At 35.3% G+C, this 72,089-nt stretch overlaps 1 protein-coding gene across 1 annotated transcript; it reads right to left on the bottom strand.

Annotated features, from left to right (window-relative positions):
- Positions 1-1,809: 1,809 nt before the first annotated feature.
- MAGI2 (Membrane-associated guanylate kinase, WW and PDZ domain-containing protein 2) lies at positions 1,810-44,134 on the bottom strand. Its single transcript, XM_051213919.1, has 8 exons — positions 43,060-44,134; positions 37,221-37,903; positions 29,519-29,995; positions 21,784-22,074; positions 20,354-21,736; positions 15,105-15,293; positions 7,228-7,301; positions 1,810-4,486 (listed from the first exon to the last, which is right to left on the bottom strand). The coding sequence occupies exons 1-5, from the start codon at positions 43,124-43,126 to the stop codon at positions 21,680-21,682; spliced, it is 1,575 nt and encodes a 524-aa protein (XP_051069938.1). The 5' UTR covers positions 43,127-44,134; the 3' UTR covers positions 1,810-4,486; positions 7,228-7,301; positions 15,105-15,293; positions 20,354-21,679.
- Positions 44,135-72,089: the final 27,955 nt, after the last annotated feature.

Here is a 72,089-nt window from a genome sequence, read left to right on the forward strand (position 1 = left end):
ATTTTTATAGAAGGTGTATATTTTAAAAAAGCATATCATGTTTAACTTCTAATCGTAGGTTAAAAAAGTCCGACTTCATCAGATATCCGTACATGTTAGATGTTAGGTAAAAGTGAATTGACAAGAAAATTAAGAGGGTAGCACAAGAAAGAGCCTTTATTCTAGTTAAAATATCAACTACTTAGCGGACTAGTACTCTTCTAACTACCGCCAATTGGAGTTATGTATTTACATGTATAAATGAAAGTAAGTATATGGGAAGAACTAAGAAAGAAAGGTTTCAAGATCAACTTTGTCTAAAATTTAAGTCTAAAACGAAGCATTTGATGGGGAATAAACGTGAGGTATATATATATATATATATATATATATATATATATATATATATATATATATATATTACAAGCAAATAATGAACACTGGATCGACTTTAGAAAAGCGTTTCCGATTAACGGAAGGACATTAGGCCTCTTAGCAATGGCCTACCTTCCCAATCACTTAAAGAGTAAAACAAAAGAGGTTCAACTCATCATATATCGATATCGGTCGCGGAAACCATTGAAAACCAGAGAGCAATCTATAGTTTATACGTTGTAGTATGGGAATTTCTGAGCAGTGAGTACTTGTGACCCATCCAGGGGACGAAAACAGAACCTATTTGTTAAAACAATTGAACCAACACCCGACTTCTACTAATTCACGTGATCCAATGCTATCGGTGATAATTATTTCCCTGCCATGTTTGATCACCCCCCAGTCATGACATTTCACTGGAAATTCGTTAACATCATGAATTACGTTACAAGAGAGTTAAATGTAGTTTGGTTAGAGGGATTAAACGTTCACCACAAGAAGTACAGATCCTAGACTTGATCAATGGCAGGGTTGTGAATGTGCACTGTTGTGGAGTGGCGTACTATGATGGAACGACTGTCTAGTGCATCATGGTTTTCAGTAGTACTCCAAATGAGATTAATTTATGGCGAAATAAATCTATCAATGAAAATTAATCTATCCAACACCCTCAAACCAATAATCAAACATCTTTTACAAGAAAAATAAAAGATTCCACTAGAAAATAAAAAGTAAACAAAAAAGACATAAACTTAAACCGAAGAAACATAAAAATTTAAAACGAAAAAGAAATGAATGAAGAGTTCTTACGGTTAAATTAAAGAGAAGAATTTCTAGAATATTCCTAGTTCATAGGAAAATAGAATGAGAAAAAGAGAATTAAACAAGTTAACAACATAGAAAAAAAACAACCAAACAAGTACAAATCTTCCGTGAATGACTCATTTTAAAATAAGACACATAAATTAGCATAGAAACCATAATGAGAATGAGGATAAAATAACAAACTATTGAGTTTATTGTCATTTTTGTACAATCGTTTTCCTTTAAACAAACAAACAAAATAATTGGATGATGATATGTACGCGTACTCGTGTGTGTGTGTATTTGCGAGTACACGTCTACAAACACCCAATGAAGATATGAAATCAGCAAAATCACAGATATAATTAAGATAACATTGAATTAGAGATTAGGTTTCCTAAAGGAACTCTATTTAATGTGGATATTTACCTACCACCAATAAACAAGCAAACGAAAACGAAACTCATTATATACTGTTATTTTATCTTTCATACAGAAAAAATGTGCTCAATAGTTAGATGGGATTAAGAGTAACAATGTAACCAGACAATATATATATATATATATATATATATTTCATAATGCTAAAAAAATAGCGAAATAAAATAATAAAATTTTGAACCCCCCCCCAGAATGTAAAGTAATAAAATGATAAGAGAAAAAGATAAAGAAAAAAAATGGATAGGTAGTAAAAATAGATAAAAATACAGAAAATAATCAATATTGAAATGATGAAGATAACTTGTAGATTAGTTGGATGCTTTCTGTGATATGATTTCATAGGCAAATGGTCTAATTAAAAAGTTTTTATTCTCGTTCTGGATAAGATCGTCAGTGCTGATTCTACATAGAAGTGTGTATCTGACACTGACTACTAGGTTGTAAAGTACGAAAATGAAAGCTCCATAATTAATCGGTTTAGTTCAGAGAACACATTATTAATAAAGTAATGAACATTGTGATTAGTAGTTGTTTTTGAAGATTTGTATGAAACAATAGGTGTGAATAACTGCAGTCAATAGTACGAATTACTGGATACTAGCTCAATGTGACTGGGTTAACATGAAACCTGAATGTGCTTGAGTTCTACTGCAAAAACATTTCCGTGTACATGGTTTTGAACCACAGTTAGTGTGTAAAAGGGTAATGAAAATAATGACTAGCCAAATCTAAGCAGGTGGAGCAAAACCCAAAAGTAGGACCTGGTAGTTAAAAGCCGAAAGTTTTAACCACTAAACCATGGGTTAAGTAGTCGTAAACTATGATAAAACAGTAGTCATTTTTTGATGAAAACGAATTTGAAAATGAGAACTAACGTTTACGATAACTGAAAAATGATACAAGTAAACAGGGAATTTAAGATGTAACCCTTGTATAAAGAATAATCAAAGATATCATGTTAGACAAACCTAGATAATTCCCCAAAAGTCTTGAAAGGTTGGGGAAATGTTGAAAATACTTTGGCTAATCCATGTTGCTTGGAAATCTCTAAGAAAATTCTAGAAGACGGGGGATTGTATTGCTAAGGTCACATAAAATACTACAAATGCCCTTGTTTTCTGTATACAAGTTAGTCTTTGAAGCAACGCTTCTCACACACCTCATGCTCATTTTTTCTGTTTAGGGTTCAATGGTGCAAGATTTCAGTGAACTAGAAAGCGGTTAGGAAGTTCGGGTCTGAGTGTTTAAAGTAAATTTATCAGATTGTAGTCAGGAATTTGAATATCACTGTTAAGTATAGTTTTATCAATGTTGCTTTAAAACGTCCTCTTTATATCAGGATTAATGATACTAACTGGTTGCCCAAACCGAGGTTAATTGAGCTGAATGTGAACCTGACACCTAATGATTGGAAGATAAATCCTTAAACCAGTAGGCTATGGTTCTAGGAGTACTAAAGAAAGAAATAGACGATGATTATTTTCACGTTTGAGGTGCTGTTAACAATGTGTGATCAGGTATCTGCTTAATGCATAAAACATTTATCCAATATGAATTTTTCACTGAAAGACACTATTAAATGTAGACTAAAATGCGTGTTAATAAACTCTTAACTATTTCTTGAAACTTAGTACAATAAATCTATGACCAAAAGCACATTTATTTACGATAACATTATCTTGATAAGTAAACAAACTCATTTTAAGTAAAAAAACACGCAAACAATATGACAATTTTTAGATGAGTACACTACTTAATGATCTATATATTAAGCTGTTTTATGTATGTTTGTATGTTTATTATTTGGCGTAGTACAAGTGACGACGACAAAAACATACAGAATAAAAGTATAATATTTCAAGGCGAAAGAAAAAACAACAAGCCAGTACCTAAGTGGAGGACAGAATAGTATTTGAGGCGAACAGTAATGGGTTTGAGTCCCAGAGTTGACGTCGGATTTGCGATGCAGGCACATTCAACTGGTGAGTCCCAAGTAAGACGAAATACGCGTCCTGAATTCAACAGCTAGCCACCATCCAAATCTTCATAACAACAACAACAACAACTTAATTTCCTAAAGGGATTCAATTCAGATTGTCATCATAACAAACATGATAACAATCATCCGTGTGATATTTCAAACTGGCTGTCTTCGCTATGATTTATAACACACACGCCAGTTAAAATAATAGATTGTAATGAAGTATTATCGTTTAATTCAACTATCAGACTTAACAACTGACGTCTTCAGACTTAAGAAACCTTCTCCCGATTCAACTTAACTTCAAAGTGACATGAGGAAAAATCCTATTGTGTGGTTTCAGATCTATGTGAGTAGCCATCTTTTGATATTTCTGTGAAGGATCTTAAATCCACTGAACATACTCCTACTACTTCGTTGTCTTTTTAATGGAAAATCTGAAAGTTGTGTTTTTGTTCTCCAAGATTATCCCAGGTTGAATGCCCTTCATTCTTGTAACAACCAAACATGCTCTCCTACTATTGATTCGTTACTTTCCTAAATGTATGCTAATTTTTTTATTCCACTTTTAAGGACATAATCGTTGTTTGCTTGAATCAATCTTCCATAATTTCCCTTATTAAACTTCACCAGGCAGATATTTTTATACTTTTGGATTGAAAAAGACCACCAGGAAGGGGATAAATGGTTGTTGTATACAGTGTAGTAGGAGATGAAAACTAAGCTAATCTCATCATATGGACAAGTAATATGGATTTTATGAAATACTTTGCAAACTTCTTACATTACATTATCCTAAGCGTTTAGTTTTAGCTTCGTACACAAGTTTATGTATGAAAGAATTTAGAAAAAGAACATAAACTTACCATTTATATACTGATGATTAGCTATGTTCCCACGATAACGCTGAAAACAGCGGAAAAGTGAAATAAATAATCCGTTAAACAATTATAAAAATGACAACAAAAGAATTACTTAAAAACAAAACTAACTGGATACATTAAATTGTAAGAAACATGAGGAATGATAATACTGGAGAATTAGTGTAATAGGTCACAGAGATCCGGTTCCAACTATTAGGCTTCGAATGCAGACGCAAATTTGAGCAGTTGGTTGTTGCTCCAGTTATCACATAAATATTGACCCAGTAGCAGGTACAAAAACTAAGTGTGGCTCAGTAATGAGGCTCAAAAGTCTAAGCAATCGACCTGAAATCATATCTTTTATGTGAGGCTTGATGAAGCTAACAGGGTATTTATACAAAATTGAATGGAATTAAGTTTGAACCGGTGACCTAATATCTAAAAGTTTGAGTGCATTAATTAACAGTCTTTTAAATCCATGAAAGTATGAATCGGTAATTAGTCATCAGCTATCAAGATAACCAAATGTTGAATGATTCAGGAAGTATTACTGTTTAACAGTACGATACTTCTAAATGTATTTCCTTTATAATCGATAGCAGCCAAGCGTATTTTGATTAAGGGCATGATTATATCTCGCACAATATCTTGAATCCAAAGTAGTTAATTATTAGCTAACCGAGTTGCAACATTTCTAGAACTCCAACAAGAGAGTTGCGATGTATCGACAGATAACAAATCTTTACAGTTTTTTTGTACCTAGGTACCATGTCATAAAATAACCATCTCCGTTTTCTCTAACCAGTTCCAGTGTTGATGAATGATGCACGACGTGGAAGTCACTAAGATGATATTTGTAACACATGACCAGCCCAACGGTGTTTCAAGATGATGCCACTGAATGAATTATCGTCACCGAACCTGAACATACACTGTCAGATTTTGGAATTCTCAATATAGTTTACAACTGGATCTGAGAACTCTTTCAAAGACAATAAAAATGAAATATCAAAACATTGACAACCCTCAGATGTGATGGGACAAATTTAATGAAGATAGACAAAAACTATATTCATTGATGAGTTTCTAAACTCTAAACTATTATAACTAAACTATCATCAAGACAACGCCAAAAATAACCTAGATTAGGATATGCAGTTTTGGCTTTGACTATTACGTGGATCAATGTTATCAGTCAAACCAAAAATTAGCACATACTTACAAAACGATCATCCATATACACAAACATAAAGATACAAATATTCATTCGAATGAATTAGAATTTTTCTGATCATTTTTATGTTATGTTACAAATAAATAAAAAAAAATTAGAAACGTGCATGATATTAACCAAAACATTACGCTTAGTTACAATAATTGAACAAATAAACACCTTATCAAAAAAAGAATAGGATAACATTTACATAGACTAATAAAGCTTTTAGTACAAAAAAAAACAACAACAGAAAACACTAAATATATATGACAGTAGATACAGGGAAAAAGCCAATTGAAATGAACTAGATAAGAGACAATAAGTGATCAGGAAAAACAAATATGTTATAACGTTACAATTGTACTACAGAAAGGATATATCAACCGACATCACCCCCCCCAAAAAAAATTATACATTAAAAACTGATAAGCATATATCTTTTTATTTTCTACTGCTAAATAACTGCCTACTGAATTATCATTGAACATTGATGAAAGTACATTAAACCAACAACAACAAAAATTATATAAAAACATGAATAAATATAAACAAGACAAAAATGAAATGTGAATGTGTGAATGTTGATTATTTAATGTATTCATATTTTTAGAACTTGAAAAATATAGTAAAAATGGATAGTAGCTAGTAGTAGAATCTAGGATGAGCATTTCATCCTATTCTGAGACTCGTCAGATGAATGTATCTGTATTTCAGAGTTTGATGTTCACTCTGAGAAGATACAAGTAAACAATACCAAGTGAATTTATGTTCTATGTGGTGAAATGTTTAAAAGAATATTATACAAAGAACTTTATTTATGTAAGTCCAACAGTTTCATTTATATCTGGATTCTTTATATGATCATTAATGAGTTTACAAATGATTCTACTTTGATTTAAGTATAATTTATGTACAAATCCATTGGTCAGTATAGTATTATGTGATAAAGATTCGAATACCCAAGACTGGTTTATACATAGTCCATATTAAAATAGTACTTATTATCCGGTGAAATTCTCTTTATACAATTTGCTTTACAATGTTTATTTTGAATACAAAACAAGAATGAATGAGTCCTTGTTGGATTTAAATCATCAAGCTTCGTGAGAAAATCCTCGGAGTTTTAGTGAGAAGCCGTGACCAGTGGAGCTAATCCGTGTCGGGTAGAGACAAGTATCTACCTCAGTACAATGGGAGATGGTCGCGCTAATTCGTAGATTATTTGAGGTTAGACATAAACACCATTGGATGCTGGTTCAGTGGTCCAGTGGGTTAAGCGTTTGCGCACGAGACTGAAGGCCCTGGGTTCGAGTCCCGCGAGCGGGATCGTGGGTGCGCACTGCTGAGGAGTTCCACAATAGGACGAAACGGCCGTCCAGTGCTTCCAGGTTTTCAATGGCGGTCCAACATCAATCGGTTTATGATCTCAATTAAACACTATAAAGTACTTTAAGTGGTAAACCTATTGGTTAGCATTATTTAAAATTTGATAAGTTGGTAAGTTTGGCATTCAATATTTGTAAAAACAAAAGTTGCTAATCGTAATAAAAACATAAAAATCAACATACCTGTTCATTGAAATTCAATGAATTCATTTCAAGCAATTCAGTATCCAGTAATGATAACGGGGAGGTATACAAACCTGTAAATTATGTAGAGAAAAGAATAAATCATAGGATTATTTATGATAAATTGAAATGCCCAATATATTCACCACCATCAATATAAATGTTAATTATGACATCTTGTTGTGTTAATCTAGTATGACAACTTGCACCAACACGTATCTGTGTCGGGATCAATGTTAATTATGTCTGTCTGTCTATTAATCAATCAAAACATATGCATAATGAAGAAATACAATTATTGAATAGCCACAGTTGCGAATAAATGCACATTTAAAAACATATCACTCCTTTTCTTGGTTACCCAAAACCAAAGCTCTATTCAAGGACAATGAAAGCTTAAAGTCTTACCCATCAGCGTTAATCAAACAACTTATAACAAGGTTCAAGGTACGCCTACAGTAAATCCAATTGATATCGGTTTAATCTACGACATACATAGCACCAGACATACACAATGACTGTGAATTCTGGGCAATATTTCTTCGGCATTACTCACAGGCTAACAAAGATATTTGAGATCTACTGTAGTCAAGCCAAGAAATCCATTACTCTTTGTATAAATTAAATCAAACATGGATAAATGAAGTACAAAAGCTACTTATTACACAGATATATTATGAAATGATAAGGGAGATCAGTAGATCAGATAGATATTATCAGTACTGTTGAGTTCTCTGAGCTAGATTATTCAATTGCGGAACTACATGTATACGTAATCACTGACGATGTTGATCAAAACAACAATCAATGAAAGCTCCATAATTGAACCACTAAAATCAGAGAATTCCATAACATTAGACACATATATTCATAATACATAAATGACTGAGACAAACGTGTTTAAGTGAACTATGAACTGTACAATAAATTATTGCCACATTACAATATTTTAAATTTCAATGGTTAAGATCATGAGTCAGTTGAAGCTAGACCACCATGGAAAACCTGGAAGCACTGGAAGGCCGTTTCGTCCTATTGTGGGACTCCTCAGCAGTGATCTTAACAATTGAAATTACTACAATCTCCACAAAAACCCATCTGATATTAATATTTTAAATGTTTCGAATTAACTAAAGCTATTTTTCTTCATTTCAATCCAAACGATCAATATAATCTATTTGAAAATAAGGGGGAAAAACAGTTTCCTGTACAACACTCACAACAAGTAACATCTTTTACTGTTTATTGTATTATCATTAAAAAAGTATGATATAATCTTGAAGCTAAACATGAAAAAGAAACAAAAATTTAGGTAACTATTTATAAAAAATAAAGTGTTACTATGCCTGTCAATCTTTATGTAAAACACTTTATATACAATTAAACACATTGTAAATGTGACTAATCAGATGTAATTTATGATTGAGATTCAGTATAATAGAAGTGATAGTAGAATTGTGAAAATTACATTTATTGATTATTTCAGTATCCCCTGGTATGTAATTCTATTATGTAATTTATTCAATTTTGACAGTTGTTCAGTATGATATTCATTTATGCAATCATGAATTAAATTCAATTAAATAACCATTGAAAAGTGAATCTGTATGTAAGATATAAAGAGGTATCTTTCCGAAAAAAAATATTGTTCTAAGTAAAAAAAACTGGCCTTTCCATTATGATATTCCACATTTTAATGAAACACAATGGTTCTAGGTGAAGTGAACAGAACACGGGTGAGGACAACCGAATTATATTTAGCGCACCATTACAGAGTTACTAGGTGAAATAGAAAAACCATACTATAATACTTGATTTGCAAAATGTTCAATAATTGTCTCGAACTTCGTTATTCCTGCATTTCCACAGTAATTGCTTTCTATTCTCGCTCTTCCTTTCTTGATCTTCCCCATCTTCCTCTGCCAGACATTACATTCCTGACTCGCGTCATATACTACTTATATCAATATAAGTAGCACGCACCACATAGGGAATTGGAGTTAAATTTACTGTCGGCTTGGATATCATGAGTGAAAATCTGTATCTAATTATCGTACAAAATTCACTTGATCATAACGGTGACAAGAATTGTATTTAAAGAGATAGACTGAGGATGTATTTTATTTTATCGGTTGGATTCATTTCACTGTTTCGTCGGTTCTTCAACAATTTTTTTAAAAAAATTCACATATTTCTCATATGATGGAGAAAATTCGTAATTCAGGTGGATAATTTAGGTGGCATTGAGCTCTCTGAGTTAGATGGCTGAATCCCGAAGCTTTCATTATCATTCTCAATAAGATCATTGAGATGAACCAAAACAGCACTTGTGGAATAAATAGGAAGACCACTTCTATATTAAGTAGGAGTTCAAGATCTTGTTCATGATGACAATAAAAGCTTCATCAAATTCGGAAAAATGAATACCACCAAAAATACATATTTATTTAACTGGTTTCGACATATGTTGCTTCATTGGTAAATAATATAACTACAAAACTATTCAAAATTAAGTGTGGAGTGAAGTTTGAAAGTACAAACCTATAACCACATATCTATTGATTGAACCATTGAAAAAAAGTAAGGATACCGACTATTTATACAAAACACACAGCCGTCAATGAAACATACTAACTAAATGTAAACAATATAAAATCGTTGCAATTGGTGCATTAGTGAAAACTTCAAATATATGATAATCTACAACGGAATTCATCTGGAATGAATAACAAATGTAAAATAAACAATTTTACATAATACTGATATACGTCGCCAGATAAGAAGTACTATATGGCCCGAATAGTACAGTGATAACCTCTTTGAAGGTTAAGGTAGGCAAAACGAAAAGGAATCTGTCAAGAAGTAAGTGTTACCACAGGAGTATAAGTACGTCTTGCTGACGAGTGCTAAACAGCACGAAACTCAGGTCTAAGATTTACTGTCGACTAGCTTCAACTATCAACTTATGTTATCAATATCTAGCAAAGTGATTAAATGGATGAATATAGACATAAAAGTTAGGAACGGGTAGTGGCGTTGACTGATGCAAGGTCAAAAGCTAAGTGTAGCATCAGTTCCTGTATTATTGCCGGTACGCGTAGCTAATGAATGTGAACTAACATGCAACACAAATTTATAGCTTTCCGAAGATGGTACGCAATAATTGAGTTACGAGTGACCCAACTGCTTAGTACATTAGGATCTAATTGAAACTCAAATAGTGAATAATTACATTCACATCGACTGATTTAGGCTGAATGTGAATCTGTATTTATTCCAGACACCACTTGACCTCAGAATTGTTTTGATTGATGTCTGGTTAACATTTTCGACATTTTCCTTGCTTACACGAACAATTTAAAAATATCACAATTATCAACCTCATAACTCTAAAACATACGATTAATATTTGTACTTGTATAGAACGAGTACATCTCGTGATATTTACTGTTTTAATGACTTTTCTGTCGCAAAGAAACATGCTCACAATTCAGATCATTGTTGATAGATGAATATACGACATTTTACTCAATTTCCATTCAGTCGATTCACTCACACCACATAGGCAATCACACAATATACTTTAACTATGGAAAGTCAAACGAACATTCAAGTGACTAACGTTTACGGAAGATGATTGTTTGGAGTTGTCGTACAATCAGTAACGTACAATTAGTAGCTTCTCATCATGAACTGACATTACCTGAAAAGCGGTTGGAAATGATAAGGAGTTGGACAACTATGTCACTTTTGTTTGAGACATTTTTCAACAGTATACGACCACTGATCCACATTATATCAGATCGAGAGTATTTGAGTTTCACGATGAACACATCATTACATTCAACCAGTAAATTGGTGTTCAGTAGAACAGATATTCAAAATTATTGTACTTGGTATGCATTGTGATCTTTACAACATATCATCTGTATGTCATGAATTCAATTAAGCAAGTAGATGATGAGAATATATGATCGATCCCTACATTGGAAGCAACCTCTGTTTACTGTTATTCTGACAGGAGTTTTTTATTGGACTTCAGTTGGTGTTGAAAATTCCATTTAACTACTTAAGTATTAAGTAGTAGCTAAATGAGTAACAAATTCCCCCGTTTGAAACGTGAGGCATTGGATTCGAGTCACAGAGTGAGTTACAGAACTGGGATGCAAGTACATCCAATCTAAGGATCCCAAATAATAGAAAACGCGTGTTCTGTATTCCACTAATAACAACTACCTAACTTTGCTAAAAATTTCAAAGATACGTTAAACTGAAATTGTTTTTTGGAAAAAGATGGCGCCATTTAACCCAACTTCGATGAAGACTTTAATAGGTATATTGAATCATTCCATCTTATTATTGAATAAACAGTATCGGTTAGACAAGAATATCTTATTTCTGAATGAGTTAATTTTGAATGCATTTTTTACATTTTGCCTGGAAATTCATAGGTCATATACACAAATTGGCGGTGAGACAATCAATCATTATGGAAAAACGATTTGTAAAATAAAAGCTGAAACTTGATAAATTGTATGATCAAATGATTGAATGAAAAACATGATTCATATGATTAGTAGTTTTCTAATGATGGAGAAGAATACTAATTAATCAGTTGTATTCATAAAACTAGAAAACTAAACTCCTATCCATATACAGTAGGTTTACATTAGTGAAAAAATTGTTCTTTCAGTAATCAGGATAGAATATAGTGAAAACATTTCCAATTGTGATATAGTGAGCAAGAAACGCAATCTGTTAATCAAGTGTTTATGTTATAAGCTGTTGTGTGACTTCTAAAAATCTGTTTCCTATTCCTGTTGAATACGGTAACTCGTATACCAAGTACATATTCCTATACTCATGTTTAAGCCATAACTTGAACGTGGCTAGTTAAACTAACCGACTGCCTGAATTTAGATGAGTTCCGAACCGATGATTTGATGGATGAAATTCCAAAAACTAATCTACCACTATATACAAGTGTCGTTTTGTTGGATAAATGGATCATCTAAACTATTCTTGTTCATAATCGCTTTCAAATATTTTTCCATTTCCACCATTCATCCTCATCTTCTGTTCTCAACTCCTTCCAAATATACCACCAGTATTAACTACTCAAGCTCATGAAATGATCCCCAAGGTCACGTGATACCACTCTCAAAGAAAAATATTTAAACCTTAAACATTAGAAATCCGGTAACAGGTTTCCCTGGCTAAGACTAGAATATCGTGACATCGATGCAAAATATCTCTGGAACGCATATTAAAGAATAGTTCCTTGTAGAGTTTGAATCCCACCTCACATATAATTCCACAGTTCGAATCAAGTTTAAATTCACACATCGAGATGGTAAATTAGTCGGAAGCCATGGTAAAGCTTCAAACATTCGTATTTAACGACACTGACGTATAAATGATCATAAATATAACAAGCTGGATCTCCTGTTCCTAGAGGAATGTAAAGTTTTCAATGCACGTAGGAGTGAAAATTTACGTCGACAAAGTTATAAAATAGAGGACTAGTCATGAGACTGAACATACTCTCTGTCCAACCGATTGATTAAGGAGCACAGGATATTGAAAGATAATGTACTGACATAAAATACAAACGATATGAAGGCTTTAGAACAATCAAATGTCATTTTTGTACAATCTATAAATATGTGTGTCCATCCGTTGATAGGTTGGATGATGATGAGTTGATAAAACCAAGTGACCTCAAGGGAGGAGATTGCAGAAATTCCATAATTAAAATCACGAATCGATCTCGGCCAGATTACTATTGGTAGCCGTATCATCACAGTGAGGGGTTCCTCAAAAATTCCCTATTCATGACTCTGACATCCGGTAATGAAGAACAGGACCTTCGGTCACAACTACAAACCAATGACTAAAAATCCAACGCTGTTAATGTCCAATTTCAGTCAATTCAAGATATTGCAATAAAATTCAATTTTAATTGTTATGATAAATCCAATAGATCAATACATTGTAACCCTATCGAATTTGTGGATATGGAAACTGATGATCGTATAACTCTTTTTTGTTGACAGATACACATTATAAAGAATTAAACTAATCGCTTTTATGACAAGAAAAAAGGGTCATGAATTAATGTGAATTAAGTGCACTTTTCATTATGTCTTCCACTTTAATCACGCCAGACAAACATTGCAACACTATGTAATTGTGGTATTGTAATTTCTTTAAAACCATAGTACCATAAATCAAATATGAAGTTAATGACATTTGTCAGCTCTAAATCATTGATTGTTGTTGTATGATACCCTTTGATGTATTATTCAATACTGAATAAATCACATTGTCATAGTAATTAACTTTAAATAGTCTATTTTATAGACATAAAAAAAGAAATGTATCATTTAGTTACACGAAATCACAGAGTATAGAACTTTTTAGGTGCAAATACATTCATAAACACAAACAGTTGATTAAATGTTTAATGATTTCTATTCAACTGCATTGTTTGAATGAATAACCAAGAGAAAAGATCTAAATAATTTATTGGTTGATCAACTGATTGATTGTATATTGAATATTAAAAGTATTGAGAATTGAACAAACTATGCTTACAGAAGAAGTCATTACTTAAAAACTTACTTACTTATGGCAGTTACTCTCAATGGAGCATAGACCACCGATCAGCACTCTCCAACCAACTCTGTCCTGGGCCTTTCTTTCTAGTTTTATCCAATTTTTGTTCATTCTTCTCATGTCTGTCTCCATTTCCCGGCGTAATGTGTTCTTTGGTCTTCCACTCCTCCTTTGGCTTTGAGGACTCCATGTAAGGGCTTGATTTATGACTCCGTTGGGTGCCTTCCTCAATGTGTGTCCTACCCACTTCCAGCACTTCTTTCTGACTTCTTGCTCCACTAGGATCTAGTTTATTCTCTCCCACAGTAGGTTGTTGTTGATGGTGCCTAGCCAACGGATCCGAAGTATTTTGCGTACACAACTGTTAATAAACACTTGTATGTTCTGGATGACATCTTTCGTAGTTCTCCAAGTTTCTGTCCAATACAGTAGGACTGTGTCGACGTTTGTATTGAAAATTCTGACTTTAGAGTTGGTTGACAGTTGCTTAGAGTTCCAGATGTTCTTCAATTGTAAATATGCTGCTCTTGCTTTGCCGATCCACGCCTTCACATCTGCATCAGATCCACCCTGTTCATCAATGATGCTGCCCAGATATGTAAAGGTTTTTACATCCTCCAAAGCTTCTCCGTCAAGTATGATTCGATTGGTGCATGCTGCGTTGTATCGTAGAATCTTGATTTTCCCTTTGTGTATGTTGAGACCTAGTGTTGCTGAGGCTGCTGCCATACTGGTCGTCTTCGCCTGCATTTGTTGTTGCGTGTGCAATAGAAGAGCCAGACCATCCACTTCAATCTTAATCAAAACCTCATCGATAGTGTCAACTATGAATCTTGACGATAAGAGAGTCGGGATATTTACGTCGTATAATGATTACATCACAGTTCGACTAAAACGAAACAGTGTCACAATTGATGATGAAACCGTATGTTACTAACACTAAATGTGATTCATCATTCAAATGCTAGTTTGTATGTGTGATCTTGGTGTGCAAAATAAAGTGATAGTTACAGTAGGATTATCTCTTCATCTAAAGGTGAAGTTTATGCAAAAGAATTGAAACCCGTAACATAGTGAAGGTGAATCGAAGACTCTGATCATTACTAATTACAAAATTCATGAAACAAATAAATTGGTAAGTAAACTTGAAATTAAGTTAAGGATAACAATAAATTTCCAAAAACAAATGATACAAGATGTTTAGCTGATGAGCAGTAACACAATAGTGAATTATAAAATGTAATACACAGAGAACTTACCACCACGTTGAACAAGTAATCTTGCTTCTTTACCAACTGGACATTGTTTCAATATTTGAACTACTTCCACATGTGGCATATCTTTTACACGTTGATCATTAATTTCTACAATGACATCACCAACACGTAAGCGACCACATCTTACTGGATCTGAGATAGCTTTCACATGTTGACCTTGGATATGATCAGCTAAAGTAAAGCCGAAACCATTGGTTTGTTTAAAAATTGACACCTAAACAGATATAGAAAAAAATTACTTATTAAAATTAAATTTTATCTTATTATTTCATCATTCAAAGATTGAAACTACACAAAAACTGATCACAACACGGCTCCAGTGTAACAATAAAAATCACGTTCGCGCAGGCGACAGGTGGGCATTTACGACAAACGTTTCAACCACCATAGTTTATGATAACTTACATTTCCATCAATTCATTCGCCATTTCAACTCAATCCGCTACGTTTAAACATAGACCGCCTACTTGATTATTCCACCACAAAAATGAGTAGCGCTTTGAAGATATATACTAAGGGATTTTTACGTTCTTAAGGGATGAAACTTAATAATAAATAAATAACGGTATTCGATTTATCAAAGCCAAATCGTACTTATATGATCACAACTTTACCTAATACTGAACAAGTTATATTCGGATAGAGAATACAATGTGATTTTTACGCTGTCATAATTTATATAAGGGATCATTTACATCCCAAATATCTGATTTGCATTTCTATCACTTTGTATCACAAACAGGAGTAGTTACCAATTAGGTAATTGGGCATGGAAGAAAAGCTTTGGGTGAGAAAAACTTACTCAAACATGGCGGTCACTGCTAAGAAACAAAGGTCTAAGCACATTTTACAGATCGAACTGTGCGATGTAATCATACCAAATTGAGATCATTACATTCAGAGATACTAGAATATGTCCACTAAGAAAAGTTACATATATTATTATGTAAACCGTACATTGTAGTGGTTGGTCAGTAATGACATCCTGAATAAGCGAGTGGCAAAAATGTTGAATAAAAACTTTGATGATGCAACTTCCAAACTTCAAAGAAACACAATTTATTTCGACGTTTCAGACATGTTTTGGTGATGATGAATTCCAACAAATGTGAAGCCTATTAGCTTTTTTTAATTCCAACACCAAAAAACTACCATGGACAGAAAAATCTATATGAAAAATTTATGGATTTTCAAATTTTTGTTTGGAGCTTGCTATGTTTGAAAAAATTACGAGTTCACCTAAATCTGAGAACGGAACGAAGACTCATTGATATAATAACCAAATAAGCTAACTATCCCGATGCGTCCTAACCCCGCTACCTAGAGAGAGAAGTCCAGATTCAGAAGAGGGAAATGTATTTCACAAGCAGCCAGAAGCACGAGTAACAACCATAAGCACAATTCAAGCGTACATATACGGCATAAAATGTCCTTGAGAAACGTTACAAAATAGCTGATTTAAAGAAACAACGAGGCAATGGCATTTAGGGTTCTCCCAAGTGGAAAATGAGATGTGAAAGTGAAAATGGACGTTTTTGGCGTGAAAACAAGAAATTCAAATTTCCAAAATAAAATTACAAAAATAAGACATTTACCAAGTGAGTTTTGAGAAACTAGCATCCATATAAGAGCTTGATTTGTATTGTGAAAATATCCACTTAAATGTTCAGAAAAGATTTTATTCACTTTTTCAGTGTTTACAATTAGAGAAAAACACATCTATCAGTATAAGGAGACTGTTGAGATTTGATTGTGATCGTGGATCGATCAATGTTAGACAACCATTGAAACACCTAGAAGCACTCAAAAGCCATTTCATCCTAGCACTAGACATAGGATCTTTAAGTGTCCCAACGAGAACTTAACCCTTCACACCTCTTCGGTCAGTCACAATGTAGAACCTGTACGTATTTACATCAGCAGTCTCATACTAAGATGAAGCAACCTTCCAGTGCTTCCAAGTTTTAAATGGTGATCTAACATTGGTCGATTCATAATCTCAATCAAAAGTACCAGTCAGTCAGCTACAACGTAGGACCAGGCACGTATGTGCATCGGTCCAGGTTGCCATACCGCATTAGCACAACAAGATGAACACCGGATTCATAGCAGTGGTTAGGTCAAAGGTGGTAATATATAAGAGAAAGATTGCATATAGAGATATATTGCAAGAAGAAAGAATTGGTTCGTAGAAAGAAAGATATGAAGTGATTTTAATCTCTTAGTTTAAGGGAAGACAGGGAGTGTATACACCGACGCCATTGTGATCGATTCTGAGCCATGTCACCAAGAATCTCCAACCATTGGTCACGATAGTCACGCGGACCCCAACCAAGTAGTCTGCATCTACCAACATGGCTCAGACCAGAAGTTAGTGACTTCAAGCACTGATGCCACGTTTTGGTTTGGCCGTCCCTAACTTTCTTCCAACCATCCCGAACACCGGATAGCATTGCACGTCGTGGTAATCGGTGTTCGACCATACGTAACACGTGGCCCAACCATCTCAGTCGATGAAGATTCATAACCTCATCAACTGATTTACCATCATTTCCTAATACCCTGCGTCTGACCTCACTATTACTTACCCGGTGATCCCAGCAGACGCCAGCAATGTTTCTGAGGCATCTGTGGTCAAATACTAGTAGCTTACGAGTATCTTCTACTCTTAAAGGCCATGTTTCGCTGCCGTAAAGTAAAACAGAACGGAAATCAAAAGTATGTCTTTTGAAAAATCCGATGAACTATTTCGTAGCTCATAGAAAGCCAAATATATATATATATATATATATATATATATATATATATATATATATAATTCACGATGTGAATTAATTTAGCAAATTAAAGTTCAATTATCTAACGGAAAATATTCAATAAAACCAATTTTGAGAAAGATGAATGAAATGTAAACGAAAAAGTTATATGCTTAATCTATTTTTCCTAATTAATTTTCTATTTCATTCGTTAATAACTATAAATTTATAGGTCGAGTGGAATTATACATTTTCAGGATAATTCGAGTAAACATTAGTTCATACTAGTTTAAGTGAAGATCGAAAGAAGTGCCATATATTTATGGTTGTGTATATGTATGTATGCCTTGTAGAAGCAATATTATACAATAAATTACTGAACGTACTACTTATAAGAAGAAAACAATTATTAAAAAGGCAGTTATATGGAGATCACTTCGACTTGAAATCTACTATAACAAAAACTGATTTTAACTAGACAGCGACTGAAAATCAGGAGGCATTAGATAACTACTATATCTTAATATGAGACTCTCCAACGTACTAAAAGTCAAATCAAAAACAAAGAAGCCTCGTGGGGAGAAAGCGAGCTACATTTTAGACTAGTGAGTTCGGAAATTCGCCAAGTTAACATATCTAATCTTATTCAATTCATGGTACTGAGCTACCAACATCACTCGAGGCATTCAGTGATGCATGTCCTATTCTCGATATAGTTGAAATCAATGGTTTTCCAAGTGATATCGATTCGCGACTTAAAATCAAAATAAAACAACTCCAAAAGTAAACCACCATGAAAATATTAACATTTCAATATTATTGTAAACGTGGTAAGATACGAAGTCGTGAAGTTTAGATGTAAAAATCAATATTTATATTGATCAAATTGGATGGTCATTTGCCAACAACTCTTATTTGCTTAGTTTGCTCTAATTTATCGATATTTACGATATTGGAAAACGCCTGGAGACCCCTCTGTAGTTACTGTCGGTCCCGATCTGGGGTAAAAGAGGAAGGTTAGGCATAGGGTTAGCCACCCCATACCGTATCTTATGATATCAATCAGATTTAGGGTAGTTGTCTTCAGACACTTGATATGAACTATATTGTCGTGTAACAAATGTGACACAGTTTAAATAAACTGATAGGTATCTGTGTGTTAATAATGTAAAGTAACATGAGATGATAAACTTTTTCTGACTGAAAAATTTGCACCCAATCAAATCGAATTATTAGTGATGCACTAGATAATAGGTACTATTGACAAGCAGTCGTATTTAAAGAGATTTAAAAATTATCAACAAAATGTTACCCACCAGCTTCGTTTGGTTAAAAGTGAACACAAAATTAATGTAGATGTTGTGTGAAGTTAAAAATCTATTGATACTCATGTGTAAAAGAATTCCAACAGTCATACAGATAGATTTTTATATAGGATATATTTTGATTTGAAGATCAAAAAAGTGATCGTAAGCTGCAAAAAAACCCATGAACCACAAAAATATATCAAAAGTAATTCAGGTTTATCACTCTTGAGTAAATAATTTACTACTTGGTGTAACTGTGCACTTATTGAGTAGAAAGAGACATAGATGCCTCAAGGTCATTGAAGCTCAATAGTATTTGTACTATGTTTGACAGTAATGGTAAGTATAATCAACTTTTTTAATACCATTACTAAGATGCAGCATAAAGACTTGATAAGTTTCGAGAATCCATAAACGTTTATTTCATAAAGAGACAGAAACTTAATTGATATTAGAAATCAGTTAATGGATCATTGGGAATTACGAGGCACTCAAAAAGCCATTTGTTCCTAGCACTAGACAAAGGATCTTTAAGTATCCCAACGAGAACTTAACCCTTCACACCTCTTCAGTTAGTCACAACGTAGAGCCTGTACGTATGTACATCGGTTCAAGTTGGCAGATAACTTAAGAAAAATTCATTCAGAAATTTAAGCATTTCATTAGAATTGTAAAGGACAATTTTCCCAGATGTTTTATATCTTAACAAGAACAATTGACACAATGAGTTTCCAGTTGGCTTACGGTGAAATATATTTACAAACAATTGAGGGTTATTCCAATATGAGGTAGCAGAGAGCAACTCAAATAAACCGGATGTCTATCACATGATAATTCAATTCTAATAATCCACCAGTTAACAGAGAAGACAACACTTACACGATAACTGTTTCTTCCGAAAAGAAGTCACATTTCAAGAGGAACACCTCTGTCTATTTAGTGAAAAACAATGATCTTGGGATACATAACAAACTTGGCAAACTAAAAGAGATAACAATCAATCGGGTAGCAACAGAAGTTCTTGTAAAAGTATGGATTAAGAAAAATGTCATCGATGCTATCCTACTGGAAAAAGTACTAACGTGTAATAATAGAATAGAACTGGAAAAATTGATGTCTTGGCAAGATGAAAATTAACAATAATAACAACGATTCAAATATCGATTACCTTTAAAAATTCCGGTCTTTGTGAATTACGCAACTTTCCAACACAGCTACCACCATTTAAATTAGACGGACTAGAACGTACTGCAAGTAGCTCTTGAGATGAATTACCATTATTAGACGATGACGATGCTGATGGAGGTGGTGTTGGTGAAATCGAAGAATGAGAAGAGATTACACCGGAATTCCTCGATGAATTAACTAGACGTAACTCCGTCAATGGTAGATTATCTAACGTATCCTCACCAAGTTTCAGATTGTTTAAAGTATTCTACAGGTAAAGGGTGGGGGAAGAAAAGTAAATATTTGACAATACGTGAAAAAAAAAACAGTGATACTAAGACCAAAGCACAATTGAATAGAAGGAAATGGTAAGAGATAGTTAGAAAGACAAATATCTGAATTACGATCAAATTATAAAAGACGAGTATATATATATATATAAATTCAGAAAACGCTCTGTGCAGTTAACAAACTGATTACTAGAGATCGAATTCTGTGGCTTCATTTGTAGAATAAAGCAGGGAAACACAGATAATAAAGCCAATGATATGAAACAAAATGAGTTAGTCAATTGTGGTGCAGTCACACAGTGTGGAGAATGACACTTTGTATCACCTGCAAATAATAAATAAATTTTCAGTAAGAGGAATTTACTCTCACTTGTAATGGTCTCTCATATGGCCGTCAGTTTCAAACATTTTTCAAAGATATTTAATCCATGGCTTTTAAATGGCAGAGATATGTTGGTAAAAAGGAAGGGGGTGAAGAAAATGCCTAGGAATGAAAGCAGGCTGATAATTATAGTGTTGACTTTAAAAAGTTACACAAACTTCTTTTAGATTTATAGTGAACAAAGAATCAATGAACCTGAAGCATCAAATGAAGTACGAACAGAGTTTCCTGACATCTCTAAACTGTTCCGACAATTAAACTTACAGATTCGAGGGTAGTCCTCTCGAAAAATTGCTTGGTGAATTATATGTATACGGTCCTATAGACTTTCATAATCCCTTTTGCTCGCTTATTATGGTGGTTAGTTTTGAAAACATAGAATCAGGGATAGTTATGTTGAAATAAAACGCGCAGACTTAACAGGACCTTGTGGATTTGTTCATTGAAAAACTGTAGAAATGAGTGGGAGCTATGTTCTAGCAGAGATTAGTGATGATTGTGTTGTGAACTGTCTTTGTATTCTTTGAAATGGATGAAATCGATTTTAAAACTATACTCTTAAACAATTCATGACTTGTCATCCCTTTTTCTATTTCTTTATATTATCGTTAGTTCGTTTAGCGTAAGATATACGGCAGAGTTTCATTGTATGAATTCACGTTGAAGAAAACGAATTTATGATGCTGAATGCTGTATGGAATACAATGGATTTCTGAAAACAAACAAAACATGGTAAACATTCATAACTAATCTATTTACCTGAGCAGAAATATCAATCACACCGGATACAAAACCTGTCGCACCAAGATGATTACCGGATACTGAACCATTAAAATGTGTTGGTGGATCACCACCAATTTCTCTCCGTAATCGATAACCTTGCGACACTAGTAAATTAATACTAGCCCCAACTGGGATTGACTGGAATAATGATACCAATTGAGAATGTGTATAACCGAGAACATTTGTCCCATTCACGCTAACCATAACATCACCAACAGCTAATTGGCTATTCAATGAAGCTGGACCACCTGGGACAAGATGTTTCACCTAGATAATCAGTAAATATATTGAAGAGAAAAAGGAAATAATAAATCATTAGAAGTTGAATATATTCTGAAGCAGTTAATCTTCTAAGACTTATTTACTAAGCATAGAATTTATGTACTTGGAATTATATTGTATTTTAGATGTTACGGCTGATAATGACATTGTAAAACTTATAATAACCTTGATAATTTTATATCTCTGTATTGATATGATGTGGCTGCTTGAACTAATATGAACATGTGCTAAGTAAAACCATAGTTTATGGCTAACTGACTACCAGACTGACACATATTCTGAGTTAAACAATCAAATAAAAGTTAAGAAAAATGTCGTATATTCAGTTATCTTTTTACGAACTATATTGTAAACTAAATTTGAATATCTGTTCTACTGAACACCAATTTACTGGTTGAATGTAATGATGTGTTCATCGTGAAACTCAAATACTCTCGATCTGATATAATGTGGATCAGTGGTCGTATACTGTTGAAAAATGTCTCAAACAAAAGTGACATAGTTGTCCAACTCCTTATCATTTCCAACCGCTTTTCAGGTAATGTCAGTTCATGATGAGAAGCTACTAATTGTACGTTACTGATTGTACGACAACTCCAAACAATCATCTTCCGTAAACGTTAGTCACTTGAATGTTCGTTTGACTTTCCATAGTTAAAGTATATTGTGTGATTGCCTATGTGGTGTGAGTGAATCGACTGAATGGAAATTGAGTAAAATGTCGTATATTCATCTATCAACAATGATCTGAATTGTGAGCATGTTTCTTTGCGACAGAAAAGTCATTAAAACAGTAAATATCACGAGATGTACTCGTTCTATACAAGTACAAATATTAATCGTATGTTTTAGAGTTATGAGGTTGATAATTGTGATATTTTTAAATTGTTCGTGTAAGCAAGGAAAATGTCGAAAATGTTAACCAGACATCAATCAAAACAATTCTGAGGTCAAGTGGTGTCTGGAATAAATACAGATTCACATTCAGCCTAAATCAGTCGATGTGAATGTAATTATTCACTATTTGAGTTTCAATTAGATCCTAATGTACTAAACAGTTGGGTTGTAATTTTAACCCATAATCGGAAAAAATTTCATTAGAGTTAATTAGATGACTCATAATTAAATACACTGTTTGTTGACATATATTTCTATTAGGTTTAATGTCAATTTAGTTGATCTAACGATTCCCTATGATACTGTATTATTGTTGTAATAATGTATTTAATGGAATCCAGATTTTGGCGCACCATGTGCAATAGATTTAAAGAATGTGTGGTACATGAAACAGAAACCTCATTGAGACAATACAAACTGATAATTGTGTATTGATTAAAGTTAGGTGTTAACACCGCTGGATGCTAACTTAGTGGTCTAAAAGAGAAACGTCCACGCGGGAGACCAACGGTTTTAGGCGCGATTCCTATGGTGGGATGGTGAATGCAGAAAGCTGAGTAGTCGTTTCATATTAAGACGAAACGACCACCCGAGGTTCCAATATTGGTATATCTTAAATAGGTTCATAACTTCAATAACAGTATACAGTTTGTGTGTTTTGTTAATTGCTTGTAATCGTTTAACTGACCACAATGCAAGTTATCAGTATTTCAAGTGTAGTCTAATGAATGATTTTCTCCGGTACAATCTTTCTATTCATTATTCAGTTCAGTGTTACTATGGTAATGTTAATCCCTGGGGGTATACATACAATTTATTTCAATACTCAAACATATTTCTTAAAATAAAAACTATTAGTCAAAAGAAAAAGTGTATACAAATCAGACTGAAAACAGTCTAATGAAAATATTGCTGATTTTCTCTATAATGGGGAACAACAATAGTGTTGAACGCAAAAGATAAATACCGAGGCAAATCAATGAATTTATTCTTTTGTTTTGTTACATACAATAAAAGGATCATAGAAAAATATAAACTGCATTTCATGTTTTTTATTGTGCTAATTTTTGCTATTCGTGCTCATATGAAATTCGAGAAGTGCGAGTGACAAACATTTGTATCATGATACATACAACCTAGATGAGCCGATTTAACGAGTTGTATTGATATAATTTTTATAGAGACTCTTTGACCATGACACTATTACGATCAATGATATAACACACTGACAGTAATTATTAAGTATTGTTCTGTTTGGAAATAATTGAGAGTTTAACTCAATGTTTAATTAATGTCGCTAACGAAAAACTGAAGTTATTTAGGTATACTAGTGATAACACAGACTTTAAGGATTTGTGACGACTTTCTTTGCTTGAATTATTTTGACGGATACATAATGTGCTATTAGCAATTTGTTTTAACTATGTGTTCATATCTTTTGTAGTGAATGACAAGAAAAATTTTACAGTTTGAGATGCTATATCGTATATGTTGTGGATGCAGAGGAATAGACCAATAATTATCATGTTAAGTCCAATGGTGTCCTTGGACTTTAAATGGACATTTCCTATTGGTCGATATCTGTTCACTTGTCGAATATTGTACAAAATGTTGTTTTCTATTTTATGGTACGATGTGGTGTGCTTGATTGGTATATAAACAAAGTATGTTTGGAATATAATGATTCATATCTCCGAGGCTGTGGCTTGTGTTCTGGACTCAACTGACTGGGCTAGACAGGGAAGCGCAAACCAATCGAGACTCTAGGCCGTCCGTACGTGTTTACGTGTCACTGTCACCGAATCGATCAATAAACGCTGCTTATCAAAACCTGCAGTCACACCCGTCATAATAATTGGCGACGGGGTGGAGAAAAATTTTGAACCTTGTAATTGGACGAGATCCAGGCTAGTTGTTTCGACCAATCAGCATCCAGATTGTCATCAGCGTCCTTGAGCAACATTGGTCATTATTCCTACAGTTAATTGTCATTGCAGGTGCTGAAAAACAAATGACTACCTTTTCCGGTCAATTACAGCTTCTACTTGAGCAACAACAGCAGTGTTTCAAAAATAGCCAGTTGAATTTTTTAGAAAATTTACGCACACTGTTGGTAACTTTTCCATGTTTCGGAAATGCAACAGAAGTTGGTAAGTTCATTTCTCATCTGCAGACTGAGCTGGAAAACAACTGCAGAACATATGAAGCTGTTTATAAAAGCCTCTGTGAATCCCGGACGACCAGTGATGTAAACGAGACAGTTATTCATGATCCGCCCAGTTGTCCAGAAATGTCAAATTCCGAAACATTCCCTGTCGTGGGTTCAAATCCCACTGTTCCTGAAACGTGTACAGACAGTGATGTACCCAGATCACAGGAAGAAGATCTCTCATTAAATGCTCATAAATTAATTACAGTACCCTCTCACAAGGAAACAGGAAACAAATCGTGCAGTACACTGAATCCAGCTGTTTCAAATGGTCCTCATCATTCAACAACAGGAGATTCTGACGAATCTTATTATCTAGATCCTCTTGTACCAGAAAATGTGTTAGATGCACCAAATGATGATCAGAAGTTTAATGCAATTTTGATAGGTGTTAATTATCCCAGTGATCAACTATCCACAAATGAGATTTTCAAGGAATTCTATGACAATGTTCCAGAAGAATCAAACGTTGATGACCTCATATCGAGCGACATTGATCCCCACTATTTAATCACTTTCAGTGACTTCTCTGTTCAATGTGACAATGTTTTAAATAAAGTCAAATTAATTTTAACTTGGGAATATGAGGACCCAACATTATTTCGTGGGGGAGGATGAAACCAGAAAATTTCAAAGTCCGGATATCAACTCCGGATCTTCAAAAAAAAGGAAGGTGTTGTGGGTGCAGAGGAATAGACCAATAATTATCATGTTAAGTCCAATGGTGTCCTTGGACTTTAAATGGACATTTCCTATTGGTCGATATCTGTTCACTTGTCGAATATTGTACAAAATGTTGTTTTCTATTTTATGGTACGATGTGGTGTGCTTGATTGGTATATAAACAAAGTATGTTTGGAATATAATGATTCATATCTCCGAGGCTGTGGCTTGTGTTCTGGACTCAACTGACTGGGCTAGACAGGGAAGCGCAAACCAATCGAGACTCTAGGCCGTCCGTACGTGTTTACGTGTCACTGTCACCGAATCGATCAATAAACGCTGCTTATCAAAACCTGCAGTCACACCCGTCATAATAATTGGCGACGGGGTGGAGAAAAATTTTGAACCTTGTAATTGGACGAGATCCAGGCTAGTTGTTTCGACCAATCAGCATCCAGATTGTCATCAGCGTCCTTGAGCAACATTGGTCATTATTCCTACAGTTAATTGTCATTGCAGGTGCTGAAAAACAAATGACTACCTTTTCCGGTCAATTACAGCTTCTACTTGAGCAACAACAGCAGTGTTTCAAAAATAGCCAGTTGAATTTTTTAGAAAATTTACGCACACTGTTGGTAACTTTTCCATGTTTCGGAAATGCAACAGAAGTTGGTAAGTTCATTTCTCATCTGCAGACTGAGCTGGAAAACAACTGCAGAACATATGAAGCTGTTTATAAAAGCCTCTGTGAATCCCGGACGACCAGTGATGTAAACGAGACAGTTATTCATGATCCGCCCAGTTGTCCAGAAATGTCAAATTCCGAAACATTCCCTGTCGTGGGTTCAAATCCCACTGTTCCTGAAACGTGTACAGACAGTGATGTACCCAACTCACAGGAAGAAGATCTCTCATTAAATGCTCATAAATTAATTACAGTACCCTCTCACAAGGAAACAGGAAACAAATCGTGCAGTACACTGAATCCAGCTGTTTCAAATGGTCCTCATCATTCAACAACAGGAGATTCTGACGAATCTTATTATCTAGATCCTCTTGTACCAGAAAATGTGTTAGATGCACCAAATGATGATCAGAAGTTTAATGCAATTTTGATAGGTGTTAATTATCCCAGTGATCAACTATCCACAAATGAGATTTTCAAGGAATTCTATGACAATGTTCCAGAAGAATCAAACGTTGATGACCTCATATCGAGCGACATTGATCCCCACTATTTAATCACTTTCAGTGACTTCTCTGTTCAATGTGACAATGTTTTAAATAAAGTCAAATTAATTTTAACTTGGGAATATGAGGACCCAACATTATTTCGTGGGGGAGGATGAAACCAGAAAATTTCAAAGTCCGGATATCAACTCCGGATCTTCAAAAAAAAGGAAGGTGTTGTGGGTGCAGAGGAATAGACCAATAATTATCATGTTAAGTCCAATGGTGTCCTTGGACTTTAAATGGACATTTCCTATTGGTCGATATCTGTTCACTTGTCGAATATTGTACAAAATGTTGTTTTCTATTTTATGGTACGATGTGGTGTGCTTGATTGGTATATAAACAAAGTATGTTTGGAATATAATGATTCATATCTCCGAGGCTGTGGCTTGTGTTCTGGACTCAACTGACTGGGCTAGACAGGGAAGCGCAGACCAATCGAGACTCTAGGCCGTCCGTACGTGTTTACGTGTCATTGGATCGGTCGATAAATACGCTGTTCTCTAATTTTCCAGTCAAGGACATAACAATTAGCGCAGGGTAAAAATCGACAGCAACCTAAAGTCATAACAGTATACATCAATCAGTCAGTAACAACGTAGAACCTCGTACGTACGTACATCAGTTCGAGTTCCCATACCACATTAGCACAGAGATACAGTTGTCGATTCAAATCCCATAGTGGTAGATGTAGTAAGAGGAGTATAAGCAGTAATCGGAAACATTCGGATTTGAAGATATTACTCAAGGAGTATAATTCAGTGGAATAAATTCGGAAAGAGAAAAAAAGGGACACAAAGAATTCAGAAGATTTAATGCTTGAAAGTCCAACACTTAAACTATTCACATAAAACTATACCTAATGCATAAATAACATCAATTAATGCGGTAATTATAAATAAACAATTGTCATAAGTATAGAAATTACAGAATGACTATAATAAACAGAATCTTTTCATTCACTAATTATCTCAATTAAGGACAATGAAATATTTATATGTACACACACATACATTCAAGTAATGTGATAAAATTTCCAGATCATATTGACGTTAATTATAAATGATATTTGTTTGTTCGTTTACTGTAGAATGAGATGGAATAAATAAAATGTCAAGGATCAAATGTAAAAATAACTAACAATATCAATAAAACCAAATAAATAATTAATTATCCAATTGGATACTTCCGCTTTATTATTGTTTTATTATTATTATTATAATCGCTACGATTTTAATTAAATAAATACCCGTGTCATGTACTAAGTAGATGAAGACAATCAGTATAGCAGCAGCACTAAGCCTCAACATACACAAGGGAAGAATCAAGATCCTTAAACACAACATTGAGAACACCAACTCAATCACACTTAATGGAGCATCATCGATAAACATGGAGGATCTGATGGTAGATATGAAGTCACGGATTGGCAAAGCAAGGGCCGCATCCTTACATTTATTAATAATATATTCTGAAAATAATAATTACAGAATTCACACCAGTTGAAGGACATATGGAACTCAAAACAACTGTCAAACAATATCAAAGTCAGAATCTTCAATACGAAAGTCAAGATAGTTCGACTGTACGGAGATGAAATGTGGAGAACCACTACAACCATCATTAAAAAATTACAAGTACTTATAAACAGTTATCTACGCAAAATATTCAATGTCCTTTGGTCGCATAACATTAGCAACAGCCTACTACTGTGGAAGAGAACAAACCAGCTTCTAACTGAAGAGGAAATCAGAAAGAGGTGTTTGGAGTGGATAGGCACACATTGAGGAAATCATCAAACTGCATCACGGAGCAAGCGCTAACTTGGAATACTGAAGGGAAGATGGAAAGAGGAAGACCAATGAATATACTGAGTGATGAATTGGAAGCAAACACCTAACGAATGAATACCAACTGGAAACAAGTATAAAGGATTGTCCAGGACATAGTTGAATGGAGAATGTTGGTGGGTAGCCTATGTTCCTCCACGGGGGCTAACAGGTGTAAGTAAGTGTATTTTCAACTTTTAATTTGTTTGAGAATCCAATAGTTATGGATTTTCAGGAATCTAAGGACTGACAATGAAGTAATTGTTTAAACTATTTGGAGTACTAAACAAGGCTTCAAATAAAAATGTATCATATATGAACATCAACAATCAGTGGGATAACAAGGATGAACGATATGAAGTTGGCACTAGGTAGCCTTTTCGTTTTAGTTTGAGGCTTCTCATCAGTACGTATACATGATCACGTCAGAGGTCTAATCTAGGTTTCGTAGTGATAGCACTTTCGCTAGACCACCCATATTGCAGTTTAATGAATAATGAATAAGGTAATCTTTCAATAATAATAAAGAAAATTCCTTTTAAAATGCATGTTACCCAAATAGACAATACAAATCAGTTTAATTTAATGAAAAACGTACTTGTAAAAATGCCGACCGATTACAATCGGAACCACCGATAATTGTAAATCCAAAACCACGTGGACTTTTCACTAAAACTGTATTAATCAGTGGACCTCGTAATTGTTTTAAATCGGAACAAAATGTCACAGGAGTTATACGTCCATTATCATTAATGGATGATGAGCCTAATTCATTCTGACTATCATCATGATTATTATTGGCGTTAACATCATTATTTACATTTTTGATGATATTATGATTATTATTGTTAGTTTTATGATGAATTGTATCAAATTGTGATAAATACTTCATGCGTACTTTTTCACCTAATTGAAAATCTTCAACTGTTGGCGGTTCATATTGTGTATGTTTATTAATATGATCAATGTAAAATGTACCATATTTTATATCTTGCACAATTTCCCAACCATATGGTAATACATGTTCACCAATTTGATCTAATTTATCCACTGAATAAGCTGTTTGATCACAGAACTAATAGAAACAATTTTTTTAGAAAAAAAAACCCACAAAACAACTGTAAGCATAATTAACTATATTGGAAAAATAAAAATTGTATACACAGTGAATCAGATATTATACATACGAATGTAACTGATTTACCAAGTGTTTGTCGGGGTTAATGCACTGTTTTGATATATTGTACTTATGTGAAGGTGGAGTAGTGGTGATTTAATGATTAAAGTAGTAGGTCACAGAATCAAAATCTACTTACCGTACTTTACATAAAAATGTATGATACTCACACGGTTATGTTGTGCACCGATGAGTAAGTGTATACTCCTAACTTAAATGGATGGTGGTACATGTGTTACTTAAATCTAACTAACGCTTACCTCAATGAGCAATCTTGGCTAGCATTGAAGTATATTGAAAGAAAGCTACAAAGCAGCCATACAAAGTGTTACTAGTCCATGAAGGCATTAGCTACTGGCCTGATCTGTATTAGTGGGTGTAGACTACCTGGTTAAGGTTCCTACGATAATAATGATCAATGGTTAAATGCTGGGTGATTTGGGTCAGAATCGATTGCAGAAACACATGTATTCACTCTGAATTTTACGCAAGATTTTCAGTTTCATTGATTATCAAATACTATTTACTTCATGAATACACTCTTTCATTTCCAATCATGTCTTCTATTTGGTCTTTGTCAACATCACAGAAACTACTGTTAACTCAAATTTCGAATTCAATTGTTGATTTTTTAAGATTTCGAACAATGATTCATTGGGATATATTTAACACTTTATTGACCTATGAATACATTAGCTTACAGTCTACTCAACTCTTTCTTTTAAATGGCTTAGTTAAAACATTTTTGTTGGCATTGCTCTCTCTTTGTATAAACAAATGTGTGTTTTATCGACATGTTAAACAGGTCAAATTAAAATAGACAATGTATGATGATAGCTTCAATTTAGAGGTTTAATCTGTCTGCCTAATAACAATGATAAACTCATTACTACTTACTATCTCCACCCAATGGATTTTTCTATAAAATATGTAAACTTAAAATTAATCAATATTTCAGCTACTTAACGCAAATACCTATCGTCCTTCCTCTAATTCTTTTATAACTTGTATCTCTCTTATTAAGTCTATATGAATGTAGAGGGGATGGCAAAATGTTTAAAAAGAAAGAAACCAGTACAGGGAATAATGAGGACCAAGGAAAAAACAATCTGAAAGTGAAGTTGACTAGAAGAGGAAAATAGACTTCATTTAAACAAAGATCCATATGATGAAAAAGCATATGCACAAAATACGATGTACAAAGTATGAAATATTGATTTAAAATCACCTCACAAGAAAAAGATGTAAGAAGTCGAATTATAATTGAAAATTGTTTATACAATACTATCGGTGCATACATACAATATCGCTAGAGACTCCAGTTATTTATGAGAAACATCTTGCTGTAGTATTGTTGGCCATACGCATCTGCACTCGTACATTAAATTCGATGTTTTTAGTTTCACTATTAGTCAACCGACTTGAGTGAGATAGTAGAACCTCAGGGAACAGCCAATGTAGTTAGGTTGTGGTGTGTGCTACTGATGTCGATAAATATAAGCAGTATGTATCATCAATCGAGAGTGAAATGCCTGAAGGCAGAAGGTTAAGAAGATCGAAGAAAAGAGAACGAGAACAACGAATGATTGGAGTGGAATCAAGAGAACAATGAAGTCTGAGAGGATTGATTGACATTTTGCAAATGAAGTATTCACTTTATGAATAAAATAATATATTTGTAATATCCCGATGAGTAGAAAAATTAGATTTTTTAGCATTTCGTGACTTAGTGTAAGCCACTTCGTCAGAGAATAAATAACCAAATCAAAATTAATCCAAGTTTAAATAATACAAAAGAACGAGGCAAGTATACTAATTAATTAACTTTGACTTGGTTATTTATTCTCTGAAGAAGTGGCTTACTCTGAGTCAGGAAAAATCAGATGTATATATAGTGGGTTGTATATCCATACAAATGTATACAAATTGCGTTAATAACTGAAAATAATTAAACCTATTAGCTTGTATGTAGCTGAAGAGAAGACAACAAAATAAAATGAATTCATTGTATTCTGCATATATTGTCGTTATTGTTATGTTTAAATGTCTAAAGCAGACGAAATGTGCGGAAAAGTATGAGTATTTGCATATAGTCTTAAGTGTGCGATTATTATTGTTCTTCCATTGATATTTAAAATAGTTAACTGCTCATCGAAGAAAAAAACAGTATTTGTTATACAATACCGTGTAAACTCTACTGTTAATTTTACATAGAAGTTTATAAGTAATCCATTAACCAATACTAAAAACCACCAAACAGTTCCTGAAAATTAATTATGCTGTTTAAAGGTTAGACTAGTTCTTCAAAATTAACCAGTAAGTCACAAACAATGTAAGGAGTTGACAAAAATGTCAGTCAGTCATAATCAATGTAAGGCCTGATACGGATATGAATCGTTTCAAGAGCCCTTACTATATGAATACGGACGAGGAAATTTACACAATAAATACTGAAACAGAATAATAGTAGTATGAATGAAAGTGAAACAGATTAAACATCAGAAAAGGGATGAATCCAAGGAATATAAAGTACGAGATGATACAGAAGCTCAGTGTTTATGGTAGGATAAAGAATAAGCTTATCTGAGCCATTGTGATGTATATTAAACTATGGATTGTATAGACCCCAACTAGTTGGTCTAAATTTACCAATATGACTCAATTCAGCAGTTAATGACTTTGTAAACTGATATCATGTCTTGGTTTGGGCATCCAAAATTTTATTTCTAACCTACTCAGAACATTATTCATCGTGTATTTATTTGTGGTTGAAGTTCACTATGTATCATAATGCACCTGGAAGCCTTTATCGACAATTATCGAAATGTCACATTATTTTGATAACTTCTTTTTGAAGCTATACACTATCTCCTTCGTTTTATACACATACTAGTAACAGCAGTCAATTAAAATATTTAACATAATGTTAACAGTATAATTCCTTATCAATTCATTGTCAGAAATATTACATCTAGGTAAAAGAATAAAAAATATTTAGAAAATGAAACAGATTTTACGATTCTGTATCTGTGTCTATTTATTCATCAGTTAACATATACCAAGTTAATTACACAAAAATTTATTACTGAACGCCAATAAGAATATATATATACGTACAAATGTACAGAGATTACAATTAACTGTTTCTTTTCCAGGTCTTGAAATTAATTTCACTTAGCCAGACGAAAAAATTACCAACATAACATTTCTACGTTGTAATTTATGATAGTTTGATCGGTAACAGAAGAAAGTTTTATGTGCACATGCGTGTTATGTAACAGGAAGGTGAATAATTATGTATATGAATAAAGTTAAGGATCAGAGATTATAACAGTCAGTCAATTTATGGGGTTTGATTATGTGTTAAGGGGTATGAAAGACCGTTATCACTTACCGGTTGCCTAAACTGTGAAAAGATGCTTCTTGTTGGAGCGCCTGAAAAGGAAACTGAGAGAGAAATAAACTTGACGACCTCAGAACTCAAGGAATAACTACATGAGTTTGGATACACATAGACTTTCCTAGAGTAGATCTCGATGTGCTGACTTTGTACTTTGAAGGCCTCACTGTGAATGACGGAAATCCGTAAGACAAGGTAAAGTACTTTTTCAGGGTCTATCTTTTCTAACCCTCTCCTTCTGTTATGGGAAAGAGTACGGCTGCAGATACTGGCTATCTAAGGGAAACACTTTCCTGTTATCACGCTCCTGAACAGTTGGCAGCACGACTCCACTCTCGGATTTCAAGTTTCTGCTTTTATTCTTTCTGTTCCCTAACTGACCTGATTGGGATGTTAAGACGTAAAGATATTAAATCTTCGAGACAATATAGCTTGATTAAGTCGTCAGGGTGTGCTTCACCTCATTATGTTGATACAGTATGAAAAATTGGACCAATACACATTTGTACCAGGACCTACGACTAACAACATTCCAATCATTGACATAAATCTATAACACATAATACAGTCTATCTAAGGGCATTACATTTTTCCCAAATTGTAACTTAACAGACAATACTAATGCTAATGTCTTCTCACAAGTTATACTCGACAACATCACTGTTAAAGTTTGTGTTCTTTTTGTATTCGTAATTGTACACCGACTGTATATATATATATATATATGTACATATACCCAGATACAAACAAATAAGCAGACACAGAGAAAGTAATACAGTCTAGTTAGAAGAAAAAACTGTAATAATGATAATAACATATAATAATAATAATAATAATAATAATAATAATAATAATAATAATAGTGTATATGTACGAATATGTTAACATAGTTAAATGGTAAATATCTAGACAAGGAAGTCACTTAAATCAACAAAAAAACAGAAGGAAAAAAAATCTGATACCGATACTGATGATAAAAATGTCAGACAAATCGATTTGCATAAGCGAGAAAGGGAAAAAAGCAGAAGTAAAAAAAGGAAAAAAAATAAGGGCTCTGAAAGATATAGAAAATTGTAGTAATTAATTAAACTTTTAAAGTGTAGAATTAGTTAGTTATAAACAACATAACTATTGATAAATAAAAAAAGAAGGAAGCCAAATGAAGACAAGAAATGAAACAGTAGTAGAGAAGCCAACTAAGCCGATGATGTAGTAGCTATGTAAAACGAATAACGAGTGAAAATATATGAAAGATATATATATATTCTTGCACGCCATCGAACCATAATAAATGTAAGTGAATAGTAGACAAGTCATGATTTATTAATCAGAGGATTTGTATAAAATTCTCGTACAAGTGAGTGGAGAGATTATTGGATGTGTGTGTGTGTGTGTGTCTGTGATTTTTTATCAATTTGCAGTAGCTAAGTGACCAACTATAAATTTGTGTGCTTGATTTTAGACCACACCTATCTGGGTAAAGATTAATTAAATATTACTATCCTAAAATTCAAACCGAAGTATATGGGATGGGTTGTGTACTTACACTAGTTACAATTGAAGGTTTTGATTTTTGTTTGTTTGAAATATAACGACAGTAACAAAATATAGCTACATGTACTCGGTTTTAAACGATATTTTTTGTGCAACGGTTAATAATGCCAACCCTTTATTTAAACTGAAGTAGATAATAGGCAAGAGTTGAAAGCTGAAAGTTAACATTTACAATGTGAGCGAGCGCCAAATAAGTTGATAACAATCGAAAAGATATTCAAAAATGTACGTAAGTTTTAATTGCATAAAATGTTCCAATATTCACAGTAAAATAAAACGAAAACAAAGTAAAGGGAAACAAATTAAAGACAAAAGATTAGTTTGTCATTTCTTAACACTGTAACTAGTTGCAGTCAAACTACAGCTGTACATGATAGTGTAACAACGAGCGAAAGTGTGTAATCATTGTTGATTGTATAACCTTTGATTATTCATTCATTTGTTAACTGACAAATTATCCACATTAAACGTAATTTTAGTCGGGTATTTCATATGTATATAACAACTGTGCTACTTTCATCCCAGTGACTTCTCTACTGAGTGTTGGTGACACTGCGACGGTGTATAAAAAGTGAAGAGGTGGTCAGTTTATGGCATGGAATTGTGGTACGAAAGAGGAGCATAAGACTGGTATCTATTGGTCTGTCTACTCAAACTTTCTAGTTGAGGTTATGTAGATGGTACAGAATAGTGGCGATTCTGATGTAGCCTTTTTACACTGGTCATAAAAGTGAAACTCTGTTAACAGAGAGAAATACTTCTTGGTTGTATTTCTAAAGGAACTATTTCACCCATTACATCTTATTTACGTTCAGTTTTACCTCCAATCTTATTTCTTTAACCCCTTTTGTTTCTTTACAACGTTATCTTTTTATTTTGCATAAGGAAGATAGTTTTTGGTGGCCAGCTGTACCAGTATGTGTGTTAAGTAAAGAAAAACCATTATATTCATCAAATTTAAACGATTCCCAAACGTGATCATCATAGCGAAATCTTGACTCGCTGTCATATGAGCAAACATTTACACACACACACAAACCAAGTTTGGTATTTATTCGTCTACATTTGGGCAGTAACCGGTTGCTAAATCCTTCCAGCCTCCTCCCCAAATCATATTCATTCTTAGCTTTTACTTATTTCAACTAGATATGGACTTCTAAGCTACTTTTTTGATCGTCTTTCTGTTAAGAAAGTACTTTAGCATTGATCACTTAACTTTACATCTAAATCTGTCAATCTTTATTCACATTTCATAGAATCTTAGATTGATTTTCAATAAAGTAAAGTACGTTTATGACTTTTTAACCAACAATAAGATACCACGTCTTGTGTGACATATCATTGTAAGTAACAAACATAATGCACAGAAATATTGAGAAAAAAGTAACTATATAACCTAAAAAAGATATTTCTTAACTGGAGCTACCTGTTTTTCAGGACCTCTCCGAGATATTGATTGTTAATGTTTTGTGGATGGGCAATTTTGGCCTTCAACACAAATACTGTACACCGCATAAGTCATGTCCCCTAAAATCCTGTTAATATTGTAGGCTAAAGTAAGACTTCAACTACAATGTGGTGGAAACGCTTACTGTTTAAATAAACATTTAATCATAGATAACATGAGACACAGAACCACTATGTAACCAGAAGTAATATAATAAGTAGTTTTCCTATTTAAGAAAACTTATAAAATGAAAGTTATTGATACATGAAATCTTTATGAGGCATGAAAAACCAGAAAGGACTGATTATCTGCTAATATACACTGTCTATCTAGTGAGATAGATTGTCAGGACGCCAAGAGACGGTTAGGTCTAAACACAGAACAATCTTGCGTTAATTGCCTCTTTAGTAGATATGATGGGAGATACACTAACTCGGACTGATATAAATATGTACCAGGTCTAAACAATATTTATATAACTCATTTACCAAGTACAGGTCTATATATACTCGGTTATAAGCAACACACTATTTGTGTGAGATTTAATGGTCAAAATAAATGGGTCTACAAATTATAGACTGAAACAACAGTGCTTCAACTATCGAAGTACTAGTGTTGATGACTAACGGTGAATTAAATTGAAATAATTATCAGAAAAGAAAAAAACTACAAAATAATGTCTACTAAAAAACAATTACACATCATAATACATATATACTTACACTTTCAATGAGTGAACAACCATTGGTCATCGACGTATTGACATGGTTAGACATAGTAGTGGTATTCATATTAGTAGTATTAGTATTGGTAGTAGTTGTAATAGTAATAGTACTGGCAGCAACTGACATTGTTGTTGATGCTGTGGACAACGCGGTTGTTTTATGGTCATCCACTAGATGTATTTCACTGGGTGACCATAGACTAGCTTCATCATTCGAAAATTTTGGACGTGGTAGGTACAATTTACCATTCAATTCATTTAATCCATTTAACTGTGTATTGTTATTGTTGTTATCGATTGTTTTTGTCAGATAATTTTCAGTTGTGCATAAAGTTAACAGATTAGTCGATGCTTTACCATGATTAATATTAATATTATTAGTATTACAGACAATATTAGAATTTTTTGTAATTGATGAATTGCGAATTGGTGGAGGCGGTGGTGGAGAACATGTTGGTAATTGTTGTAATGGATCATTTAATTTTACACCAATACTAGAGTTATTATTACTGCTACTACTACTACTAGTAGTAGTAATGTTACTGCCATTAGTCCCCGAAGCAGTAGTGGTAGCATGCATTGCAAATGTATTAAATGAGCTTAGTGGTGCCAATGGCGGTGGGATCCTACATGCATCATCACTGATTTGTGAAATGTCTGTAGAGGATAATTGGAATTGTTCTAAAAATACAGGATCCAAAGCGGTAGAATTAGGGTCTGGTCGAGGTGTACCATAATGATTACCTAGGAAAACGAAAAAAAGGAGGAACTAAACATTTTAAAGACAACTTATATATAAAAGAATAAATAACCTTCGAGATGTGTATGTGCATATATAATGTGACCTTTTAGCATATAGCATCCAAAATGATTAATAACACACGACCTTCAGATCGGAAATTTCCGAACTTCATAGACTAACCTATGAGTTATAAAGTATATTATTCCCTAGAGAATAAATATGTAAGTTTAACTGTCAGTAGGTATTTCGATCCTAGGATCCTAATTTATCCCGTTGATAAAACAAAAATATTTCAATGTCTCATTTATTTAATGCCTTTTTGTTTTACTAATACGAAACCTAACAAGTAGGATCTACACACATTTGTTCCAGATCCTAATTCGGTTAAAACTGTCTGACCAGAATCAACATTAATGTAGTTAGGGATGTTTTTGACACGGTGAATCAGTCGATTACACTGCAAAAGTATTTAGATTGAAGTGTCTAATACAGAGGTTACACATAGCCCAACCAAGAGCAGGAATGATAATAGATGTAGGACTGATTTTAACAAAAAATTAACGATTATTAGGTCAAGTCACGAAATCAAGAAAATAGGTTACCGAATGTTACCCTAATTCAAGTGGAGCAGTAATAACTTTCTGTATAGTAATACGCACGTAATCAGTAATAAATTTGAAATGGGTAGCAAAGATACATACACATTTACTAATTATTTCCCTGTAAATCTTCAAAATATCTCTTTTATTTATTTGTTTTCCATTTGTTTATATTACTGTCCCTAGTTTACGGGTGTAATCCCTTATAGTTGTGCAGTAATGTATATTAATACACAGGGTTATTTGCTATTATCCTTATCTCTCTCTTTTATTGACATACAATCACTGACTGAAAACCAGTAAGTGCAAATTCATGTTTTTTTTCCTGGATAACAGAGACAAGTGTAGTGAGGTAGTACAGTGGTCGAAATACTGAGCTTTCAACCATTTGAACACAGGTTCGAATCCCTACCCATCTACTTTAGACTGTGGTGCCTGGATAGTATCGTAAAACGTGTTGCTCAAAACCGATTACGATTTTAGTTCGAGGGTTACATTAATTTTTTTTACATTTTAAATAGAATACAAGACAATATAAATATGTTTAGGGATGGAATTGGTTGACATTACGGAAAAAACCTATATGTGTAACTATTTGTATTCAATCAAACAAGCATTCATTTTCTGTATTTTTTTGTTCAAAAGTTTAATTAAGAAATAGTTCAAAATCAGAAAGACATTGTATCGTCTTCATCATAAAATTGGTACTACAAATAACGAATGATAAAACGTCAGTATACCATAGATACATACTTTATAGTTAACTGAAGGAAAAGCCGATTAATCAGGACTTGATTACAGAGATTTCTGATTACATCTTATAGTCTGAATTTATGTATATTCTATGGAAAAGAATTATAGTGTAAAAAGCACAAAGTAAAAGTTATGGATTGTAGTTAGATGCCGGCTCAATGGTTTACAGGTTAGAACCAAATTTCCTGGGTTTAATCCCCGTATGCAGAGTTGTGGATGCGCATTGCTGAGTCCCATACTGGGACGAAACAGCAGTTCAGTGTTACTAGGTTTTCAATGATTGTCTAACTTAGATCGGTTTATGATTTCAATGAATTAAAGAGTTTAAATTTATTACATATGTATGACTAAATATTTTATCAAACAAACTACAATACGGGGTTTTTGAGACTTTCACAACATAGATACTATTCAGAACTGGTCATATTGGACTATTGAGAGAGATAAAAAAAACAGTATCATTGTCTTGTACATTATCATATATGTCATCATTATAGACATACATATCTAAGCTACTAATAATCATCACCCACCATATTGTTTCTATCACGATACTGGCTGAATAAGTGAGCAACTCATTGCATACTTGTGCATGTGTATAATACATGTGTCAATAAATCTTTATGCAAATAAATTTAATCATGTATGAATCAGCTCATTACATATTCACTCTTGCAACCAATCAGAAATCATGGAAATTTATTCAAATCAAGGTCAAAGTTAACTAATCTGTGTAAAACAAAACCTACTGAAGCTAGAAACTATTGTGCAAAAGCTACTACCATCAAAAGACAACAGAGTTAGTAACCACACTATCGTAATAAACAATACAAAAATGCGACAAGATATTATGAGTCATAAAGGTTACTACTATTAACACTGGTGCCATTCATCATAGGAAGAAGCAATAAGTTAATTGACAGCTTAGAGTATGCTTGCCCTTATCAATATACACATGGATAGGACTTTTTTTAGCTAGTAAACTGAAATAGAACAAAAAATTGAAAAAACAATTCATGAGATTTTTTTAAGAATGAAACTGGGGGATGTATGTAGTATGTAAAATAAGATGAACTAACAGAAAATGTGATTTTAAATAACACCATTAGAGCAAATTGAAGACTTTATATGCTTATCCCCTGCAATACTTACTTACGCCTGTTATTCCTCGTGAAGGAGCATAGGCTACCCACCAACATTCTCCATCCAACTATGTCCTGAACAATCCTTTATACTTGTTTCCAGTTGTCATTCATTCTTTAGATGTCTGCTTCCTATTCCTCACTCAGTGTATTCATTGGTCTTCCTCTTTCCATTTTCCCTTCAGTATTCCAAGTTAGCGCTTGCTCCGTGATGCAGTTTGATGATTTCCTCAATGTGTGTCCTATCCACTCCAAACACCTCTTTCTGATTTCCTCTTCAGTTAGAAGCTGGTTTGTTCTCTTCCACAGTAGTAGGCTGTTGCTAATGTTATGCGACCAAAGGACATTGAATATTTTGCGTAGATAACTGTTTATAAGTACTTGTAATTTTTTAATGATGGTTGTAGTGGTTCTCCACATTTCATCTCCGTACAGTCGAACTATCTTGACTTTCGTATTGAAGATTCTGACTTTGATATTGTTTGACAGTTGTTTTGAGTTACATATGTCCTTCAACTGGTGTGAATTCTGTAATTATTATTTTCAGAATATATTACTATTAAGTGTAAGAATGTGGCCCTTGCTTTGCCAATCCGTGACTTAATATCTACATCAGGTCCTCCATGTTCATCGATGATGCTCCATTAAGTGTGATTGGGTTGGTGTTATATATGAGGATCTTGGTTTTTCCCTTGTGTATGTTGAGGCCTACTGATGTAGAGGCTGCTGCTACACTGTTTGTTTTGACCTGCATTTGTCGGTGTGTATGGGATAGAAGGGCCATGTCATATGAGAAGTCCAAATCGTCTAGTCGCATCCAACCTTTTCATTTCATTCAGTGCTACTCCTCAGATGTCGAGGTTTTCATAATCCAGTCAACCACCAGAAGAAAGAGAAAAGGGGAAAGTAGGTAGCCTTGTCTGACTCCAGTCCTCACTTGGAATGAGTCTGTCAGCTGTCCTCCGAGCACTACTTTACAGTGTAGTCGGTCGTATTGTGGTGTGAACTACTTATATCCACACAAGGAGTGTATAACCGTGGTCAGGCATAAAATGTATCTCAGTAGAAGGTCGATGAGGAAAGAACGGGAACGGAACGCAATTGGTATGAAAATGCATGAACCATGAAATCTGAGACAATGGATTGATGTTTGCAACAGGAACAGTCGAGTTTGATATAATGGATTGATATTTTGCAAATTAACGATTTACTATATGGTTCTCAGATTTTAGTGAGATTCTCTGTAATTTTGTGCTAAAATACATCCGATTGTCCTCCACTCGTGTTCTGTTCACTACAGTATGAATTCCGGATGATGTTGACGCTTTTCTCAGGTACTCCATACTGTCGAACAAATTTCCATAATGTTCTCTTATCCATACTGTCAAATGTTTTCTAATAACCAAGGAAGTTGATGTATAGTGACGACTTCCATTCAATTGATTTTTCAACGATGATCCGTAGTGTCGCGATTCGATCTGTGCACGAAAGATCCTTACGGAATTCAGCCTGTTGATCTAGAAGTTGGGAGTCTGTTGAATCTTTCATCCGGTTCAGCAACACTCTGTTGAAAACCTTTCCTGGTACTGACAGTAGTGTGATACCTCACTTTTGCTCAGATCTCCTTTCTTTGGTATCTTCATGAGGTATCCTTCTTTCCAGTCCGTCGGCACTTGTTTTTCCTCCCAAATCTTCCCGAATAGAATGTTGAGCATGTCTACAGTTACTTCTATGTCTGACTGTAGTGCTTCAGCTGGTATATTGTGAGGTCTTATTGCTTTCCCACTCTTGATTTGTCTGGTGGTCATTCTGATTTTTTCGGTCGTTGGTAGAGTGACATATATAGGAAGATGTGTATTGCATCGATATCTGGTGGATTCAATGGTACCGGTCTATTTAAGAGTTCCTCGAAGTGTTCCATCCGCCCCTCTATCCTTGAATTTCAGTGATTAGCTCTTCTTTTTTGTCCTTGACCGGTCTCTCGGGTTTGCTATATTTCCCTCTCAGTTTTTTCGTCGTGTAATATAGTTGTTCATCCCCTATCATAACTTATCAATTATATTATTAGTTATAAATGTTTTGTGTTTAGTGAAAATGCTAAATATTGTGACTATCGAATTCCTATTTGGTGTAGTTCATGAGCAACATTTTTGTTGGGGTAACAGGAAGATTATGTTGCCAACTTTGCACATATCCCATTATTCAATAGTAATAATAATAATAATAATAATAATAATAATAATAATAATAATCTGTTTGCCAAGTACATGTTTATATATGCATAAACATGTTTATATAATAGACCCTGAACCAAACTTTTTATAAGTGGAAGCTGGCAATGTCACTGGACAGCTCAAACTGATCAGTCTAGCTTTCTAAATGTAGTAAATACTCTATTCACTTTACGCTTAAAATGAAGCAGACAATATTACGCTGAAATCTGACATACATCCAATGAGAAACATATCTTGCGATAAACCATTATGTACGAAAATACAATGTCCATAATTATATCTTAGCATAATATTATAAACAAACACAATACACAAAATTAGAAAACTACCGAATAAAATACGGATGAAAACAGTGAGAGTATAATACCTTTATACATTCCACTTTCTAATAATTGTCCACTACGTTCAAGTGCAAGAAATTGAGGTACATTCATAAAACGATAATGAACTCCATCTACTTCTTCTGCTCTGGGTAATCTAGTTGTACCTAATAATAAGAGAATATACGAAAATATTTAAATAAGATTCATAATTAACTGTCAATCACCAACCGTATAAAAGAACAAAGAACTTTGAAGGTGAATTGAGGAAGCGGTTTAGGTTGCAGCAATTTTCAGAACTGGAATCCAAAATAAACGAAATGTGTACGATAGTATAAAAAAAACAGGAGTGATAGGATAAAAAATTTCCCACTATCAAAAAGTTTTTTTTAATGTTTACTTACAAGGTACTACACGTTGGTAAACATTCTCTCGAATTTTTTCTTGAAGGGCATACTCTGATGAGTCCATTGCAAATGAAATGGCCAAAAAGCTTGACAACATTGTACTACTTGTGACTAATGCATGAGGTGGACTAAGATGCAATCGAACATGTGAATGAGATTGTAGACAAGCATTACATAATGTAATAGCATCACGTTTCGTATAACCTGAGAGTTCATAACCATCAACAGCTAAGATTATATCACCCGGTTCCATTGATTTCGAATTATTGATATTAGTATTATCATTATTATTAGAAATGGTAGTAGAGCGATGATAAATAATACGAGATGGATCGAATTGAGCGCCGACTACACAAAACATACCAGCATCTGAACCTCCATCGATTGGAATAACTGGTATATCACCACTATTATTATTATTATTATTATCGATTTTCGCAGATATAACTATTTCATAGCATTGTTCTAACCATCGATATTGTTTTGAATTTTGTTCAGAATTGGCTTTTTGAAGAGACGAGACGAAATTCGCACCATAATGTTTTGTTAATCCACTTTTCATTTCTTTCATTTCCTTTAAACAAAAGCAAAAAATGAGAAGAGCTTTAAATGAATGGAAAACTTCACAAAATAACCAAACAATCAGTCAATATATGTAAGTAGAATATTGTGGAGAAGATTTGTAGCTCACGTGGGTGATTTTGGTGGAGTTTTGTTCTCTGAGTTGGACAGTTTGGTTGTGGAGCTTTCATCGTTCTTCTACCTGAAGTTTGTGCTGATGATGTCGTTTAGAAGAACGATGAAAGGGCCTTCACAAGGTTTATGTACTTCTGAGGTACGCCTTTCAATGACAGACACTGCCACAGAACCTCGCGGTCTACCGAGTCAAATGCTGCTTTTAAGTCAAGAAAGACCACCATTGTCGGACGCCGGTTAGTATACCTATGGTCTAGAACCTGACGAATGGTGGATATGTGGTCGATGAAGCCACGACCAGGTCTGAAGCCAGTTTGATTCTCTCATGTTTCCAGTTCACGATTCTTAGTTAGGTGTCTGATAATTATTGAGACTAGTATTTTGGATTTTATGTTAGTCAAACTGATCCCTCTATGGTTTTCACAGGATGATTTTAACCCTCTCTTATATATTGGGACAATAAGTGATTGTGACCAGTCAGTCAGATGAGATTACATCCAACTCCCAGATCTTAGCTAAAATATTAGTCAACCTAATCGTTAAAATTGGACCACCATCCTTGAAGACCTCTGGAGCCAATCCATCTGGACCAGCTGCCCTTCCTCGTTTCAGATTAACTATAGTTTTTTAAACTTCAGATAGAGTCGGTGGGCCTACTTCAGTGTTTCATTCACACTGTCTGGGAATAGTGGATAGTTGTAGAGTAGCTGAATGCCAGCTGAACTGTTCTCTAAAATGTTCCGCCCATCGTTCTAAACGTCTGGACTGAGAGCAGATAAAGGTGTTGTCTTTTTCCGAAATAGTCTGACTTACACTTGACTTATTAATTCCAGTTTCCTTTATTAGTCTGTAGAGCTGTCTTGTGTTCTCTATAGCCGCTGCCTTTTCCATCTCTTTTGCTTTCGTTGCCCACCACTGCTCACGGTCACTCCTTAGACTTTTGATTAACCTAGATCTGATTTGTTTTCGCTCGTTATCGTGTTCGAAGACAGATGGGATGAATTTACGAGAATCTATCAGTGGTACAGCCTTAGTAGAAATCCACTGGTTTTTCGTGACTCTTTGGTTTAAATCACTAGCAGATTTCGCTGTTTAGACAGCTGTTTGTATATCTTTCCAAGCAAAATCTGGGTCAGCTTCGTTTTCAGAGCTACCTAAATGTGACCGCAGTTGTTCCTGGAATCTACTTTCGGTTTTCTCGTCACTCAATCCAATTCTAGTGGATCTTCTTAATGTGGCTTTTCTGCGTCCAGTGAGAAGCAAGCAAATGTGTGCCCGTATTAGAGCATGATCGGAGCGACAGTCTTCTATTGAGCCTTTTTCAATGATGACTAGTGGTAGTACGGTCTAGTTGAGTCCACCATTGGTTTGGTGTAGGGGGTCACCATGTTAGACGATGTCTCCTTATGCTTAAAATCAGTGCTTGCTAGAAATAAACAATTGTCTGAGTACAGTTGCAGCAGATGATCACCATTATCTGTTCGCTGAATCGGAATACTAACAAACCTACCTAAATGTCTTTCTGTGTGGTTTATGCTACCTACTTGAGCATTAAAGTCACCTGCAACTAGTACTACGTCTGAGTGCCCCCAAATACCCTGGTACGGCCGAGAGTAGGGAGGGCCCGCTCACCTTATCGAAATGCTCTTACATGCCTACGCGTATATAGCCTCTGCCAGGGAAGTCCTACTCAATGCCTTCCCGGCGCTTTAACCGGGTTGGTGGACATGGAGTCCACCTAGGGGAGTCGGAAAACCCTGATTACAAACCAATGGTGCACATGAGCTCCAGTATCCTGAAGGAACAAATGGCGTATGAACCAATCGTTGGTCACCGGCTTCCATGAGACTGCATCTCCTTACGATGCTCCACTGCCTTGTGGATCAGACCATCAGATCGAAGGCTCCGGGTGTGGCACCCTAAGAAAACCACCTGCTTCGGTTTGGGCACACGGGCAGTATCACAGCCCTCACACATATCAAATGGGATTGTGTGGTGCATATGTATTTGGTGCCTCCTTGTACCAATATCTATGTGTTAAAATAAATAAATAAATAAAAACTGTCTAAGTATTTAGCTTTTTGAAGAAGTTCAGAAAGCTTCCAGTAAAATTCATCTTTCACTTCATCTGGGCTGTAGTCAGTGGAAGCGTAGGCAGAAAAGAAAAGGCAACTACATGTGTCCCTATCCTCCCGAGTTCTTACGGAGCCGTTTAGCCGAACAGCACATAGGCAACTGTTAACGGGGATCCATTCTAATATTGCTTGCTCTACCCTCGTACTTAGTGTTATACCTGCATCCGCCAGTTCACGAGAACTAGTCATTGGATCGCCAGATATATGGAGGGTATATCTAGTCGGTTCCTCATTTTGGCTATGTGGGGTCGAGTGAATGACGTACGTTGAAGGCTCCAATATGCAGTTTGGGGTAAGGTTCCAGCAGACATGGGAGTGTTTTGTGTACTAGAATCGTTGACCATGGTGACACCTGAAGAAGAAGTCAAGGAAAGTTCAGAGTTAAAAGTCGAGGTGGGAAGAACGATAGCGATTGAAGAGGGAACTTGATTATGAACGTAGTGATCTTGAGTGCTGTTAGAGGTATGAGGGTGGTTCTCACTTCCCAGTTGCCCACACCGTAGAAGGGTTCTTCTGGAGGTACCTGAAAAGGAAGTATGATTATAGATGTTCTTCGTGACCTGAGAGCGTGACCGCAATGCTCAGGAAACGACTACTTGAGGTCGGTTACACACGACCTTTTTGTGAGTGATTTTCGTGTTAGCTCAGTACTTGTTGGGACCTTACCGCCGGAGACGGATATCCGTGGGATAAGGCAAGGTGTGCATTTTTAAGGTCGACCTTTTTTAACTCCACCCCTCCTTGCGGTAAACCCGACCGTTGTTGCTACCTTGACGTGGTGGTTGGGCTTACCTATCGTGATGAAGCAACCGAGCTATACTGGCTGGAACAACTGTTCCTCAAGGTCCTACCATGTCAGACAGGTCGGTTGATGAGCGGTAAGACTAAAAGCAACAAACCCAAGGTCCGAAGGCTAAGTCGTGCTGCTGACTGTACAGAGGTATGACAGCATTAAGGTGTTTCTTTCAGACAACCAGCATGACAGCGATGCTGCCTTCCCACAAGGAGGGGTGGGGTTAGAAAAGGTCGACCCTAAAATTGCACACCTTGCCTTATCCCACGGATATCCGTCTCCGGCGGTAAGCTAACACAAAAATTACCCATAAAAAGGTCGTGTGTGACCGACCTCAAGCAGTTGTCCCTTGGGCACTGCGGTCACGCTTCCAGGTCACTAAGACCACCTCTAATCCAATTTCCTTTTCATGTACCTCCAGAAGAACCCTTCCACGGTGTGGGCAACCGGGAAGTGAAAACCATCTCTCATACCTCTAACAACACTCAAGACCACTGTATTCATGATCAACCTGTCTTCACTTCCTATCATTCCTCCTACATCGACTTTCACTTCTAAACTTCTTTTTTCGGCTTCCCCCTCAAGTGTCACCATAGCCAACGATTCTAGTGCTCAAAACACTGTCCCAGGTCTACTGAAACCTCGCTCCAAACTACACATTAGAGCCTTCAACGTACGCATCCTATGTCAAATCGGTCAACAAGCTTTCTTGGCTAGAACCCTAGAACCTCGTACCATTGATGTATGCTGTGTCTCCGAAACACACATACAGGATCCCAGTGTGGTCATTCACTTGACCTCACCTCGGCAAAACGGAGAGCCAACGAGATACACCCTCCGTGTATCTGGTGACCCGACGGCCAGCTCTCGTGGACTGGCAGGAGTAGGGATAGCACTAAGCATGAGGGCGGAACAAGCACTGTTAGAGTGGATCCCCGTTAACAGTCGTTTGTGCTGTTCGGCTAAACGGCTCCGTAAGAACTCGGAAGGATGGGGACACACGTCGTTGCTTTTTTGTCGTTTCTGCCTACGCTCTCACCGACTGCAGCTCAGATGAAGTGAAAGATGAATTTTACAGAAAGCTATCTGAACTTCTTCAGAAAGCTAAACGTTCATACATAGTACTTGTAGCAGGTGACTTTAATGCCCAGATAGATAGTTTAAACCAAACAGAAAGGCATTTAAGTGGGTATTTTAGTATTCCGATTCAGCGAACAGATAATGGTGATCATCTGCTGCAACTGTGCTCAGACAATCGTTTATTTTTAGCAAGCACAAATTTTAAGCATAGAGAGAGACATCGTCTAACATGGCGACCCCCTACACCAAACCAACGATGGACTCAAATAGACCATATTGCCATCAGTCATCGTTGGAGAGGGTCGGTAGAAGATTGTCGCTCATTCTGGAGTACCTACTTGGACTCCGACCACGTCCTAATACGGGCACGCATCTGCTTGCGCCTCACTGGACGCAAAAATGCCTCAGTAAAAAGACCCATTAGAACTGAATTGAGTAGCGAGAAAACCAAAAGTAGGTTCCAGGAACAACTGAGGTCACAATTAGGTAGTTCTGAAAACGAGGTTGACCCAAATGTTGCTTGGAAAGCTATACAAACTGCTGTGGAAACAGCAGTAACATCTATCAGTGATTTAAACCACAGGGTTACAAAGAACCATAGGATTTCCTCTAGGTCTATTGCACTGATGGATTCTCGTAAGCTCATCCCATCTGTCTTCGAACACGATAACGAGCGAAAACAAATCAGATCTAGGTTAATCAAAAGTCTAAGGAGTGACCGTGAGCAGTGGTGGGCAACGAAAGCAAAAGAGATGGAAAAGGCAGCGGCTATAGAGAACACAAGACAGCTCTACAGACTAATAAAGGAAACTGGAATTAATAAGTCAAGTGTAAGTCAGACTATTTCGGAAAAAGACAACACCTTTATCTGCTCTCAGTCCAGACGTTTAGAACGATGGGCGGAACATTTTAGAGAACAGTTCAGCTGGCATTCAGCTACTCTACAACTATCCACTATTCCCAGACAGTGTGAATGAAACACTGAAGTAGGCCCACCGACTCTATCTGAAGTTTAAAAAACTATAGTTAATCTGAAACGAGGAAGGGCAGCTGGTCCAGATGGATTGGCTCCAGAGGTCTTCAAGGATGGTGGTCCAATTTTAACGATTAGGTTGACTAATATTTTAGCTAAGATCTGGGAGTTGGATGTAATCTCATCTGACTGACTGGTCACAATCACTTATTGTCCCAATATATAAGAGAGGGTTAAAATCATCCTGTGAAAACCATAGAGGGATCAGTTTGACTAACATAAAATCCAAAATACTAGTCTCAATAATTATCAGACACCTAACTAAGAATCGTGAACTGGAAACACGAGAGAATCAAACTGGCTTCAGACCTGGTCGTGGCTTCATCGACCACATATCCACCATTCGTCAGGTTCTAGACCATAGGTATACTAACCGGCGTCCGACAATGGTGGTCTTTCTTGACTTAAAAGCAGCATTTGACTCGGTAGACCGCGAGGTTCTGTGGCAGTGTCTGTCATTGAAAGGCGTACCTCAGAAGTACATAAACCTTGTGAAGGCTCTTTACTCGAACACTACCAGTCGAGTCAGAGCTTATGGCGAACTGTCATCTGCTTTTGCAACCTCAAGTGGTGTCCGTCAAGACTGTTCACTTTCTCCATTTTTGTTTAACTTTATCATAGACCTATTGATGGAAATAACATTCTCGTCTACTGAATTCTCGGGTATTGATCTCCTTCCAGGAGGTCCACTTATCGACTTAGAATAAGCAGATGATATAGTCCTGTTTGGTGAAGACGCTGATAAAATGCAGTCTTTTGGTAGCACTAAGTAACAATGCCAGAATTTTTGGAATGCACTTCTCTCCCTCTAAATGCAAGTTGTTGCTTCAGGACTGGCCTGCGTCAACACCTGAACTAAGGATAGGGAGTGAAGTAGTCGGACGCGCTGACAACTTCACTTATCTTGGACGTCTGATCAGCCCTAATGGGTCGGTGTCTGACGAAATCTCAGCACGGATTCGAAAAGCTCGCTTGGCTTTTGCCAACTTACGTCACCTATGGTGAAGGCGAGATATCCGTCATTCAATAAACAGACGAGTATACTGCGCGGCCATCCGTTCTGTTTTAATCTACGGCAGCGAAACATGGCCATTAAGAGTAGAAGACACTCATAAGCTACTAGTATTTGACCACAGATGCCTCAGAAACATTGCTGGCGTCTGCTGGGATCACCGGGTAAGTAATAGGGAGGTTAGACGCAGGGTATTAGGGAATGATGGTAAATCAGTTGATGAGGTTATGAATCTTCATCGACTGAGATGGTTGGGCCACGTGTTACGTATGCCTGAACACCGATTACCACGACGTGCAATGCTAACCGGTGTTAGAGATGGTTGGAAGAGAATTAGGGACGGCCAAACCAAAACGTGGTATCAGTGCTTGAAGTCACTAACCTCTAGTCTGAGCCATGTTGGTAGACTCAGACTACTTGGTTGAGGTCCGCGTGACTATCGTAACCAATGGTTGGAGACTCTTGGTGACATGGCTCAGAATCGATCACAATGGCGTCGGTGCATACACTCTCTGTCTTCCCTTAAACTAAGAGGTTAAAATTGCTTCATATCTTTCTTTCTACGAACTAATTCTTTCTCCCTGTACTATATCCTTACTGCAATCTTTCCTTTATATATTACCACCTCTGAATTAACTACTTTTATGAATCCGGTGTCCATCTTGTTGTGTTAATGAGGTATGGCAACTTGGACCGATGCATATATGTGCCTGGTCCTACGTTGTAGCTGACTGACTCCTTGTGGTAAGGCAGCATCGCTGTACTACTGGTTGTCTGAAGGAAACATCTTACTGCCGTCACACCTGTATACAGTCAGCAATACGACTTCGCCCTCGGACTTTGGATTTGCTGCTTGTAGTCTTACTGCTCTTTAACCGACCTGTCCGGAATAGTAGGACCTTGAGGAACGATTGTTCCAGCCAGTATAGCTAGATTGGTTCATCACAAAAGGCAAACCCGACTGCCACGTTAAGGTAGCAGCAACGGTTGGGCTGAGATGCAGGTAATACAACTGAGTCCCAAGAGTAACGAAACGTGTGTCCCGCATCTCACCAAAAGTCAGTATTGAACTTTACTTATAGATAAGGTTTGATAAGTTGTTAAAACTCAGGATTAAGAACACCGAAAGCTAGACGGAAAAAAACTAGAGTGAAAAGTACTAATGACTTCCGAGACTTAAAGAAAGATTAGTTGTATGTTCTAGTCTCAATGTGATAAGTTTTGAGGCATTATTTATCTCTTCTACAACCGTTTCGTAGATCCAAACTAGAAAGTGTACATTTAGACAAAGTAAGCCAACAATCAGCTTTACTAGATGTTTCCACGTTCTAGTTTGGTTGTCTATTACCTATTACAGGGCATGACGTATAGGTAAGAAGTGATTAGACATTCAGGTATCCCATACCATGAAAACACGAATAACAAACTTAAATTAAGAAAAGGGAATTTGAAGAACGACTCGTAGACGTATTTAGCTATATGGTATAGCGTCGTTATGGTTGGAGTGCAGTATCTGATGTTTTTGCGACTATCGAAAGTGATAAAGTGTTAGAACCTCATTGAACAAGTGAATCACTTTTAAGAAGTATATGTATTTTCTTGATCAATTTACGAGTGGAATATTTTGCACACAAACAATAGATTTCCACCAAATTATATGATTTATGAATAAATTCCAATATAACCTTCTACTATATTGGCCACTGAAGAAAACAAACAACAGACTTATACTCACATATTACGATGGTCTTACCTGGGCGTTTGTTAAATCAACTTATTAGTTGTTTACGAAGCGTTCGGTCCTTATTTGTAAAGTTTTTAGGGCAGATAACATGCATTTTTACGAAGAACCTTAAAATATGTCTGCTGATAGGTCTGGCATTATTTTAACGAGCAGAGCGCATAATTAGAGCTGTAAGACTGTTTGTAGTATTTGTACTAACTGGTGATTACTTTTACTTGATTGTGCACTTATTACGAATTCCAAATATGATGCATCCATGTGTGCTCATCCAGTTTTACCTGCGTTAAATAACACTATTTAAGGAATTCTTAGTACATTAATTCGAATACTCCTAATTATCATACCGTTTTATCAATCTATTGTTCAGATTTAATGAGCCTGCTGCTTTTAGATTTTAACGTACGAAAAAAGTAAATAACAAACTACGGAATTAGGAATACCTTGGCGAAGCACTAATAATCAGTGTTAGTTTATTAAGGAGAAATGCGTTAGATTGTGGTAATTAGAGTAGTTTTTTCGTAAGGCAGTAATTTTTTAACCTCGATGTAAATGTCATCGGCAGTGAAAACCAACCAGGAGCGGTTCAGTTTATATGATTAAATTCATCATTCAATTGAAACATGCACTCTAATATGGACATGTCTTCTGCGCTCATCCTGATTATGAAACAAGAGTTGCATAACTCTAAGAAAACTACACGCCACAGCTCAGATTTATCGTTTCCTGTAATCAGTATCCATAGCTCGTCTTAGTTACTCGTATTACTGGATTCGAAATAGTAATCTAGTATATCAAATTTGCTACAAAATGACGTGAAATTTGTCTTTTCGTGTTCACATAGGACCCAGTGCAGATATATTCACTGCAACAGAAAACACCAAAAAACAGGGCGAGCCCTGAAACGTACAAATCTTGATTGATTCAAAAATTAAGATTAATAAAACCTATTATAATAGCCATTATAATGGTTAAGGTGTATTGGAATACGTTTCGCCAAAGACAGGTGGTTTTATGCAGTAATCATAACTTTCAAAATACGACAAGAATGCAAAATATCCTCATGAAACATAGAATAAAAATACCTAGGGCTTACAAAGTCATGAAGATCTAGATTCACCCTTGTCAGTGCTTTTAGCGGGGTTCAAGATTACCTTGATTGCAACCTTGATGTGGCCCCAATATATCTAGAAAAACGATTACGACGTTAAACCTTGAACTAGTGACGAGTATATGTCTTATGATTACATTCAGTTTTTAAAAGAGGATTCCGTATAATGAAGAGGTTAAATTATTGTTGTTCAACCTTTAGTGTAGATGTACACTGTTCGCCAATCATAACAGGATACATTTGTATTAGAAGATATAAAGTTATAAATCTCTAGAAGGAGGCATAATATTATGTATAGGAGGTCACCTCCGTGTAAGATCAAGCATATAAGAAGCGCATGATAGTGACGCATGTGAGGTAGCTTGTTGTACAATTAAATCTAGAGGGGTTGGCGACTATAGAAGGAATACTCCGTGGTCCATGTTGTCTTGCTAACGACTTTGTCTTAGGTCATATCTATTCTTGGAGTAAGGTCGACTGCTTTCTTATCGTTGAGTATTTTAACGCATCCCATATCAACTGGATATAACTTACAACTTCAGGTGGATCTTTTGACAGAAGCTTACTCTCAACCATTACAATATTGCGCAAAACTAATACAGATTGGCCTGGAACACGAACATTTACCGCTGAATCTTGTATTTACCAACCATTATGGTAATGTTATCTCCCTCACTACCAAACAGTAGTCATGTCGTACTGTACTTTGGGTTTCGAACGCAACATACTCTATGTGTCTGCTCCAACACTCCACATTATCTGGCAGGCTAGTATTTCGACACCTACAAACTGTGTTACCTTAAAAGTTTGGTTGGCCGGTGTAGATAACTCAGTGAAGAACGAACGGAATAGGCTTAAAGCCACATCTGGGTCTGCGGCAAAGATGCTATATTTAGTCCTATATTTAAAGATGGCCAGAGACAGAAAACATCTAACTACTAGCCTGTCAGTCTAACGAAAATAGCAGTTAGGGCACTTGAAAAGACTAATTTGGGCCATGTTACTAACTCACATAGAATCACACAATCTGCTAACTGCCTAGGAACACGGGTTTCGAAACAAGCATTCATGTCTAACTAACTCATTGCGAGAGGTGTGGAACAGCAGCCCTAGGTAATAGACTGTCTGTCGGTGTGATATTCATAGACTTTAACAAAGCATTTGACAAGGTTTCTCATCTAAATCTTGTGCAGAAGCTCATGAGCTCCGGAATAACGGGTGATATACAGGGATGGATAAGAAGCTTCTTATGTGACCGAAGATAGAGAGTAAGGGAAGATGGAAAGATATTCAAAGGTGGTATACACGAAGGCACCATATTAGGCCCACTGCTTTCCCTTCTCTACGTCAGTGAATTACGTAAGTCATCGAAAAAAAATTTTCGGATGACTTCAAAGTCTAGAAAATAATAAGAAGTGAGGCTGATCATTTTAATCTTCAAGCTGACTTAGACGAATAAGTTGGATGTTCCTAAAGTTAGGGCTTAGAAATTAATTCTATAAAAAGTGTGTTCATGTACACCGAACACTAACTCCCGTGAGCACGTTTAACGTGTGAGAACAAGATTAGTGGAGTGTTTTTCCAGAATTTCTTACGATGAGGGCTTAGGTCGCCGAAACCTTCTCTTCTTATCAAATCGCGAGACGCAATGTGATCTTATGTTGGTGTTCTGTATCTTTATTTACGATCTATGTGTTGATGTGCCTTATCATTTTGCTCCCTCCAGCATTAATCATCTCCGAGGCTATTGAAAGGAGGTTTAGAAATCACAACCCCACAAGCTGAGAGTGCAGTTCTGTTTTACCCATCAAGTGACCAATGACTGGAACTCTTTTTCCTCGGACGTGTGGTGTCAGCCCTACCAGTTAACATTTTCAATCAAAAGCAGGACTTCTGGTGGAAAACAAGCTGCAGGGATTCATACAGATCCATCGAACTATTATCCTTATTACTAAATACTGAAGACTGGTTAAATATTTGTGATCAGAGAATAACGCCTGGAGTAGTACCAGGCGCTACCACTGTTCCCAAAATGAGCTTCTAGCTTTCTAGTGAGTGAATCTGCCACTATTATTAACTCCGTCACAGAACTTTGGAATATCTGTGAGAGAAAATGTTCTCACGGACATTATATCCATTTCAGTACTAGAGTGAATTACTAATCCACAAGAATCTGAGAGGTTACGATCAATATAATGCGTCATAATTATCCTTCCTTCTGCTTCTGCACTGAAAAGGATGTAAGTTTGGTGAATCCTAGTGAGGTTGGTTGGGTTTACTTCTTAGTTCAATTACCTTTTCAGTTGCTTTCTCTGAAATCATCCTAGAAGACAGATACCATATCTTAGCAAAAAGGATGACGAAGGCATTTCCTGTCAGGTGGGACCATAAGTTCGGAATACTCTTGTGATCAGTCTACCAACATAATTGTAGAGAAGTCCCACCATGACATGTTACGTATTTCTGAACAACGGCAGTGAGTCCAAGCGTTGATGAGAATGAAACATAGAAATCATTTTAATTGCAGGGCAAATAATCATCAATGTTCCCGTATCCGAGTTGAAAGTGAGCTCTGGCTACGGCCAATGTACCTTGCTCCACAAGAGCAGGTGAACTGGTAGGAATTCGTATTTTGGATCTGTGGAATGGTTACAGTCGATTAGGTGTTCAAGTATAGAACTCCTAACTGCTTTCCCTTCCCCCTTATAGAACCAAGCAGGAATATGTTCCCGTATCCGAGTTGAAAGCGAGCGCTGGCTACGGCCAATGTACCTTGCTCCACAAGAGCAGATGAACTGGTTAGGAGTTAGGAGTTCTATACTTGAACACCTAATCGACTGTAACCATTCCACAGATCCAAAATATAAATCATCAATGTCTCCATCCATAAACATTGATATACTTAAACCTATGGTTGTGTATCTGAAAAGCTGAGATGAGAACTGGAAATTTAGCCAGTCTTTTTATCAATACAAAGCGGGATAACCATTTGAACAACCAGGTGACTGTGTTATAGAAGTTTGAGATCTCTTCACCACTAAGAGTTAACTCGATGTTTGACAGGTTATATGTTAATTTCTTGTTGCTAGCTGTTATTTTGCTGCCGTGTTGAGCGTTGGTTCCAGAACCGAACCTTATTTCTTCTAATCGAATTATTGCCGTTGTTCACTTGTTCCATTTACTGGCTTTGTTTTTGCATCATATGCAAAGTAAACATACGCTTTAAGAATTACTCTTCTCTTCAATGTCTTTTCGATATGTGTTTCAGCTTGCTCGCAAAGGTTTATCAAGCAGTTCTAGTGATCTGATAAGGACTTTAGATTAAATGATAAACTGCATTTTTCAATAAGCTGCATTTGAGTAAGCAAAAGAATATACTTGTCAAGATATTGTACGTTGTTTCAGAGGTCTCTGAAATATCAGGTAACTGAAGAATGATTAAGGTTGTTTTCCCAATCTGACCCCATGGTAAAGGATGATTATAGTCTTCAGATTGTACAAATGCTACTGTGTTGCTTGACTTTAGTTGTCATTTATCTCCATTATTTGGTTTTGTTTTCGCATGATGTCAATCCACTGACGATGAGGTCTTGTTTGTGTAGTGTGGCGTCGAGTCGCGGTTGATTATGATCACCACTACAGGAAGACTACGTGCCAGTTAACCGGAAGATCCACCGTAGGCCAAATATCAGGAGATAGTTGATGGCTGTGGTAGAGATGTATTTGTTGGGGATCTCGTGGTATCGAAAGAATACCGAGATCGTGCAATGTTACAAGTGTGGTTAGTGGATGTAGCTGAATTCGTGCAAGGTCACAATCAATGGAAGAATGTATGTATTTTGGTCCAGTTAAACAAACATGTACGGTAAAGCAATCTCCAATACAGTTGGTTATAATGATAATTGTTTTCATTACACCGATCGCGTTCTCTTGATAAAAGTAGGTCACTATACTAGTTTAAACTCAAAATTTGGGTATGGAAAAGTTGATGATTGTTGTTATTCGAATACCTGCAGAAAACGGTTGTTTGAATACTTACAGGCAGATTGTCGATCTTATTTCGTTTGGAAAATTCTCACTTGCTTGAAAGCTAGTCAATAACTATTTTGTACTGTTACCGTGCACTATGTTGTGAGAGGGGAATCTTTGACTGTAGAATGCGAGACGTACTGCTGAGACTTTGTTAACACTTCTGCATCAAAATCATATCATTTAGGCACCTAGTTTTCTAATATATTTGAATTCGATTGAATAAAGGAAATTTGTGTGTTGTACAGAGCTTGTACTATACTTATTCCGGCGTAACTGAACAAACCGTGGTTCGTTAGGTTGCCAGCAGCGTTTAATACAAATATGAGTTTTGATCGTTGCGGCGGCCTGATTAAAACAAGACTTTTTCGAGCGGATGTAAATAGGTCACTAGAGTATAGTAAGGCTTGACAACCGAAATGACAGTTTCCCCAGTTAAATGTAACTGCATTTTTTAGCCAGTAGAAGATTCTGAATCGTTGAAAAATGCTTTTAAATAAGTAATTCGACGAGCACTTGGATCTGCATGTTAAGTCCGTCGGTTTTATCGATAATAATATTTCGTTATATTGCAGTAGATTCTCACTAACTTTACATCTAATAAGAATCGGTCTAAGAAGTATCATCTTTACGTATGGTCAAACTTTAACATATTGAAGAATAAGTAAGCTTTCCAGTATTAGACTTTAAAACGTTTACTAAGTACTTGTTAAAATAAGTTTTAATATTAATCCTCTAGCCGTTTCCAGCAATAAAACTCATTCTTTATGGATTAAAGGTAACGACAACGTAGTACAATATTGAATACGTAAACGTTACGAAAAATGTCAATAAACAACAATTATGTGCTCAGAGAGTCTGAATACTAACTGCTATATTCCTTTGGTTTATTATCATATAGTAGATAAAGGATACAAATAACAAACACTTCCATAGAAACCTGCAGAGGAAAAGTGGTAGGTAAATAGACGATAATCACAAACGGATTTATATGGTTGTCGATGGATGGTTAAACTTAAGAACGTAGTAATATCAGCCATAAAGATTCCGGGGTTAGTAGAAGGTGTGCTTAAAATTGAGCTTATCTGACGACTTGGACGTACTAGTCTACTACCAATATCAAACTTCGGAATGGTCGCTCACCCAAACACTAGTGATTCGACCTTATATGCCAGTGCCAAATTAAGAGATGACTAAGAAAAATTATGGGACAAGGCCCGTTTGACAAGCGATGGAAGGGTCAGGCACTTCAAATTGGGCAAGAGGTCACCTCAGCCAGGGTCAGCATGGGAATACACAAAACCTTCATTTCCCAAAGGTTATTTTCAACATTCAAGGGTAAATAAATGAATCCACCTATGAGTGGTTTAGTATTCGTCTACAGTGTGTTGTGTATGTTATGCTACGTATTCATTGCACCAATCATCACCATCGTTAATCCTCCCCTGTTTAAACTCTCTAGTCCATTGACGATACACAGAGTATTGTTTTAGTGGATCTAAAATTTCCTCTCTTCAGCTTCCAGGTATGAGAACAATTGTTAAAAGGTTACAAAATTTAGGGGGTCTTGAGATCAAGTATTGTCGAGGAAATTGTCGATTCCCACTCATGATATTATGGCATTTAAAAGGAATGACGCTATTTCTAACAGGCAAGAAGTGAACGACTAGTTGCTTTAAAAGATATTCTGCAGATACACGGCTCTGAACCGGCCAGTCCAATCGGTCTTCACATTGAAAAGAGAATTACCAAAAATGTGGATTGGTGTCGTGAATAATATAGTGGTCCGGTTGCGGAACCAGAGACTATGAACGTACTTACGTTGGAAGAGAAGACATAACAGCTTGAGCACGTTACTAGTAAAGTGTAATCTAGTGTTTGTAAAAAAATTTTAAATGGCAAGCCTGTTAGACATGTAAGCTTTGGTGTGTTTATCGTAGGTTTATGTCGACAAAATGTCAGTAGATGAAACTAGCCAATATTTTCTACCATTAGTCATGCGTGAACGCATTGGATTTCATTATCCAAACCTGCAGAACGCCTTCACTAATAACTAAATATTGAGCGTTTTTGAGTTTGGCCTAGACTATGGACCTTTAAACGTTTGTAGCGTGGTGTCGAGTTGAGATTAACTATGAACACCGCTACCAAGAAACACGTGCCAAATAAATCAGAAGGCGAGGGTTGGACGTAACCAAATAGATCCATAAAACCCCCGAGAAGCCAAATATCAGAAGGCAGTTAATGGACCAAGTCGAGTTATATTTGCTGGCGATCTCGTGGCATCGAGAGGATACCGAGATCGTGCCAGGATACAACCTTGGTTACAGAAGGTAACCGAATTCGTGCGAAGTTACAATCAAAGTGTGTAAGAATAAGAATGGAAGCATGAAATAGCTGTCATTAGCACAGTCAAACAAAAGCACGTTAAAACAAACACTGGTACAGTTGGTTATAATAATAGTTGTTTTTAATAAACCAGTCGTGTTCTCGTGATAAATGTGAGTCACTACACGTTAATGACGCGCAATAATGGGAAAAGTCTGATATGGATGGATGCAAATGAAACTTTTGAACAAGGTGATATAATGTTTCGAATTATTTGAATTATAGCACGAACTAGGAGTCCCAGAAATAACGTAATTGAATTAAGAAGTGAGACACGAGCACAAACGAACGTATTGTATTTGGAATTCGAAATCGTGCAATCAACAAGTACAAAGGTATCATTAGTTCATTCAGACACCACATCCGCCACAGCTTAAATAGGAGTAAAAGTGTTTTTAATCGGTTGTACGTCTTCTTGTTAAGTTCATCCTGAGTCTGTCCGACATTGTATTGGATAGAAACTTTGTAGTATCTAGAATGTGCTCATTAGTATTGAAATTAACAAACGAAATCGGAACAGACTCACCTGGAATTGTATACAATCAGCATGTCGATTTTGTACCGAAATCATTAATATCTAGAATTAGAACCATAGATTTTTCAACACTATCCTCCCCCACGAAATAATGTTGGATCTTTATATCTCCAAGTTATGAATAATGTGGCTTCATTTAAAACATATTTCTCACATTGACTAGAGTATACATTGGAAGGGGATCTGTGATAAGGATGAACAGCAGTTGATATGAAATCATCCGAATTGTAATCAAACTCGAGGTCACTTAGTACTCGTGCTTCGCATTGAGTAGGTTTTTCACAAGGATCAAACGCATTATGAGGATAGGTAATATATGATATGACATCAGGATTTGATTCTTCTGAAATATTCTCATGAAATTCATTAGGACTGTCATTGCAGAGCGTAGGATCGTTAGAAAAATCAGCATCTATCCAAACCACATCAGGTTTTCGATCATGATTAGGTTCATTTAGCATATTGTAGCGGTAAATAAATCCCCAAAATAAATAGCCCTGTAAGTTTTCGACATTGGATGCTGACCATATGTTTCAGTGGACTCATCTAGCTGAAGGCGCTCGGTCAGGCATCCGCACCAGTTCACGTGTGGTAACGCCGTGCTCAACATCTACCGCAATCGCTAGTCAGATTAGATCAGAGAATTCCGATATATTGGTTATCGCCAGATACACTCTTCCGATCTCAACTCTGTCTTTTGATTTCTCTCGGTGGGTACAAATCACATTAGGTGTTACCGGTAAAAGCGTTGTCAAACACTGAATACCTGTGTCATCTTCAATATTTTCCTCAGAATTGCAATTAATTTCATTAGAAATATGTGAGTCATTAGGAAAAGTCATACCTGGTACAATAGCATGAGAATTCTGATAAATCGGTTGATTGGGAACTGTTGTCTCACAAGAATTCTGGATTTCATTTAACTCTGAACTGCCATAGGACTCTGCACTGTCTTTTGAAATCGTTGATAAAAATAAATGATCATCATGAATACTCGACTCAGTAGAATCAGAATTACACGAATTAATATTAGTTGCAGTAAGATGAACATTAGCATTACAAACTGACTGAACATGTCCAATATCACGACATTTGAAGCACTTAGAATTACGAAATTTACATGAATTAGAAGAGTGGAACTTGCAACAGGACAAACACTGACCAAACTTGTGCCCATCTTCGTGAAATGCATTTCAACTCCTCAATGAATTGTCTTCAAAATCTTGAGTATGAACTGGGTTGGGATGGTGTAATGTAGTGGAATTTTTTATATCTTTATGAATCATTTTACGAAATCTTCCTCCTTTACGACATTCGAAATTTGTATACTGAATATAGTCTAGCAGCAGTTCCTTGAGAGCTGTATAAGGAAGCGAAATGGGCTTTTCCGGCATAGCCAGTTTTTAATAAGCTGCATGCTTCTTTTCCAATGAATGTGAGGAAGTGTGCCACAATATTAATATCCTCATCATCTTCCTTGGTCATAGCCCAGATTTCGAACCTTTCAAAGTAATCTTCAAAAACTTCCGAAGTTGAAGGAATATCTAACTTTTCCATTACAGGCTCCATCGCGACGCCAGTATAATGTTTTGAATTATTTGAATTATAGCACGAACTAGGAGTCCCAGAAATAACGCAATTGAATTAAGAAGTGAGACACGAGCACAAACGAACGTATTGTATTTGGAATTCGAAATCGTGTAATCAACAAGTACAAAGGTATCATTAGTTCATTCAAACACCACAGGTGATTTGGATCTAAGCGCGGAATCGTTCTTTTTGTACAATGAAGAGCCTGATAAATGAAGTGAAATCTATATGATTCAGCAACCATTAGTTTGTTGTATCACCGAAAATCTTAGTCTGACATGAAATTTCAAATGTGAACGGTAATGATCAATTACTCCGGTTTCCTATCATCACCTAATCGGAACAAAAAACGCTCGTATGTTTAGGTTATGTACGCCCCATATTTGCAGGATTATTAGCACCCGTTAAACTGCATATTAAGGTCTAATGAAAAGTACCTTACTGTGGTGTTTATGAATTTTAAAATTCACAGTAATACTAATAGGCCTAGGCCGGAGCATGGTTCGTGGATTGACCTCTGCTCAAGCATATCAAAAATCTATAACGAGCACTAACGTTTGTATAGCAACGTAGAAAACTGTAAAAATCCGTGCTTCTGAAAAAGTAGCGATCAGTACAAAATAAATGGAATATACGTGAACAATACTTTCTACAGTACGTACAGTAACCAACTACAACACTTTTTATACTTAATCATAGAATATAACTGGGATAAAATGTTAAGAATGTGGAATTATTACTTAAAAACGTGAGAAAAGGGGGCTTGACAGTCTACGGACAGTTTTCTTAGCAAAAGCGATAAGGGTATGCCGAACTTATTGAGGCTAAAAGTTGGCAGTCTGCTACTCGACATTTCAAGTCTTCCAATCAAATAGGAAAACAGAGCATCTATCTATCAAAGATAAACGAATATGATCAGGCCTTATAGGACCAATCAAGATCAAAATTTTCTAATATGGCAACCCACAGAAATAAAAAACAAGCAAATCAATGGTGAAACAGTGATCAAATTTTCAAAGTAGTTGAAAAAATTTGTCAGAGTCCGGGGATTATATATGCTATAATGATGATATCAGACAACTTATAGGTACTGAAAATATAAAGAGTAATGGAAACAATATCACATTCAAGAAAGGGAACCGCAAAGATATATATATATAGTGTATATATTGGGGGTTTTTCAGTACACACTTGGACGGATATATAACAAAAAGGTTTTACAGTATCATCGAAACGTTCAGTTACTTACTTAAACTTATAAAACCGTAATTGTTTCAAGGACCACAATGGTATAACCAATACGCTATTAGTTGTTCATAAAGTATCTCGAATGTTGGAAGAACAAAATAAAAATGACGAAATTGACCACCACTGAGATGTTTGTGCCACCAAAGTTTGGTACCTAACAGCGATGAATTACTGGGTTCAGTTAATTTCAGAGGATAAGATTTTTGTTGGAGGTGTTGACCAGCTGTGTCTTTTATGATCACTAGCTAGCATATATTTATAGTGATAACTCTGAATACACCGCTGTAGATTCTACGAAACATGTAATTGAACAAATTTAAGAGCAATCTACTGTAAGTCTTGTGGGCTGGTATAACTTCTCTGGGTGTTCATAAGTTTGTGGATTATTGAATTCTCATCGCCTTACCTCAGTGTTAACACATTTTATTTAAGAACTCTGAACGACAAAGAAAGCAAACTTAAGCCCTCTTAGTAGGGAGTATTACGGCAAATAAACGAAGTATTTTGTTTCTTATACATTAGTGTTGATACATTTAAATTTGTAATTTAAGTTTTGCACATGCATTATCCCTAGTTTGACACGTTAGTTTGTGCTGAAATGTTTAACTGTCGGCTGCATTCTTACTTCTAGCTTTGTATATATGAATTTAGACGTTATAAACCGTAGTTTTAAAAGCTTAAAATTATTTTTGAATCCGCAACATATTGCAAAGAACGAGTCAGGCATTCTACAATCACGGATTACATACAAAATCTATTCGGATTTGTTCTATTTCGGTTCACTTTTGGCGTTGTAAGTTTGATGACACTGTTCTGTGGGTTTATAAAAGTCAAAAGACATACAAAATTAATTTTAAAAAATCCGAATCTAAATGGATTTTATGTATGACATTCGATTGCAGTGACCTATTGAACTTAATTATTCAGAAGAATATAAACCCTAAAGCACTTCACAAGCCTAAAATATTTCAGTCTCTTAAAATCTGGATGCTGACAATGGGAGTGGTTTCTCAAAGCTTTAATGTACACAAAGTGATGTGCATCATTTGAACAGAATCTAGTAAAGTTCTGACCTAGAGATTAAGTTTAGTCGTAATGTTTCTTAAGTAATAATATATTTCGTTGATTGGTTTCAACTGCTTAGGCTGCTGATCATGTACACCATATGTCCAAATTTCACCTAGACGATAGATAACAGGATTTTCTCAACCATATTGATTTTCAAAGTCGTCCATTGTTTCCAGAAAGCATTTTTGGCAGAGGTATTGTACAATCAAGCAATCACTACCACACATAGGGTCGGATCTGTAATAAACCTAAAATGTTAATATCGAAATGCTAGCAGAGACGTTGAGTAGAGATACGTAAAGAAACTAGTTAATGACATGCAAGTACGAATAAGTAAACATTATATCGACGTTGCTTGTAATTTTTTGGATGTTTCGTTTTCTCAGCGTCCAAAATACCCACAATCACATCATTTATTAAGTAGTTCTGAGATGTAACATATAATTCAAGTCAATACGGTATGTTGAACCAGATAATAAGGAAACATGCGATTTGTAAATATATGTGGTAGTGATATTAGGAATCTGTCAGCGTGGCAGCTGATTGAACAGGAACAAGGAGTGGTTTCGGTAGCGGTGTATTCTGAAAGTGACAATCAATGTGTCGTGTAAACAGTATGTCAGGAAATTCAGTGTTGCAACTAAACAACAATTTATAGTCAATCACAGTGAGTACACATATGAAATAATGTTACGAAAAATGCATATTATAAAAAAACAAAGATTGTTTGCAATTTAAGGATGTATTCAATACCTCAGAGAAGTCAGTATCACAATGAAATCTTCTTATCGTCTCTTTTCAGCAGTCCATAGAAGAAAATATTTTGTGGCTTTAGATATTCCCAATCGAATAAAATGTGTACCGAAACTTTTACTGCCATGCTAGACAGGTTTATCAGTGCAAAATTTAAGGGCTTAGTCGCCAATTAGACTTCTACGGTAAGTGACTCCTAAGTATTTCTTTAAAATGTCAAATAGTGTTATTTGTTTTCTACACTTGAATGCATAAAATGGCCAAGTGTTGTGAAGGTGTAGTGTGGCGTCGAGTCGCGGTTGATTATGATCACCACTACAGGAAGACTACGTGCTAGTTAACCAATAAGATCCCCCGTAAGTCAAATATCAGGAGATAGTTGATGGCTGTGGTAGAGATGTATTTGTTGGGGATCTCGTGGTATCAAAAGAATACCGAGATCGTGCCATGTTACAAATGCGGTTACTAAGCGTAACCGAATTCGTGCAAGGTCGCAATCAATGGAAGAAAGTATGGAAGAATGTCTTTAGTACAGATAAACAAGCAAGTACAGTAAAACAATCACTGGCACAATTGGTTATAATAATAATTGTTTCCATTAAACCAATAGCGTCCTCTTGATAAAAGTAGGTCACTACAAAGGCACTTACTATGGCCTTGAAGTCAGTTATGATATTCTAGCTGGTTGATATGTGGCTGAGGCTGGCCTCAATATATTCATTATTCGCCAGACGTGTCTTACCAAACACTTATGGTAGTTTTTCGTTCATTTAGTGATTAAGTGCTGTATGGTGGTGTGTAATTTACACCGAAGATTTCATTTAGTGTTCTCAGGTTTGTTACATCCGTGTTTTTCACCGGATATGCCGATCGCCGTTACGTTGCAGGTGTTCATAGATAATAGTTACGGATAACTTCAAATGATTGAGATGAAATCTAGATGAAAATTACACTCTAAAACTTAGCACTTGCTAATGATCTAGTATTTTTCAAGTTAAAGCAAGTAAACTAATCTGAAATTAGTGTCTGCCTTTATGTACAGTAAACTTTAGTTAATTTTCATCACAGGTCAATTATAGCGATCAAACTATTCAAACTTGTGAAAATCAGGAGTTTTCAGTAATTTAGAACAACTTAGTTAAGATCTTACAGAACATTTTGATTCCATGTTTAAAAGGTCCTACTACGCTTCTGACCCTGAACAACCTTCAATGACATTAGGAGGTTTACGGTATTCATTAGATTGTGAGACCACAGAATGCATAATCAAGAGTTCTTCGTTAAAGGAGAATGATGCGAGGATATGTAGAGTGTTTTTATATGAATTTAGGTCTTTTAAAGATTAACAGTTGATTTTTACATCTTAAATCAAACAATTTATCTGCACACTAGCGCGTTTTCCCAGTGTAAACCAGTTCCTTTCTAGTATATATGAATATACTGAGATTTCTGTGAACATCTGAGCATCATATCTACTAATTGCTATATCACTAGTGAAATGATCAATCCAAACGTTTGTTTTGAACATACAAAAAAAAACTGATTCTTATTGATTTCTTTTCATTAGTGCTGGCATTCTTCATGCAATTTAATCTTTTTTACCATTACTGAACGTTTTAAGCACTCCGTTAGTATGTGTTGAATTGTGTTACCAGTTAGGTGATTGGTAATTGGTACTAACTTTTCCGATTTCATGAAAAGTACCAAAAGTCACCAAATTGATCCTGGTTAGCTCAGCTGTATAACATACTTTGACTAACGTCGTGGATGAAGGTTACTTATTTTGAATGACAAAAATTTTTTAAACATTTCTCTTAGTATAGCTGATCTGGATTTAAGAAGCCTTAGTTTGAAATAACTTAACAATTTACCAATACTGGTGATCCATCATTACTCAAACTGTTCAATAAACAAAAAAGTAAGGACTATGGTTGCTAATAAATCCAAAAGCGAATAACGAACAGTTAGAATTCAAATAAACACGAAAATTTCTAGAAAGCTTGTGCTGATGATGTCATTCAGAAGGACGATGAAAGCTCCACAACCAAACCATCCAGCTCAGAGAACAATACTCTATCAAGATCATATTGATTATTTACCAGTGAGAATGAAATAGCAATTTGATAACATCTAAAACGCTGTTTTTTACGACATATATTTGATACCAAAACGTTGTTTTTGTTACTAGGGTCTCTTGATCTGTCTGCCTAATTTAAAGAATATTGATCGATCAGAGTCAATTAAAGAGATACTTGTAAACTACATTTAACTAAGATTATTTAATTTGATAAAATTCTTTTTCTATAATGAGCCAACGAAACTCTTCACTTAATTTTGGCCTTTCAGCATTTCCAAGACCGTTAAATTAAGTATTTTCAAAAAAAATATTGAGTTGGCATACACTCAGTGCCTTGTGAAAAAGAACTTACAATGATAATCTGCCAATTTGGATAACTACTGGTATATTTTAAATAAAAGGTGGCAATCATAATTTATTAGTCTTAAAGAATATATGTATGATGGATGCTAGTCACTCTAGCTGCACTAGTGTTGGGCTATATATCCATTTAGCTAAATAGTGCCTAGTAAAATGAGCTAAACTTCTAGGAGGATAATGGAAAAAGAAACTCAAATAAATTTCACAAGATCATTAGCACTGGCTCACAAAGAGGGAGTTAATTATGGTAGTGACGAGAACGCGAGTGGGGACAATTGAATGTATTTGGCACGAAATCTGAGAACCATATAGTAAATAGTTAAGCTGCGAAATATCAATCCATCGTCTCAAATTTGATTGTTCATGCATTTTCATACCGATTGCGTTCCGTTTCCGTTCTTTCCTTATCGATCTTCTACTGAAATACATTCTATTTTTGACTATCGTTATATACTACTTATATGGGTATAAGTAACCCACACCACACTCGTCCCCCTCCCCTTTAAAGCATTCGTTCTTGACGTGGTTCTGCTTGTCGTGCCACTTTCTTCTTCTCTACAGTCTATGCCGTGCTCTCCGCCAAAATGTCGAGTCTACATGTCTAGCATACATTCAACAGAACCAGAGAAAATGATAGAATAAAGTTGATGTGTAACTTTTACAACGTAGTTTTTCTTTATCTAGTTAACAAATAACTATTTTGAGTTATTTATTTATTTACTTAAATAATATGAAAATTAGTATAAATGAATTTTGAAATAAATATATGACATAAAGAAAAACTATATTAAACTGTGAAGAGATAGATGATGGAGGGTGTATCTCATCAACGAATGATTATTATTTATTTGTTTATTCGAACACATAAATATTGGTGCAAGAGGGAACCAAATATATATGTGCCACACAAAACAATGAGAATTTGAAGGGAAAAAAGGTGCTAGGGTTGAAGCCATCACGAGTTCACTCAATCTGCGAACGAGAAACAAGACTCGGTGACCAAAGACTAGTAAGCTAGCTATTGATGCGTCCCAGCCTCGCTAACTAGAGGGAGAATTCCAAGCTTTTGATGTGGAGGTATATTCTGCAAACAGACAGAAACAAGCGATAACAACAAACACAATTCAAAACGTATATATACAGTACAAAACCGTCCCTGGGAAGAGTTATCAAATAGCATACTAAGAAACGCAACGGACCAATAGCATTTGAGATATTTCCTAGTGGGAAATACGACATGAAGGTGACAAGAGCGCCTTTGGTGCGAAAACAAAGAAATTCAAATTCTCTAAATAAAATTACAAAATTAGGTCCTTTCTCAAGTGAGTTCTGGAGATCTGACGTCCCCAACAGAAGGTAAGGAGTGTGAAAAAAGAAGAGCAATAACGGACAGATTAGTGTAAGTTAGTGTAATAATAATAACAATAATAATAATAATAATAACAATAATAATAATAATAATAATAATGGGGGAAACGAAAAGGTACAATCGGAAGAAATTTTTCAGTTAAAGAATAAACAACCACTTTTTATGAACAAAATAAAAGATTACAGCAGGATCGCCAATGGCTTCTATTCTGAGCCATAACTGATAACGCCTCTAGCCACTGTGTCGCACGATCTCTAGGACCCCAACCAGGGAGTCGTGAAGGACCAACAGAAGCCAACCCTTTGCAGCTTTATTTCATACCACGACACCATGTCATACACTGACCACCTCTCTGCTTTTTCCAACCAGTCCCATAGTCGGCAAATATTTCACGACGTGGAATTCTCTGGGACGACATTCGTAGTACATGTCCAAGCCACCGAAGTCGGTGTTTCAAAATGGCAGTTGGCATCACATTATTATTGTTGTTGTTATTATTACTTTTATCATTGTTATTATTTTTTACGTCATTTATTCACGCCCTTTTATTTCCACTCTGTGTATCCTTATCCTATGGTGGAAACTCGGTTCTATCTAAACATTCTCGAGTCACTGGCTGGCTGAACATTGTATGCTACCACCAACGAATGATTACACAAGTAAGACTAAGTGAACAGGAGTTATCTTAACAATAGTACTTATATAGATGTATATCTTTTGATCAAGCACATAATAGCCACATTGTGGTGTGAGCTACTTATATCCACATAAGTAGTATATAACGATAGTCAAAAATAGAATGTATTTCAGTAGAAGATCCATAAGGAAAGAGTGGAAACGGAACGTAATTGGTATGAAAATACAGGAAACATGAAATTTGAGACTATGAACTGATATTTGTAAAAGAAAAAGTCAAGTTTGAGACAATGGATTGTTATTTTATTAGGTATTATTAGGTATTTACTGTATAATTCTCAGATTTTACTAAGATGTTCTGTAATATTGGTTTGAAATACGTTCGATTGCCCTTCCCGCTCGTGTTCTTGTTCACTACAATATCATAACTCTTTAAATATAAATCCTTATCTTTAAAAGTAGAATATCAATCTATTTTATTCACTTCCATGCTTACTTATTGGATTGTCAAAAAAACAAATGAAATTTACAAGAACTTTCGTTTAAATTTGAACGAATAGTTTCATAATAGTCGAAATATATTGACACATTAAATGAAAATACTCAAGTTTGGCGCCAAAAAAAACATTTACCACAAAGTTAAACAATGTACTTCCAGGTTTTCCATGGTGGTCTAGCTTCCATTGACTCATTATTTTAATAATTGAAATGTGGAATTGTTTATTAAAGTCTTAAGACATATGTTCATTGTTTTGTTATTGTTGTTACTGTTGTTGTTGTTGTCTTTGTTATTGTTGTTATGTCAATACAACTAAAGAGATGATCAACAATAACTATTTAGTAGTTGTTATTTGATAAGAGGTCATATGAAAAAACCCGCTTTCATTATTTCAATCTAACAATTTGACAATTATTTTGTTAAAAAAAACAACTCATATTAACCAGAGTGAGTTATAAAAAGTGATAACAAAACTACAAACACTAGTTAACATTTATTGATTGACAGAAGGATTTACTTTGTAACGATAGGGAAAGTTATTTTTTAAAATGCCTTCCTACCTCCCTCCCTCTCCCTCTCTCTCTCTCTCACACATACACATACTCTCACTCACTCTCAATTTCTCCTGTTATTTAATTGGATACTCAGAAAAGTGACATTAACATTGACAACTGAATTAATAATTGAAATTTTTTATTTAAATAAATAAATAAATAAATAAATAAACAAACAATAAGAGCACTGATATTTATACTCGCATGGATGAACAGATGCTTGGGTGGTCATTCAGTGGTCTTTCTCTTTCATTATACACTTTGTAATACAATGTATTGTATTCTCATGAATAATAATTTTTTTTTAAAATTTATTTAAAGGACTTAACTCATCAAAATGTAAAATATTTTTTTCTAAGAGAATTATTATATCTACCTTTCAAAAGACTATTGAATTCCCAGGGAATATAGGCACATGTAGTATATGCATATAAATGAGATGAATAGTAGTTAACATAGAAGATGACTGACATATTATTGTTCTCTAAAGTGTATTTATATAAATATCTATTTATATGCATTCTTATCCTCTTTCTTTTATTCAACCGGCGATATATATATATATATATACCCCAGTGAGTTATTGTTCTTAAATCGATAGATAAAGATAGCTGTATTTTATCAACAATGGATTAGTTTAAGTAGATTTTCATTCTGAATCGATGCCAGTTGAAGAAATTTTGATGAAGTAAAGCATTGAACAGTTGTTCCATTCTAGACAATGACTCTTCAAATGGGGGAGGGTGATGGATTGATCGGAGATTAATTTTAGAATCTTCAAACTACTGATGTGAAATAAAATGGTTCAAATTTCTAACTTCAAGTATTCCTCAATATAGCTAGAAATTATCTAAAAGTATTGATAGATACATAGGTGAACTTCATTAGCTACGGGATCTTAACAAAATTTAAGGAGTTCACCTTAAAGTCATTTAAGAGTGATTATAGATTGAATATATGATCAGGAGTTTTTGTGAGACTAGTTTATGCTGAAATCAATTTTCCTTAGGAATTATGAAAAGTTTATTACCTTAAAGATATTTAAGTATGAGTAAATGTTGCTTGTTTCAGTTTATACAGTTAAACATAATGAGTAGTTGTCTACTTTAAAAGTAATAGATATTGTCAATGAAGTAGATTGGGGAACTAATAGTATGTGGTATTATAGTTGTATTTCACATATTTCATTATGAATACGTTTTTATGGTTACTTTAGTATAAAATAGTTCTCAACTAGTCAGACAATTGGGAGGCGAAATCCGACTTACACGTCCGCGTCGCGCCTCCTGGATAGTGGGACGAATGACTCATGAACTAACGTGAGCGGTAACCCGGGTGGCGGAGACCGGGTTAATCACCCACTCTTACCAATACCCACCAATCGATTATGAAACCCACAGAGAAACATAGTATAATTACATTTGGAATGGGAAACGACAAAAAACTTTTTTCGAAAGTGGTGCATGTATCATATGGAGTTGCTTGTCACCAGGCAAACTCCAAAGGATTGCAGAAACAACTATTCTAGCCTTGGTAGTTGTGACGTGCTTCGTTGTGGCCTGTTTCTCTCTAGAAGGGCCTAATAGGCTTCACTAACTTGTTTGGCTGGAAGGGGGAAGGGGAGTCAGACAATTGTTTAAGTGATTTCCTCAATGTGGTTTTTATGGTGTTAAGAGCCAAACACTACTGTAAAGATATTAACAAACATGTAATAATACCATTTGAACCCAACTTTATCTACTTAATTGAGTTTTATCAAATTACCCTATCACCTTTTATGTTCGAAGCAAATACTTTTGGTTGTTTATGGGTAAATGTTAAAATGACTTTTAAGAAGCTAATATTAGTTTAATTATTTAAACATCTAACTCCACATGTAGCTCTTCTAGGGTTACTGCCGGTCCCAAGCCCACACAAAGGAGAAGAAAAGGGCATGTAATCAGCCACCCCATCCTGTAGAAAA

Source organism: Schistosoma haematobium, chromosome 3 (genome assembly GCF_000699445.3).
Source record: "Schistosoma haematobium chromosome 3, whole genome shotgun sequence".
NCBI classification, from domain to species: Eukaryota; Metazoa; Platyhelminthes; class Trematoda; order Strigeidida; family Schistosomatidae; genus Schistosoma; species Schistosoma haematobium.

What these genes read in the sequence shown, in the direction of transcription:
- MAGI2 (XM_051213919.1), bottom strand. Translation starts at nt 43,126, where the DNA reads ATGAATGTACCTCAATTTCTTGCACTTGAACGTAGTGGACAATTATTA. An exon ending in ATCGGTCGGCATTTTTACAA is followed by an intron (nt 22,075 to 29,518) that starts GTACGTTTTTCA and finishes CTGATTATCTAG; the next exon opens with GTGAAACATCTTGTCCCAGG. An exon ending in TGATTGATATTTCTGCTCAG is followed by an intron (nt 21,737 to 21,783) that starts GTAAATAGATTA and finishes GTTTGTTTTCAG; the next exon opens with AAATCCATTGTATTCCATAC.